Source organism: Podarcis vaucheri, assembly GCF_965113315.1.
Source record: "Podarcis vaucheri genome assembly, chromosome: 11".
NCBI classification, from domain to species: domain Eukaryota; kingdom Metazoa; phylum Chordata; class Lepidosauria; order Squamata; family Lacertidae; genus Podarcis; species Podarcis vaucheri.
The window spans coordinates 23,426,941-23,497,851 of NC_138749.1; the positions used below are offsets into that span (position 1 = coordinate 23,426,941).

Here is a 70,911-nt window from a genome sequence, read left to right on the forward strand (position 1 = left end):
CTGGTGGTGACACAGCCATAGCGGGGGTGGGGGCAGCAGCTGGGTGTTTTGCCCCTGGTAAAGCCTCGCAGCGGTTCTCAACCTGTGGCTCCCTAGATGGCCTTGCTAGCTAGGGGTGATGGGAGTTGTAGTTCAACAACATCTGGGGACCCACAGGTTGAGAAAGGCTGCTCCAGAGGGACACCATTGAAATTCCCAGCCTGAATATGTGTGTGTGTACATGGAAATGTGCATGAGGGGGTGCCAATGTGGGTCTGTGACCTGGGTGAAATCAAGCCCAGTTTTGTCTCATTGATTTGTTCTGTGTTTGCTCTCTGGAGAAACAAAAATCTGTATAGGATTTCAGCAGGAAGTTACGGAATATACACTGATTGGAAATGAAGCAGAGTGACTGCTCCAGGCACAAGCAGTATTGAAAGTGTGATTGCATGTAACTCCCCGGATTGCCTCATGAGCCCAAATAACCATGATTGTGCAATAAATTGTGGGAGGGGCCTTAGAGGGGCCCTAAGGAAGAGGAAGGTGACAGGCAGTGCCAGCTCCTGGACTGGTTGTAAGAAAGCAGGCAGGTGGGGGGCTAGCTGGGGGGAGACTGAGGTTGGTGGTGCAGTGTTCAATTAGCATTCACAAGGCTGGTTTCAGATTTAAAAAATTAGCAGGAGGACTGTGCGAATCAAGGGGACGACTGCAATCCCCCCAAGGGTGAGCTCCATATCAAACATTTAAAAATTTCCCATGTAGAAACCAGAAGTTGTACTCTAGTGGAATGTATGAAAAAGGGTATAAAGTAAAGCTGTGCAATAAAACCATGACAACAGAAACAGTATACAGTGGTGCCTCGCAAGACGAAAAGAATCCGTTCCGCGAGTCTCTTCGTCTTGCGTTTTTTTCGTTTTGCGAAGCAAGCCCATTAGCAGCTTAGTGGATTAGCGCTATTAGCGGCTTAGCGGGCTTAGCGGATCAGCTGATTAGCGGCTTAGTGGATCAGCTGATAAGCGGCTTAGGATCAGCTGTTAAGCGGCTTAGCGGCTTGGGGGAAAGGGGGGGGAGGAAAAAACCCCCGCAGGAACTCACAAAACATTTTCGTCTTGCGAAGCAAGCCCATAGGAAATTTGTTTTGCGAAGCACCTCCAAAACGGAAAACCCTTTCGTCTAGCGGGTTTTCCGTCTTGCGAGGCATTCGTCTTGCGGGGCACCACTGTAATGAGAACGGTTGGAAGTTTTATGCAGAAATTTTTATTTGATAGACATGATTTTGTATAAATTTTTGGTTCTTTTTCTTTTTTGTCTTTTTAAATTTTTTCTTTTATGTCTTGATATTTTCTCTTTTTTTGTATTTAACTTTTCTATACTTACCTTCGTTTTACGTTTGTATTTTAAACCAATAAAGACTCACTTAAAAAAAGAAAAAGAAACTAGAAGTTGTTCCTGATCCCTAGTTCTCTATGTGCAGAGGGTCTATACTCTGTATGCAGGAGCATTCAGTATTGTAAGAATCCACTCACTGTAGTCTGAGGTGGTATAATCCAAACATAAGGTACCCACCTCAATGAAAACTAGGCCCTTAGCCCACAGTCACATACGGGAAGAGAATTGCACTTGACTCCTCCCTTTCATTTTCAAGAATCATAAAAGTTCATGATGATGTATATGCTGTTCTCATGGGGCTCCTCCTGGCTGCTCTCCCAATCCAAATGGACTGATCGTATTTGCACCTGCTTAGCATCAGATGCTTCTACTGGGCCCTAAGAGTAGAAATGCCCAAAACAAGCTGGGAGACTGGGTCTACCCCAGGGTAGTGTGTACTGTAATGAGTGTACAAAGGTAGAATTTACGTTTGTTGCTCTAGCCACCTTTGCCTCTCTCCTCGCCCACCACTATTATGTGGACCTTAAAAGATTTTCCGGAAGGGACTGTGGCCCTCAATACCTAGTCTAAACATATGGGGTGTGCACCTGATCCCAGTGCTACTTTCAGCTAGAAGCTGGAAAAAGGAACCCTGATGGCCCCTTCAGTCAAAGGCTGCTTGTTTCCAAACTGATGGGGAAATGTCAGTGGGTCTCATGGGGTTATCAGCAAACATCTTCCCAGAAACAATTTGCTTTTAACCCAAGACTCTGTGGTTTGCATTAATATACGTGTGTGTGTGTGTGTGTGTGTGTGTGTGTGTACACACACACAGGCACGTAACTCACCCCAAGCCCTAGGAATATGGTAGGGAACAAGGACAGGGAAATTGACAAGGCACACCTGTAAACTCCTTATGTGCTTATTATTTCAAATGTGGAAGGTTACCTTGATCACACTAGGGACCCTTCAGGTGCCACGGATTAGTCCATGATGAGTGACTCACCCTTTCTGACAAATAATGCTATAAAGACAATAATGGAAATGTCAGGATTCTTGCACTATGATGAAATATGCATTGCTTTGTCCTTTGTTTATTATGTGGGTAGTGTACAGTTGATTATGTCCTTAGGTTCTCGTTTCCGCGTTTTAAGTGCTTGACTTTTTGTAAGTGTTGTGGGACAACGAACTATAGGAATCTTAACCGGTTTTTGGAACAAAGTAGTGACAGTTTGAGGTTTGGGGGAACAGGGGAGTGTGGTTTTACACAGTGGCAGCTAAGAGACTGTACACAATAGAACTGGCCTTGCTAACAGAGAACCACAGGGGTGGCTGCTCTTTACAATGTTATCCCCTTTTTTGCCAGGTGTGTCCAGGTGTGTAAAGAGTGACCTGAGGGCAAGCTGTGGCTGCTGTACATGCTCCTTTTCTGCCTTTGCCAATGGCAAACTCCATTTGCCCTTTCTTTTCCCAAGTGATAAGAAGAAAAGCTCTGACTGGATAGCAACTATTACTGGTACATTTTACTCACCAGAAACGTAGAGGGAATTCAGGGCAGAAGAAAGAAAGCCCTTCTTCATACAGCACATAGCTAAACCATGGAATTGGCTACCACAGAATGTAATGAAGGACACAGCAGCATTCTATGAGCTACAGTACCCAGGATGCTATATTGCAGGGGATACAGCCTAGATTACCTCCAGTATAGTTTATGGCTGGTCCAGGAGAGCGAAACCACAAACCTGGGTTCAGATGACACACTAAGTGACTAAGCCAAACCATAGTTCGGTTCAGCACAGCTCAGCTCAGCACAGCAGCAGAACGACTGGGATTTATCATCTCCCAAGAGCTCACATGTTCACACTGAACCATGGGTTGGTTTTACAGGACATGCAAACCAAGTCAACAGAGAAGCTCCTTCAAGGCCTTTCTGCCCACCCCAGTTTTCTGGGTCACAGGGATGACCAAACATGTTAGGCACAAGCACATGTATGCAGTATCTGACAGCTGTTTCTTACTGTGATTAAGGAGGCTGTAATTTGGGGTGGGTAAGGGGATGTTTAACCCTTTTTCAACCCAATGCTTTTCCATTGTAGTTCCCCCTTCAACAGCCTGCCCTCCCCACAAGACTCAGGGCAGGTGTTTGAAAAAGTTAACTTTTATTTGGAACCCTGCAGTTTCTCTGCTCCACTCCTGAAACCAATTTTCACTACGAGAAACAGCTGTCTAGATTTTTCTTTACAGTATCTAATATGTAGTTTGGCACTGAGGCTGTGTACACATTACTAGTTTAAAACCTTGACAACATCATTCTTTTTCTCAGTTCAGATCAAAGCTGGTTTGGGGGGAAACACATCAAAAAGCAGTATTTCATAAGAAACTGCAAGATACATACAATTGTGGCTAACATCATGTGCACACCGCTTTCCCAGCCAGCAGTGGGAGTCCACTGGGTGCTGTGTAAACAGGAGTGTGCATACCACCTGAGTCTCTAAGATATAACAGGAATTTTTGTCGTCTGGCTACAAACAACATGATCCTGGAACTATGTGTGTAACTCTGCTTGGCACTAGGTGGTGCTGATTCTTTGTGTTTGACAAGAGCACTAAATGAAAGGGAATTTGGTGTGAGACTTGTTCCCTCCCCAATCCAGCAAATTACAATATAGAAATTGTAACACAGAGAAACACACCATTGCCATCCCTTAAAATGTATGCTGTGGATCTTTCCATGCTGGTTGCTGCTCTGTGGCCAGCACAGTAAAGCAGCCTACTAGCCTCTTGAGACGTTAGTAAAAAAGCAAACTTAGGTTAGTCGCTTTTGTGTGCTTATTTAAAGGGAGCCTCTTGGGCTTGCTGATCGGAAGGTCAGTTGCTTGAATCCCCATGACAGGGTGAGCTCCCGTTGCTCTGTCCCTGCTCCTGCCAACCTAGCAGTTCGAAAGCATGCCAGTGCAAGTAGATAAATAGGTACCACTGTGGCGGGAAGGTAAAAGGCATTTCTGTGCACTTTGGCACTTGTCATGGTCCTCCATGCATCAGAAGCGGTTTAGTCATGCTGGTCACATGACCAGGAAAACTGTCTGTGGACCAACGCCGGCTCCCTTAGCCTGAAAGCGAGATGAGCACTGCAACCCCATAGTTGCCTTTGACTGGACTTAACCATCCAGGGGTCCTTTACCTTTACCTATATCTGTCTATCTATCTATTTATCTAGAGATGTCCAACCTCACCACCAAAAATGTTTATCCTGTACAAGCCCCAAACCCATAAACTACCTGTATGGTTTCTCCCTGAACTGACCCATCAGCAAACCAGCAAGATATGCTGAAGGTTGTCTGCACAGAGTTCCCTGATCACATCAGCACAGTTTTTCCCATGGAAGTAACTGATGAGTTTACAGCTTACGTGGCCAGCTGCCCAGACATGTGCTGAGCCTGGAACTCTTCCCCCCCCCCACTATATTGTGCTATTTTAAGAAACATCTTAAGTACCTATGTTACATTAAGTAGGTGCAAACAGATGTGGGAAAGGGACACTGCTTCACCAGATAACTTACCTGGAGAAGGAATGGTAAATGAACAGACCACTGTTACAAATGCTTTGGTTTGTACCCATGGCAAATAACAGCAGCAGCAATAATAATAATAATAAATTGCAGGTGTTCAGCTTCTGGTCCATGCTAGCATTGGCCAAATCTTTACCACATTTGCATCCTGCCATTCCTTCACAGAGCTCAGGACTGCATGTATCTGCTGCCTTACAGGATATCTTCAAGAGAAGAAAGGGCTAAGGAGTAAATGCTACACAAATCCAGAGTGGAGTCTGTAAGACGGTTGGATGGCACCTTGTACGCCTCCTTCTGGCAACTCCGGCAGCCAAGCTGCTACCAGATGTATTGCTCTGCTTTCCTTTGGACCACATCAGCAAAGTCTTCTCATCTGGGCAGCCCAGGCCTCCATGAACACTGCCCAGGCCTATGCCCCGGAGAGGTCATTCTGCTGCTGGTGCAGCAGCAAAAACAACACGGGAGGCATCAATTTCAAGTTACCAGTCTCTGCAACCACAGCAGACGCTGTGATTCTCCAGCGGTTTGACTTCACCACCCCCACCCAGGTGTGCTCCATTTTCTCTCGAGGTAGATGGATGCTAACTACTAGCCTAAAGGAAACAAGCAAATGGGAGTATCTGCAAAGGGTCTGGAAACTAAAACCATGAGGAGCACTTGAAGGAGCTGGGTATGTTTAGCCTGGAAAAGAGGAGACTGAGGATATATGATAGCCATCTTCAAATATCTTAAGGGCCGTCACATGGAAGAGGGAGCATGCTTGTTTTCTCCTGCTCTGGAGGGTAGGACTCGAACCAGTGGCTTCAAGTTAGAAGGATATTCCAACTAAATGTTCATAAAATCTTTCTAACAATAAGAGCTGTTTGGCAATGGAACAGACTCCCACAAGAGGTTGTGGACTGTCCTTCCTTGGAGGTTTTTAAACAGAGGTTGGATTGCCATCTGTCATGGGTGCTTCAGTTGAGATTCCTGCATTGCAGGGGGTTAGACTAGATGACCCTTAGGGTCCCTTCCTACTCTAAGATTCTATGAAAAGAGAGGCAGGAAAAACTTCTGTGGTCATCTAGCCAATTGTATTTTTTTAATCCTTAATTCTGGGTGTTGTGAATAGCAGTGATGCGTACACATTGTTCCCCAAAGGAGCTTTTTAGCATTATTAAAGGAATACTTAACGCAGAACATCAAACTTTCTGTTCCTTATACTTGAATGTCCTTTGTTTCACATGCCAATGGGAGTGTGTTGTTCTTCAGCAAGTCTGTCAATATGCAAACAGAAACTTTGACTGCAGTTAACAAATTTTGTGCTTTTATGACAAGCTTGCCTCATTTCTTTTTAGAGCGTTCCAAGTTTCGACTTCTTATGGATTTGCTTTTTTCCCCTGCATTGCATTATTGAATTGTCATAGTGGTGCTGTTCGGATTTTATTCTACTGTAACAGGCTTTTGGTTTTCGCTCATTTAATTTATATATATCGTTAGCATTTATAAATCACATTTCTGCAAATGCACACAAGTTATCATTCAATGAAATTTATGCACACAATCCATAACCACCCATGGGAGCAGCTCTGCACAAGCCAATTTGAACTCTCTATCCCCAATCCATTCTTTTTTACCCCAAAACTACTATTCATCATGAAACTCAATTCCATGCACTATTTTCAATAAACAAAATCTGGAATTTACCTCTCAAAATAGGGTAGGTGCTTTTTTGCATTGTCCAAAAGAGAGGATAATAGAATCCTATAATGTTTGACGGATCCTTAGAGGTCATCTAGTATTTTAGTAGTACTGTAGCTGAACCAATGTAGGGTATATTGTGTTGACCAGAGAGACCAAAATTCAAATCCTCATTTAGCCATGAAGCTTAGTGGTTGGATCTTGGGCTAATCACTATTTCTCACCCCAACATACCTCACAAGGTAGTTGTGGAAATAAAACAGGAAAATATGATATACATTCTCCTAAACAATGTAAACCATTTTCTAATACCGGGGAGCCCCTACAAAGGCTTGAATTCCTGCTTGTAGTTCAGATTCTGTTTTCATTATTCCTCTGAATTTCTTCACTGGCCAGTTATGAATGGCCTGCAGATCATCTGGGGGACTTCTGTTTAGGTGATGAGCCAAGATCATTTCCTTGGAAGATAGCAACTGAGTTATCAGCATATTCATCCACATCAGTAGCCTTGGCTCTGAAGGAGTTGAGTCAAGAATGGAAAATGACTCCTCTAGGTCCATCTCCTGAGCATTCATAATGGTGCAAAAGTAGGTCTCTGATTTCAAGTTCCAGTATTGACAGATGTAATTTAATTTGTTTAGCTACTGAATCTGATAGGGACTTCAGGAGCTCAGACCTATTGCTGTCCTTTGTACAGAATCCAGCTGGCCAACAATTAAGGCTGCGCTCAGTTAAAAGTATCTTTTTTAAAATGCTTCTATACCTATTGGATCTTTTCCTGCTCTGTGCTATAATAGTATATATAATTGGGTGATAACCAACTTTCCAAAGCAGCTTGTCAAGGTGTTTTAGATTATTACTATTTTCCAGAACTGAGTTCTGCTTTGACCTTGAATAAGTGTTGACTAAGGGATTGGCTCTCCTGGATAGAATCCAGAAAGGATCTGCAACTAATTAGAAACACCAGATTTTCCCCTTGGTATCCACTCTTCAGAACAGAGCATTTTAGAGCTAGTTATCTGACTAAACTCTCACCAGCTTCCTTAAGAAATGCTTTCATTGAGCTGCATTTCCAAGTGATGTTCATTGCAGTCTTGGATGGCCTCTAAAACCAGGTCCTGTATGCAAACAGGTTTTGTACTTGTGGTCAACCTCAAGTGGAAGACATCACTCATTATCTGTTAGCTTGCTCCTTCGATAGAGACCCAAGAGATGGCTTTCTGAAACCTTTTGTTCACACAAGGAAGCAGGTACACCTCAGCAGAAATGGTCCCGTTTCTTTTAAGTGACAATTATAGCATTGTAACACACAGAGTGCAATGGCTGCAAAAAAAAAAAAAAACAAGTTAAAAAGGAGGAAAAAGGAGTTGGATAAAATCGCTATAAATTGTTGTGGTGTTTCCAAGGTTTAAATTGAAATCAAGTTGGATTTGAGCTTGTTGTGACTCTGGCAAGCTCTGTCTTGTATCATGGATGCTGGTTCATTATTATGGATGTAATCTCTATAGTTTTATTGGTACTGTTGCTGTGGGTTTGTCATTGCCTTTGGATAGAACAATAAAGTTATATTGATTGACTCTCCTTAAAAACTCAGATCTGAGGTCAGATACAGACATGACAGACAAACCAACCAACCAACCAACAAACAAACAAACAAGTGTATGAATAAGTGAGGATGCCCAAATCACAACTACCGTATTTTTTGCTCTATAAGACTCACTTTTTCTCTCCTAAAAAGTAAGGGGAAATGTGTGTGCGTCTTATGGAGCGAATGCAGGCTGCGCAGCTATCCCAGAAGTCAGAACAGCAAGAGGGATTGCTGCTTTCACTGCGCAGCGATCCCTCTTGCTGTTCTGGCTTCTGAGATTCAGAATATTTTTTTTCTTGTTTTCCTCCTCCAAAAACTAGGTGCGTCTTGTGGTCTGGTGCATCTTATAGAGCGAAAAATACGGGTAAGCTTGTATTCTTATTAGCATGCAAACAGGACCCCAAATAGGTGTTCAGTTCAGTAGTTTGCATACAATAGCCTGAGCACTTACAACAGATTTATCAACTTACAACTTTCCACTCTGCCCATAACAATATGAATATGCATGTTTTATCACACTGTATTTTAATTGCATTTTATCATTTTATGCTTGTCAGCCACCCAGAGAACAATGCTATTTGGTAGACTTATATAAATAAACAACAATAGCGCCCCAGAGTGAATGATCTGGACAAATGTTTTGGAAGAATGGCAGGTGGTTTTCCATCTAATACATCCTGCCAGTGTATAAGGTTTGTAGAGAATGGACTTGGTTTTGTGTTCCCAGTTACCAATGAAGCAGACCCCCCCCCCTGTATTTCTCTTTGCATTAAAGAAATACTTGTTAATAGCTGGGAATCTGACCGAATTGAAAAGTGAATTAGAAAAACACACACACACACACAAATAAAAATATAATAAATTAAGCACAAGCAAATATACCTTTCTGCCTAAGTACTTTTATTGTCTACCAAATATAGGATAAAATCAAGTTGGAGAGGGGGTGGAATGCCAGAGGGCAATGTGGTATATTACAGATTAACAGTATTAACATTAATCTTTCACCTCTGAAGGGAGTGTTTTTTTTACAATTGACTTTTCTTATTACTGAGTCATTCATGTGCAGCACAGCCCGTGGGCATTCCACGTCAATTTAAAAGCAGCCTAACGATTGAAGACAACAATACCATTGGAAAGTAATCTTTTTTTAATTGTTTGTTCAGTTTGCCAACCAAGGGAGGAGAAAGTACTAGAAGAAATACAGTTCAATGGCTCTCATGTGCACCTGATGTAGGCAAGTGGTGGAAGGGATCATTGTGAGGCTAGAAGGAACCTTCTTCCTTTCCACCCTGCAAGCCAGCTATCGTGACTGAACTGTGGCAGGAATGAGGGACATGTAGCTCTCAAGATGTCATTGGACCCTGGCTCCCATCTGCCCAATTCCACATGCATTGTGCCCCGTCCGCAAGACAGCTCTACCAATTGTAAATAAAGGCAAATAGTGCAAAAGCTCACCTGCAGGTTGTGGCATGCAGATCTCTTAACTTGGTTCACACTTTCTTACCTAGAAATATAAAAACGAATGCCTGCCGTGTGTTAACAGCACTTCAGGTCCAGTTTGATAGGGTACTTATCATTTTAACGAGGGACTGCAGTGATAACGTGTTTGTTCTAAGCATGACTCTGTTTGCACACTGTTCATACAAATTTAGGGTCAAAACTACACTAGACATTGTGGGCACCAGAACTAACTCAGCTGAATCTATATCAAGAAAGTGGGGGTTAAAAACCCCACACATACACTAAATCTTACCACTCTCCCACCCCCTACTCCCCCAACCTTATACTGTTTGCAACACTAATGTCTCACATTGAATGTAACTGATCCGTGGAAAAAAGCCTACAACCTGGAAAGAGACAATGCACATACTTTTTTAACCAAAGAAAATATTTATATTTATATTTATTTTAAAGCAGGGGTTATTGAAAGTATAGAATAGTGGGGTAGTTTGGAACAGAAGATGAGCCTTTTGCCTGTCCACATATTTGACCTAAAACGTTTACTTCCAACTTTGAAGGTTCACGGTGCTTGGGCCCAGTGGTTTTGAGGATGAAATGAAATGTGGGAGAGTTTAACATTGGCCTTCCAGCCGCTCAGGCTGAGCTTTAAACTGCCCCCTCTGCACACATGCATGCTGTTGCATGTATGCCCTCAGTCTGAGACTGAACAGGGCAAAATACACCTTGTGGTTTCCTGCCAAACTCTTCACACTTCACCTCTTCCTCGCTCTCACTCTTTTCCTTTCTCCTGCATGATAATAAGAATAATTTTATTATTTGCACCCCCAACCATCTGACTGGGTTCCCCCAGCCACTCTGGCCAACTCACTCTCATCATGTAAGTTCAGAATCTGAAGCCATCCTTGTAAATACAATTCTGCCCCTTCCTCCTGAAACTCTGGCCTTTTGTCTCTGCTAACTATCTCTCACCTCAGGAAGGCAGCTTTCCCCATTTTATGTCTTACCAGAGTTAACGGCCTTCTTAATGGGTTAATAACTTGGTCATTGTTAGGTTTGTTCATCCTATGATCCAGAATTATGGGGAGAATCTAGCACCCAGAAATTTAGGGGTGCCTTACCCTCCAAATTTCTAACAGTATATTCTTATATCTGTCCTGGTGGCAACAGATCCAGTTTTGCAGTACAGTGGTACCTCGGGTTACATACGCTTCAGGTTACATATGCTGCAGGTTACAGACTCTGCTAACCCAGAAATAGTGCTTCAGGTTAAGAACTTTGCTTCAGGATGAGAACAGAAATTGGGCTCCAGAGGCGCGGCGGCAGCAGGAGGCCCCATTAGCTAAAGTGGTGCTTCAGGTTAAGAACAGTTTCAGGTTAAGAACGGACCTCCAGAACGAATTAAGTACTTAACCTGAGGTACCACTGTAATGTAATGCAGATTTTGCCCAATCATATAGCCCAGTGGTTCCCAGTTAGGGGTTCGGAGACCCTCGGAGGTCCACGGAACACACCCAGGGGGTCTGTGGCCCCATCCCTTGACTCCCCCCCTCAACTAAATTTTTGCATTGTACTATCACAAATTTTATGGTCTGTTTTAGAGCTGTGTGATTTTTCAATATATTGGCCAAAATCAGTTTCGGAATCACAGCGCAATAACAATTTTAACCCGGCAATGCGCAGCAATATATCATTCCACATGCGAGTGAGAGCAGGGCAGCAGATTTCAAGGCACCGTCAATATCACATGATGATCTCAGCCAATGATCTTAGCCGATAACACTGTGTTATGTACTGTGTTGGATCCTAGAACAATAGGCAAGAATGCAACAACTGATTGGCCTGCAGGAAAAGACCAATCAGGCTTCAGGAGGGAAGCAGAATCAGCCAATCAGATGGGACTCATTGTGTAAATAGTGTATATAAAAGCCTGAGGTTTGGGGGGCAATTTAATCATTGTTTTACAAGCTGCAATAAAGAGCATGAAATCACTACAGGACTCCGAGTATATTTCACACTGCTAATCTGAGCTGCCTTTCCTCACACAGAATGGAGAACAGGGCAGCTGATTGCCCTCACTTCAAGGCATAATGGCACTATCTTCCCCTGGCACTGAGGCGTAGCAGCTTATATCAGAATATCCCAATGTTTAGCTGCTGATATATCATAATAATAATAATTATTATTATTATTATTATTATTATTATTATTATTATTATTTATTATTTATACCCCGCCCATCTGGCTGGGCCTCCCCAGCCACTCTGGGCGGCTTCCATAAAAACCAAAAATACAATAAAATATCACACGTTTAAAACTTCCCTGAACAGGGCTGCCTTAAGATGTCTCTTGAATGTCAGGTAGTTGTTTATCGCTTTGACATCTGCTGGAAGGGCGTTCCACAGGGCGGGCGCCACTACCGAGAAGGCCCTCTGCCTGGTTCCCTGTAGCTTTGCTTCTCGCAATGAGGGAACCGCCAGAAGGCCCTCGGCGCTGGACCTCAGCGTCCGGGCAGAATGATGGGGGTGGAGACGCTCCTTCAGGTATACTGGACCGAGGCCGTTTAGGGCTTTAAAGGTCAGCACCAACACTTTGAATTGTGCTCGGAAACGTACTGGGAGCCAATGCAAGACCGGTGTTATATGGTCTCGGCGGCCGCTCCCAGTCACCAGTCTAGCTGCCGCATTCTGGATTAGTTGTAGTTTCCGAGTCACCTTCAAAGGTAGCCCCACGTAGAGTGCATTGCAGTAGTCCAAGCGGGAGATAACCAGAGCATGCACCACTCTGGCGAGACAGTCCGCAGGCAGATAGGGTCTCAGCCTACGTACCAGATGGAGCTGGTAAACAGCTGCCCTGGACACAGATTTGACCTGTGCCTCCATGGACAGCTGTGAGTCCAAAATGACTCCCAGGCTGCGCACCTGGTCCTTCAGGGGCACAGTTACCCCATTCAGGACCAGGGAATCCTCCACACCTGCCCGCCTCCTGTCCCCCAAAAACAGTACTTCTGTCTTGTCAGGATTCAACCTCAATCTGTTAGCCGCCATCCATCCTCCAACCACCTCCAGACACTCACACAGGACCTTCACCGCCTTCACTGGTTCTGATTTAAAAGAGAGGTAGAGCTGGGTATCATCCGCATACTGATGAACACCCAGCCCAAACCTCCTGATGATCTCTCCCAGCGGCCGCATGTAAATGTTGAAAAGCATGGGGGAGAGGACAGAACCCTGAGGCACCCCACAAGTGAGAGCCCAGGGGTCTGAACACTCATCCCCCACCACCACTTTCTGAACACGGCCAAGGAGGAAGGAGCGGAACCACTGTATAACAGTGCCCCCAGCTCCCAGCCCCTCAAGACGGTCCAGAAGGATGCTATGGTCGATGGTATCAAACGCCGCTGAGAGATCCAGCAGAACTAGGAAACAGCTCTCACCTTTGTCCCTAGCCCGCCGGAGATCATCAACCAGTGCGACCAAGGCAGTTTCAGTCCCATGATGAGGCCTGAATCCCGACTGGAAGGGATCCAAATGGTCCGCTTCTTCCAGGCGTGCCTGGAGTTGTTCAGCAACCGCTCGCTCAATCACCTTGCCCAGGAATGGAAGATTTGAGACTGTGCGATAGTTGGCCATCGTGGTCGCATCTAAAGATGGTTTTTTAAGAAGCGGTTTAATAACCGCCTCTTTCAGCGGTTGAAAACCAGATCTCGCTCAGCCCTAGTCTGTTTTTTAGTATACCTAAAATCCTTGGCTTATTAGGGTCTAACCCACATTTTGCTCAAAAAAAAAAAATGCTTTGCAGAAGTAACTATCATAGAGTTATCAAAATTTTCAAAAGTAGGGGGTTCATGGCTTGATTTTTGAAAAATAGGGGGTCCTCAGTAATTAGCTATAGGCCCTCAACTGGCATATCTTCCATTTAGGATTATACTCTTAAAGTCAACAGGCTACATCTCCCTCCCTTTTACAGAACTGCCACTTCTGCAGTATGAAGCTTGAGACAGCTACCAAAATAGCCGTCATAGGAGAGCAAACGATAAGGATTTGCAGGTGTTGCAATAAATAGCCAAGGAGGCAACACTCTGGTTCCTTGCTTTTGTCCTTTAAAGCGAACATGTTTGCATTTAAGAGCACTGGAAGGTACAACTGATACTAAACTATAAGGGTAAATACTCCATGTTAAGTGGCTCGAGGTGTTGGACATTTAGACCAAAAGTGGAGACAAAGGCTGAGTGTAAGGCAGAAAAGGAGGAGGGGTCCGCAACAGGGGGAAGGTTTCATTTGTATTTAGCTTTCACCGAAATGGAAGTTGCCCCCATGGGTCTTTGCAGTAATTTTTTCTGGGGATTGGGGAAAGTGTATACAGTAGTACCTCTGGTTACAGACGCTTCAGGTTACAGACTCTGCTAACCCAGAAATAGTACCTCACGTTAAGAACTTTGCTTCAGGATGATGAGAACAGAAATCGTGCGGCAGGAGGCCCCATTAGCTAAAGTGGTACCTCAGGTTAAGAACAGTTTCAGGTTAAGAATGGACCTCCAGAATGAATTAAGTTATTAACCCGAGGTACCACTGTACTGTAAATATGCCTTATATTTATATATTTTATTTATATTTACGTACAAATGGACATAGCTAGCTTCTCAGAAGGCAGATCTACCATTTCTGATGGATGTGGGTCTACACCTGCATTGTTTCTCTTTGAGTAGATCAGCTGCCCTTCTACAGGTCTAGCATCCCAACAACCTCTTTACGCTTACAAGCGAAACCTTCAGCTATTTCCCTGGCTGCCCTCATCTCCTCCAGTCCTTAACTAATTGCACTTTTGTAACAATCAACTACACAGCCACCCTCTCACTTCATTTCCTGGACAGAGAAAGGCCACCAAACCAAGATAACTACATTTCAGGGTTGTCATACACTACACCGTTGGGGGGGGGGGTAAAGGGTTTAACAACATTGGGTTACTTTGCAAGGCTGGCATAGCCACAACCCCGCTGCAATGTGGGTACAATCCTGATGGTGGAGTTTACCTGCATTGGCAGAGTAACGCTCATGGGTTACGACTTCATCTCCCATGAAATCAGAGCATCTTGGCTCATCACGCCATCATCATTACAGAAAGATGGGGTAATAGATCTGCCATCTGGTGGCTTGCATTTCTTAGTACAGAAAGTATTGCTCTGATGCGTAGAGATCTTTCCTAATCTAATTAATTCAAGAGGGTTCTGGAAGCTTCTCTGTGTGAAAGGAACAAGCAGAAGGTTCATGGTGTTTGGGTTGTTCCTTCAGAGAAGCTGAGTACAGCTGGTTTAATCTGGGTCTGTTTTCTCTTTTAGTCAAGGTCATGCAGACCATAAAAGGCCAGAAGAACCCTGGGTTTCTCTTTCTCTTTCTCTTTCTCTTTCTATCTCTTTTCTTTCTGGTGTGGTGTTCTGTATACTGTATAGTGTTAAGGTTTAGTCTTATTATAAATTATTGTAAATTTAGATTAAGTCTGCTGCAACTAGATTTCTTATGGACAGTGCCAATCCTGAATGTATTAGATTTGTGACCATTTATGCTCATTTGCCTTCAGTAGCAGTAAAGCTCTGCTGGATGAAATATTAATTGCCTCTGGTCCATTTTTTGGGAATCCTGCAACGTGTTTAAGTTTTTACTCTGCTAACTATACATTGGATCAATATTGAGTAGAATTTCATGACACAACCATTTCCTAGGTGTCAATGAAAAAATAGCAAATTGATATTTCCTCTACATTTTTTGTTGTAATGACCCAATAACTGCTCCAACAAAGACAGCTTGATGTATATTAGTAGCAGCAGCAGCATCAAATATATTAAAAGTTGACATTAACTACAATGATGGCTATGAATCAAAGACCCATTCAATATTTCCTCATAATAATTTTTTACTTAACTTGTGGGAATTGTTCGGAATGTAGACAAGGACCCAACAGCCAAGGGGATTTCCAAGTTGCAACTGCTCCATTGGTATGTTTGATTTCCCTGTTAATTGTACACAATGTATTCAATGTTTCATAATCTGCGTGCTTGACCCTGTGGGATAGCAGAACGTTAACGAAGCTGCGCACCAGAATACAGCTAATTGGTATTAATGAAATAGGCATGTGTAAGGAGCTGTAATTTTAGTCACACACCTATCGTTTTTTCATTTGTTTTTAACTCTTATATTAGATTCTGTTATAATTTTGATTGGCAGTTCTTCAAGAACAGGACTTTCACGTTAAGTGCTTTGTCTCATTTATTTTAAGAGGGGAAATCCATGGTTAAACCTAATGCCCTCCCAGTGGAGTGAATTGCATTTAAGAGTGTGTTTTTAATATATATAGATATATATAGAGAGGGGGGGGGGAGATGTCCTAAGTAACATTATTCCAGTCTAATGAAGAATTCTGGAAAGTGAATGATACAATAAAAACAACATATTGCCGTACAGCACCACTGGAATTTTTTAAATTCTAAAATAATATCCTCGTGAACAGTATTCAGGCAACCCAGTGTTGCTGTTAACAGCATTTATACTCTGTTCTTCAGTCTGAAAGATTGCTAGAGGAACTTGGAAAAGAGGAAAGCTTTTTCTTCTCTCTCATTAGAACTCAGGGACATAAAATGAAGCTGAATGTTGGAAGATTCAGGGCAAGCTAAAAAATAAATAAAAGGCCACTCATCACACACCAAACACTTAAAACCATGGAACTTGCTCCCTCAAGAATAAGTGATGGCTGAATCTAAAAGAGGATTGGACAAATTCATGGAGGATAAGACTATCAGTGGCTACTGGCCATGACACTGTCAGAGGCACAATGCCCCTTAACACTAGTTACAAATAGGTGGAGTTTTATCTCCCATATCATCTGGTTGGCCACTGTGAGAACACAATGCTAGGCTAGATGGGCCTGACCCAGCAGCCTCTTCTTATGGCTTGCAGATAAAACGACAACAACACCACAGTCCCTGCCCTCAGATTCAGAACCTTCAAAAGGCAAAAGATTTCTGTTTTCCATGCTTTGAGCATGGTCTGTGTGTACCTGTTAAGTGTTGTGGGAATTTTCTTTAGTTTGTTTAGGAGGAGTGGGTATGCTGTGGTGCAGGTATTTTCAATTGTGTCCCTCTCTAGGTGTACCCATTGTTTTGTCTCATCTTCGAGTATATATGGGATTATATGGCGTATTTGGTTGGCAGTGTAATATGCTTCTATGTTAGGGATTCCCCATTCCCCCTAATGTTTCAACAAATGAAACGGATTAGTAAAAATGTTACATGGGAAAAATACGAGAGGCATTACAGATACAGTGGTGCCTCGCAAGACGAAAAGAATCCGTTCCGCGAGTCTCTTCGTCTTGCGGTTTTTTCGTCTTGCGAAGCAAGCCCATTAGCGGCTTAGCGGGCTTAGCGGATCAGCTGATAAGCGGCTTAGCAGCTTAGGATCAGCTGATAAGCAGCTTAGCGGCTTGGGGAAAAGGGGGGAGGGGAAAAACCCTGCAGGAACTCGCAAGACATTTTCGTCTTGCGAAGCAAGCCCATAGGAAATTCGTTTTGCGAAGCACCTCCAAAACAGAAAACCCTTTCGTCTAGCGGGTTTTCCGTCTTGCGAGGCATTCGTCTTGCGGGGCACCACTGTACTTCTGTAAAACAAGAAAATCTTTAATTAAAAAAAAGGAAAGGCAAAAGGCAAAAGATAAAAGGGAATGTTAAAATGTGCAACATGGAACCACTGTTCCCACTCGTCTTCCAGCTGACTGCACAAAATCAGTGCCTCAGCAAACTAGCATAGAAGCGAACAAAATGAATGTCCTGGTTGTATAAACCATTCTTCCCGTGAAATGCAGGGCTGTAAATGTATTTACACAATCGAAGCATTCCTTCAGCAGAGAGCAATTGTGGAGAACATTACTTATCCAAAATACATGTATTTTCTCAGTTTCAGCTATTGAGAATCCTCCTTCCTGCACACTTTGCCTACCAGCAGAAGGAATGCCAGCTTCCTTAAGGCATTGAAAAGCACGGTCTACTTCTGCTACTGAGATCCAATTCTATTATCCCTTTGTATTTTTATAGGTGTTTCTATTTCATCCAGGAAGAAAAGTAAACAGAAAAATGAAATGAACTTTTTGTTTATGAACTGCATGCATACCAGAGGTTGCAATTTAAACGTCAGTGCTTTGATTAAGCATGCAGCCATTGTTGGAACTGCATTCATTTGCATTCATAAACTTTCTGGGCTTATGTGGTAACCACGGACTTTAAGCAGTATAACAGCCCACTGTAGGTGAGTCTCAGGTACAGTAAACAATGTAATCTTGGCTGAATCTCCGTTTTAGGGCCGTAACCTGAGTTTTTTTTATATTCTTTATTTAAACAGCTGTATATTGTTCAATAAATTGAAAAGAATATCTATTTATTTTTGCCAAAAGCCTTTCTAGTTGTGGGCTAAACCTTCAGTTACCGCAAAGGATTATGTTTTATATAACCACTTAGTGATTGAGACAGCCTAGGACTTCACAGTTGCCACTTTGTCACTTCTAGGTGACCTGTTTATTGAGCATTCATCCTGATTTGTTTCCAGAGAGATTAGACAATGTTGGCTGTATAATGAACATTCATTCTTATCTGTTTGCAGGGAGGTTAGATGACATTGCCTCAAAGCCAGTGCTTTCCCACACTTTTCAGTGCGTTGCCCCGTCTCTTTCTGTATAGCAAAAAGTTTGGTCACTTCGCAGAGAGGGTGGTACACAACCTTCTAATCAGCTGTAATTGTGCAGCCTGAATACTTGCACTGAAAATAGAAGATTGCCAGAAGTAAATTCAGTAATGATACATTGGGCTAAAGGCATTGGCTACAATATACAATTGGAAGAATGGGAGAGGTTATGAAATCAAGGTATTAAATTTACTGTATGCAGCACGTTTAAAGAAAATATTATGAAAATGATGTATAGACGGTATTTAACACCAGTTAAATTGGCTAAAATATATAGAACAAAAAATGAATGTTGGAAATGTAAGGAAAAGGAGGGTACTTTTACCACATGTAAAGAGGTAAAAACTTTCTGGGAAATGATATACAGTGAGTTAAAGAAAATGTTTAAAAACACTTTTGTTAAAAAAACACACCATAAGCTTTCCTTCTGGGTATAGTGGGTAAAGAGATACCGACACAAGATAAAAAAATTGTTCTTATATGCTGCAACTGCGGCAAGAATTTTATTAGCCCAAAAATGGAAACAACAGAAATTACCAACAAAAGAAGAGTGGCAGATGAAACTCATGGACTTTGTAGAACTGGCGAAACGGATGGGAAGAATCCGGAACCAGTGAGATCAAGCATTCCAAAAAGACTGGAACAAATTTATATTATATTTGAAAGACAATTGTAAGCAATTAACATCACTAGCAGGGTTATCTGAAGATTTGTAAAAGGAAACTATTACCTATTCAGGTTGAGTAATGTAATATTTTAAGATATGTCATAACAAGAACAGGAAAGGAAGGGAAATGCAAAAAAGAATGATGATGATGATGTAAAATTAAATTTTGTAAACCATTAGGTAGGAGGGAGGGAAGTCGTTAGGCTCAGTGGAGCCAAAGAGATATAATAAGAGGATATGATGTTACATAATGTGATTATATGTAAAACTAATAAAAATGACTGTAAAAAAGGAAACATAGGATTATCAGCACATAGAAAGGACAATATATATATTTATGTGAAAATTAAGTAAGCATCCTTTTATAAAATTTAGTCGGAGAGGGTGACGGACTTATGCACCCATTGAAATGAATGAATCCAAGTTAGACATGCACATTAATTTACCTGGGCCTATTCTGATTATGACTAGCCTTGGGTTCCCCCTCCTTTTAAGAACAGCTGTTGTGGTTATTCTGCTTTTTAAGTTCAGAATAAGCCAAGATAAAAGTGTTCCTGGGGAATAATCATATGCTTTTTAATCTTCTGGTTTTTAAAATCTTTTTTTAAATTAAGAATTAAAATATTTTGGTGCATTTTAATTTGGTATTGTATGCTTTTAAAAAAATTAAGTTGCTTTGAGACAAAAAAAAAATTAATTAAGCAACCAATACATATTTAATCATCATCGTAAGTGGTTTGAAACCTGGAGGGGGAGGAAGTCCGAGGGGCAGCAAATGCCCTCTCTGAATGGCACCCCTCAGTCTTGAATGCAAAAGTTCATTTGATGAAAATAAAAAGACTTCTCCCACTCACTTCTATTTTCTGCTCAGTGGACTCACTTTCATCTCTGACACCACTAACCTGAAATGTCACTGATAGCTGAGAGGAGGCAACCAGCTGTTTTGGTCCTGTGACCTCTCATTCATCTTCCTTGACTTGACTTGCTAATGTGCTCAAAAATATCAGCCTGCAGTTTGTATAGGGCTCCTAATAGGTGTATTTATTTTAAATGTGTAAATAATTTATTTTTCATATGCCAGTGAAGGAGCAAATTTAATTTCCCACAAATGTGCAGCACATTTATTTATGTTAGAAACTGAGGGCATTTCCAGAAGTCCCTATTTTGGGATGGCATCCAATCATATATTCAAGATCATTAAATTCAAGTTGATGTGGAGCACTTGCACAACAAAGCCACTACTTGCCCGCCCGCCCCCAATCAAACTTTTTGCAACAAGGAAAGTGGTGGGGAAATGTAGTGGAAAGTCTAGGATAATATTTGCTTAATGCAACACCATCCAACCTATGCACAAACCTTGTGCAATTAAATAAGGTGAATGCTCAATATACAGGTCATCTGGAAGCAGCAAGAGCTTCTTCCAGAATGTGTGAATGGAACAATTCATACTAAGGGACAATCCAGTCAACATCCAGCATTTTGAAGTCCCAATGATTTCAATTCGGAGAGATCTAATCAAGGGGCTAACAGTTTAATCCTATACATGCATACTCATTAAGTTTCATGGGACTTATTACCATGAAAGCATGTGAGGAACCTGCAGTTCATGCAAGTGGAGAGATGGTCACAAAGAAAACGATAACAGAAGGCGACAGAAAAACAGAGGGAAAAGAGGGTGCCCTGCCTTTTTGGGCTCCGGCCCTGACCACTCCTGGCTTCATCCCCACCCATCACTGGCCATGGTCCCACCCACCACTAACCTGTGAAAAGGTTCCTCATCCCTAAAGGTAAAAGTACCCCTGACCGTTAGGTCCAGTCACAGACGACTCTGGAGTTGCGGTGCTCATCTCGCTCTTTAGGCCGAGAGAGCCAGCGTTTGTCCGCGGACAGCTTCCGGGTCATGTGGCCAGCATGACTAAGCCGCTTCTGGTGAACCAGAACAGCGCACGGAAACACCGTTTACCTTCCCACCGGAGCGATACCTATTTATCTACTTGCACTTTGACGTGCTTTCGAACTACTAGGTGGGCAGGAGCTGGGACTGAACAACAGGAGCTCACCCCGTTGTGGGGATTCGAACCGCCAACTTTCTGATCAGCAAACCCTAGGCTCTGTGATTTAGACCACAGCGCAACCCGCGTCTCCCTTCCTCATGCCTAATGACTGCCTAATGCTCCTGTTGAAATCAATGGAACTTGGCTTGACTTTGGCTAGCTTATATACCAGTTTTGGAACTGTGGTTCCTATTAACTGTATGCAAAGTTGTTCAAAGGATGTGAGGTGAGCTAGAAATCTGACACTAAACATTTTCCATTGTGAATAGGAGAAGAGAGGTCTCTTTGGGGACAATAGCATAATGGCTGGACTAGGATCTGGGAGAGCAGGGTTGAAACCCCAATGTACCCTTCAAGCTCCCTGGGTGACCTTGGGCCAGTTGCTGTCCCTCAACTTAACCCACCTCACAGGGTTCTTGGGAGGATAAGATGGGGAGAACCATGTACTCCACCTTGAGTTCTTGGAGAGGGTGGGAGATGTGTGATATAGCTGTAATAGTAAAGAAATAAGCAATAAACTAAAATGGCCACAGTTGGCCTTGGCGCTTCAGGGCTTTTGACAGCTACCATTGTACCAAAGTTTCTAGATATGGTAATTCAGCTGGGGGGGGGATACACGTAGCCAAAGTAATAGCAGTTTGAGCAGACTTGAGAAGGAAAAAGCCGGGTCAAAGACCGCCAAAGAGGTTTTAATTTAGTGACCTCCTGATTAAAGGTTAAAAAAACATTTTCTAACTTCATGACAACTAAGCCACCAGGTTAAATGCTGATTATTTATTTAAATGGATCCAGCTGTGTGAATAAACTTGAGGGAAATTACAGTTTCTGATTTCCCCCCAAGATTTTGTTTAAGAGAGTGTGAAGTAAATATTGCAAATAAGTCGGCATTAGCTGACAAGAGTTTGAACAGGTGTCTGGTGCAAGGAGGGACAGCTGATGGCTGTTTTTGGTACGCCTACTACAGCATTGCAGAAAACTGCTACACTTCTTGACCTCCCTGCCTTCAGCTACCTGCTAAAAACGTACTGAAAATGTAAACAGCGGCACATGACCAAGTTTAAATTGATGTGTGGAACAAATGAAGGGAGATCTTGCTTTTAACGTTATGAAGTCACCTCAAAATGGTTTGAGGCTTTTCTTCGAGGTTGGCCGAACGTGCCCTGCTTCTTCATTTTAAAAAAAGACTTCTGAGAAAATAGTGAAATAAAAGTCGGTGAGATGCCAGTGACTTGTGATCAGCTTAAGGAAAAGAGCCAAATCCAACAAAGGGTAACAGAACATTATGAAGAATGCTGCACTCAAGCCTCCTACAAAGCATTAAAGGCAATACCTAATACAAGCTAATGGTCATGTTTGTGTTTGTATATTCCCACTTTGGCTATTTCTCCATAGATTAGACTTGGAAGCAAACACAAGCCGTATAGTCTAACTGCAAAAGCAGGACCAATATGACACCATGGGAAAGAGTGCGAGCGAAGAAAATAGCCCCAACTTATTTAAGCAAAGTGAACTGAGTGGGAGCCATTTCATACTAGGGCACAGCTATATGAGTGTTGCAGCAGTGTTTTCAGTAATAAAAATAACCATGTAAAGCGGAGATTTTACATGGTTTATAGAGGGTATTTAAGACCTTTAAGATTCGGTTGCACAGACAAAACAACTTCACCAACATGTGGAAGAGGATATAAGGCAGTTGGTTTGTGGTGGTCACATAGAAATGAGCAACATTACAAATCAGCCTAGAATCGTAGAGTTGTACAACGTTATCCAAGCTTGGGTTTATTAACACTATTTAAAGAAGATCAGCTCAATTTACTTTATAAGGAACTCATCTCTTTTCTCCTGGTGGCGGCACAACTTCTTATAGAAAGGACTTGGGCACCTGCATATCACACGATATGTGACAGAATGTGTGGACTATTGCCTTATCTGAAAAACTGACAAAAAGGTTACATGTCCTGAACAACAAATCCAATGCGGACAACTTTACTGATATATGGTACCTGTTTATAAAATATTTGAATGAACACTCGGAAGACTGGCACCCACCGACTTGTGCACACAGATTTATGGCAAGATCTGACACCCTAATCTTCTGTTCCGGGGGTGGAGCTGGGGGAACTTAATGTTCTGTTTATATTTTGTTGAAAATAAAAACCTTTTATTAAAATAGAAATGGAAAACAACCTACCCTTCCCATGATTCTTTGTGGGAAGCCATGACTATTTAAAGGGGTATGATACTGCTATACATGTTTAGAGCAGATGAGGCCTAAATTAGGTGCATTAATCTCAATAGGTCTGCTCTGAATAAAACTTAGCTGAATACCACTCAGAAATATTTATCATTCCTGGTTCAAATCAAGCTGAGAAAGTATAGAGGCAGTGGGTCACCAGGCTAGTTACACTTTTCGCTCAGATGAGCACCAGCACTTGCACAGAAATAAAAACAATGAAATCAAAAGCCATAATGGACACAAAAGCATCACTGGAATTCTAGGTGGGGGTGGGAATGCAGACTATACAGATATCAGTGTACAAAGCCTGGTTTTGTAAACTTTTGGGTATTATAAAAATTATATTCAAACAACTTAGCTCCACACAAAAAGGTATGCCTGGATTTAGTATTTTTCAATGGTAAGTTTGAAAGAATGTGGGTAGCAAAATTTTATACAGATGCCACTTAAACCAGGAGCATTTGTTCCAATAACAACGGTAATAATAATAAGTATATAGTCTGGATCCACAGAACTTATCATGACTGTTTAGAAGTCTCAATGGACTGTATTAGTAACCAAGACTGAAAAAGATCCCTCCTCTGTTTTCTCCATTAAAACCTTCAAATTTTGCTAGTCACCAGAGAACTTCTTGTATGGTGATCCTTCATAGACTTCCCTGAGGACACCCAACCCTCTACCTGCATACCTCAAAGCAATAGCAGCACTGCAGTCTCACCCTTTCTAAATCAGAAATTGGCTTCTTCAAACCCTACCCCCCAATTTAGATAGGCTGCTGGGTCTACTCAAGGGACCTTTTGAAGAAAATGGAGGACGGGGTCGTGTACTTCAATGCTTCTGGTTGTGGTGTTAACTTAGAAGGAAATTGTGTATATATATATATATACTGTTCCAGTAACAAGAAGCCGAAAGCACCAGCCTGAAGATGACGAGTGAGACCTCGTCGAAACGTCGCACAGACACCCCGACTCTTACACGGGAAGACACCCGAAGACACCAAAACCTGCATTCCTGTACCCGTGAAAATCTACGAAAGCAATATATATATATATATATATATATATATATATATACACACACACACAGACATACAGAGTGCATTATAAGCAGCATCTAGCAGAGCTAGGCATCAAGCAGCCTTGCAAATAAGTCTATCAATGTGGCTAGTTTACCATCGGGGGGGGGGGAATATCTCTGCTTACATGCCTATATATACACACCAAAGCAAGCCATTTGTGGCACAGTAGGCGTCTGAGGGAAAGGACCCTAGGAAGAGGAAGGACCCTAGCTCTCTTCCGGTTTCTACAACCACTGCAGCATGGTTGCTTACCTTGAAGCTATAACCACCACCACCCTGCCAAACACACACACACACACACACACACACACACACACACACACACTCCTACAAGCAAGTCCCATAGAGCTCAGTGGGGCTCATTTCTGAGTAGATTAAACATGCATAGGATGATTTTCATTTTTCATTCTACAGACATTGGGGTTCTCTAGAGCCTGCCGATATCTCCATCTTGTGCATGGATGGTATTGTTTTGACTATTTAAGTAAGGGCACTCACACCTGAACATTGAAAATAGAGGAAGATCTTTTTACATTAAATCAACTATTTTCTCTCTTGCTTAGAAATGTAGTTTAGGCAAAGACAGTGAAAATCGTTAAGTCTTCCTAAGTAGCTTTGGGACACTGAAAAGGAAACAAGGTAGCGCCTGTTAAACCATCGATTTCCAACAAGTAGATGGTCAGGCGGCAGCGGGGAGAGAATTCTCATCAAAATGTCATCACAGAATTGTAGAGTTGGAAGGGGCCCTGAGGGTCATCTAGCCCAACCCCCTGCAATGCAGGAATCTCAGCTGAAGCATCCATGACAGATGGCCTTCCAATAAAAAAGAGTTCAGCACCTTCCAAGGGAGTCCGTTCCAAGTTCTCATCAAACAGTCACCTCTCGCCAGGTCCTACCCTCTGGAGCCAATGGATTCAAGTTACAAGAAAGGAGATTCCAGCTAAGCTTTAGAAGAACTTTCTGACAGCAAGACAGTGGAATGGGCTCCCTTGGAAGGTGGTGGACTCTCTTTAACTGGAAGTTTTTACGCTGAGGTTGGATGGCCCATCTGTCATCAAGCAAGGATTAGTGAATATGTTACAGAAGTCTACAGGACATGGCTTCCAATTATGGAGAAGAGGAGGAGTTTGGATTTGATATCCCGCTTTATCAGTACCCTAAGGCATCTCAAAGCGGCTAACAACCTCCTTTCCCTTCCTCCCCCACAACAAACACTCTGTGAGGTGAGTGAGGCTGAGAGACTTCAGAGAAGTGTGACTGGCCCAAGGTCACCCAGAAGCTGCAAATGGAAGAACGAGGACGCGAACCCGGTTCTCCAGATTACGAGTCTACTGCTCTTAACCACACCACCACACTGGCTCTCTGGAGTGCAATCATGGGCCAGGAATCCAAAACAGAAAATGTGATTAGTAACAAGAAGTTTGGCATCAGCTTACTTAAAAGGTGGGGGGGGGGTGTGGGGGTGTGTGTAGAGAGAGTGCTCTGTGTTTGTCTATTTTAAACAGATGTCTGGGCTTCCAGCTAAATATTAGCAACGCTGGTTGACATCAGTCAGCTGTCAGCAGTAGACCCCGCCTGAAATGCCTTGGTGGAAGCAGCACTACGCAGGAAGATGAGCAGTTCTTTGGCAGGAAGTCACTGGAAAGAGAGGCAAGTGTAGGCGGCTGATTGCATCCTTCTTTCATCACCTGGGAACCCATCTAAATTTGTGACCCCCAGTGGCTGTCCTGACCAGAAACGCATTCCCTTGGGGGAAGGCCAGCGTCCTAATGTTACAATGCTCATTGATGGCTGTCGTGAAGGACACCCCTTCCTCAAGTTCACTGCCACGGAGGTCCAGGGAACTGTGGCTGCTGCATGTCTGCAAGCCCTGGAAAGCACCATACATGTGGATTGTTTCGTTCTCTCCCCGAGGGCGCTTTGGGCTTCTCTTGTCATCAGCGGACTGCAAGGCTGCATTGCATCTGTCTGATATTTCCCGCAAAATTTCGTTCACTTCCATCTCCTCCTCCTCTTGCTCAGCGATGGTCACCTGCTTGAGGCTCCTCTTGTTGGGGCCATTGGCAAGGGAGAGGTCGGCGCTGTCTTTGCACTGTGGGATCATCAGCTTCTGCCAAGAAACAAAGATATCAAGCACTCTAAATCATTCAGTGCATGAGTGTATGCCAACCTGGAAGGGGGAGTTGGAAATCAACAAGTCTAATGTTTTTTAAACCAACAGCACCCCCTACAGAATAAACTGCTGAAAACCCTCATACTCCTGAAGGATATAGGATTGTGGATCTAACATAGTTACCCACTGGGATTTACAGCACCATAGAATGACCAGGGTTCAGCTCCTGAACCTTATTTGGTACCCTGTGGGGAGATGAATGTGCCCTTGGGCAAGTGGAGAGACAGAGGTTCCATTCTCCCCATGCAACATCAGCAGGACATCCAGATCAGCAGGGACAACTGCCAAAAAAGATGCCAAATTGAGAAAGACATTCCAGTACTTACATCCAGCACGGAGGCAAGCTGCTTCGCTTGGCTGGCCAGTTCCTTCAGTTGGATATTTCTTTCCTTCAGGGAGGCAATTTCCTCCTGCTTTTGGGTCAATGTCACTTGGAGCTGTTGGGAGAGGAATAGGAGATGAAGTTCTGAAAGTCACTGGAGTACAAAGAGTGATCTGCCTTCTCCCAATCGGGTGCCCTCCAGAAGTTGGATTACAACTCCCACCATCCCTGATCATTAGCCATGCTGGCTGGGGCTAATGGGGATTGCAGTCCAAAACATCTAGAGGGCACCAGGTTAGGGAATGCTGCTGGGGAATGTTTGTGTACTGGCAAGCAGATGTCAAAAGGTTTCTTGATCAGGCCTCTGGTGGGCCACTGTTAAAGGCTAGTGGGCTGTATTCCGATCTGAACTGCTTTAGAGGAAAGTTTAAATGTATATTTTTTGTCAATATGCTCCTCTCATTCTTATACAGCACCCCACTCATTTAACTTTGCAAGTACATCTCAAAAGCCACAACTGTAGAACGTTTAGGTGATAATTTCCAACAATCTTAGCAAGTCCTGCAAAATGCAATTTTACAGAGGGGAAAACCCAGCCAAAGTGAACAGAAAAATCATTTTCCTACTGGCCTCCTTGAATGCATAATTTACACCTTACCGGGTTCAATAGAATTTGAATCTGTGATGTGAAGTCCACTTTACCGGGAACAGCTGTGATTAAAGCAACCATTGCTTCCATTTGGTATAATGGATGGTGGATTTGTTTACATTTTATTGAAAGCTAAAGGAAACCCTGGATCCTTCTGTGAACAAATTCCACAACTCTGTGTGTTTTACTCAAAAGGATGCTCCATTGAGTAAAATGAAATTTACTAGCGTAAGTAAGTTTGCAACACTGCGGTAGGGCCAATCCAAAATAATTTAAGAATTGCAAATGGACATCTCAGTCTGCAAGTCATTTACTAAGCTATTCATATTCAGGTTTTTCTTTAGACACAAGTGTCACTGAAACCAATGCAACTTGCTTTCATTTAAGTATGTTTCATCTCAGTGTGCTGTTCCAACTTAAATCCATGTCATTGTCCTAAGTGGCTTCCTGCAAAGAAACCAGCCAGGCTGGCTTCAGAGTAACTTTCTTTCCCCATATTCATTTTATTTTTATACCTGGTTGTTTTCCACAAGTGCATCCCCTAGAGCTTTCTGGTTCTGATTTGCTAAGTCTTTCCAGTACTGCTCAGTGGAAGAGATGTTTTCTGCATTCATCTGAGAGGCAGAATCGTCCTCTGCAGGCTGACGAAAGCAAGGGCTGAAGGATCTTCCATCATCCACAGGGAAAGGGAAATCAGCGCAGTCCAGCAGAGGTGGCATCAGAGAGGATGGATCTAGGGAGACCAATAAGAAACAAGTGATGCAGCTGATTGACTCCTTATTTGACATGCACAGGTCAAACACAAGGTGCTTTTGGCACAATGAATTGTGACTTTGAAGTTCAGATGAACAGCAAACAAAACATGAAGTAGTTTAAGATCTGCTTTGCTTTTTGAAAGACTAATTAGGACCCTTGCATGGAAGAGTGGTGTGCTGGGCTGAGGGCTTTAATTATTTCCCTTAACCTGTCCTTCCCTCCCACAGTAAATAGCAGCTTTGGTGGGGTTTGACAGGGAACAAGCTGCAGTTCCAAACCAGTCTCCATACTCCCTGCAGCTGCTTTTAACTTTGATACAAATCATGGCAGATTCTGATTATGGCTATCCAACATCTCATCTATCGTAGTTGAACCTTTTGAAATAAGCAAGAGCAGCCTTTTTCATTGGAGGCTGAAGATTGCCCGCCTGTGCTTTAAAGCAAATCTCATTAGTCAGTCACCTTAATTATCGTCTGCATTTTAATTTTTATTGTGTTTTATGTTTTAACACCACATACCACCCTTATATTTTATGATAAGATGGTATAGAAATGCTTTTCTAAATAAATACCTAAAAATGCTGTCTAACAGAAATTTGACACGTATTTACTTAGAAATAAGTTCCATTGTTTGTCTTGTATTTCTTGTGTTGACAAGGGTTTGTTATTTTTATAAAAGTCTATTAGGCGATATAAGCCTTTGGTTCGCCAGGTTTTTATCTTGAGGTTTTGTGCTGCATGGTGGAATAATGGGTGGTACGCCAGGGGGAGAAATAAGTTCCATTGTGTTCAGCTTTGTTTCCTTCAAGGTGGAGATGTATAGGTTTACAGCCTAGGGGTTTAAAAGCTTTAAACACAAATCCACATTGAGGATCAAACTAGCTGTGGCATTGAGAGATCTGATCTCCAGCTAATTTGTTTTGAATTTCCAATAGGCGAAAGGTTATGTGAGATCTGACTGGAAACATGGTACTGAGAAAGTGAAGTTTAGTCTCTTCCCTCTCTCACCATTTTCCTAATTAAGTTTTCTCCTGTGTCCTAAATTTGCTATTTCATTAGAGGGCAAAACATATCCAATCACAGATCTCTCATCATGCCTAGTTTAAGTCTTAGCCTAATCAATGAGCAAAAGTATTTTGTGAACTAAATAGGATTATAGTCCTTAGCTGATTTAAAGATATTTATCAATAAAGAAGGATTCCCAGATTAACTGGGTAAAAGTGTTTTTAAAAGACAAAAAAACCCAATAAATACACTGTTTACTTCTGAATAGACCCGTGCAGGATGCAGAAACCCAAAAGTTTTAACCGGTTTTTAATCCAGGTGTCCTCACACTAAGCGTTCGTCCTAAGACTGCCCTTTCCTCTTTGACAGGCGCAGTTTTAAACTGGACTCGGTATACTTGCCCGATATGAAGTTATCCACGGCATCGCGAAACTCCTGGAAATCAAACTCTGGCTCGGGTTGCAAGCACGGGCTCTGAAATATACAAAAGGAACGAGGCAGTTAGGGGGAAAAAACCCTTCTCGATTCTCAGTTCCTGCTCGTTGCTCATTCTTTGGCAAGTTTCAGTGTACGCACTTAAAAAACGCACCTGAAAATCCACTGGCCATGCTGAACAGTGGAGCCGGCAAGCTTGCACTGCCATGGCAAAAGGAGAAAGCAAGAGGCGCTATCTACGCAGCGGCGCCTAAGGAGGAGATGTGAGAGCAGCAATCCCTGCCAAAATGTTCAGGGTAAGAAACAAGCTGGAAAAGCCAACCACACGCTTCGCCACCGGGGCTTCCCTTTACGTCTCTTAGCGCACTCTCATTGGCTAGCCTCACCAGCCAATCAGATTCATTTGAGCGGGGCATTCCGCTAGTCCCGGGCGAAAATTAACCCTGAACTGTATAGTTTTTCAGCTGGGACGTACTAGCCACGCCCCTTGCGTAGGTTCAAAGAGGAGGAGATTCCTAGCAGTATAAGAACCCATCAACCGCTTAAACCGACAGTCAATTTGGGTTTGCAAAAGGTCCTTAAGCAGATTTAACCGGTTTCTGGGTTGCGATCTTCAAAAGTTTAACTTTTTACCTTTATCCTCTACATACTGCATTTTGTTTTATTGCTATGGCTGGTGGCTGATGCAAATACAGATTCATTCATTGAAAGAGATGAGCTAGCTTCTGCTGTTTTTGTGGGCTGCATCCAAAGTGCTTTGAAACATTACATAGTCTGGTGGCTATTTTCTTTGGGGGGGGGCTCAGATTTCTTCCCAGATAAAACTGCCCAACCGCGCAATCATGCTCGCTTTTATTCAGAAGGAAAGAACTGTGCTCAAGGGACGGTACTTCCTAGCCTATCACAAAAAACAAACAAAAAAAAATGATGCGGAGCGGGAGTGACTTCGTCCGTGTCCCTTGCCAAAGGTAGCAGCATCATTGCAAAGAAAGGCAGCGCTTATGTCTCGGACTGGTCTTGTGCTGCAACCGGTATTTATTGCAAAGCACTGGAAAACAAGGGGAGCAGCTGCACTGCGGATCCACACGATACACTTAAAGCACATTCAACGCACATTGGTCCCCCATCCCAAAGAATCCTGGGAACTGTAGTTTGACAGGGAACTGTAGCTCTGTGAAGGGAAAATGTCAGTTCGCAGGATTCTTTGAGGCAAGTCATGTTATTTGAATGCGCCTCAACTATACCCCGGACCCACTATAAACAGCGCCATTTCCGTTAATTGAGGTTTCCCGCTTCTCTCTCCTTTTTAAAAAAGATCCTAATTCTAGTGTGCTTTCATCCATGAACCATACAGGAAGGGAGGTACTTGCGCCCTAATAAATCCCTTTAGGCGCAATCTAGGGAGGTTCGCCTTTGGTCATGTGAACCATGAAAGTTTGGTGCCCTACTGTTGTGAAGGGGCACCCTTAGGGTGGCACACGCTGCCTGGGGCGGGTCAGGGGGTAGTGCTACACAGGCTGGCCTGCTGCCACCATGTGGGATAGAGGATGCTATCAGAGATGATGCCACTGCCAGACCGGTTGGCTTCTTCATGTGGAATTGGGCCTGGGAGCATTTTCTCCTTGCAAAGTGTCTTGAGGCAGCGCTGCTAGTTTTTTCCCCCATCATAGCCCCGATCCGGATCAACCTCGACTTTAAAAGGGGAGGTGTCATCACGCATAATGGGGTGAACAGCATCACGTCTGCTTCGGGCCCAGGTCTGGGAAGCGTGTCAATAAAGACCAAAGAGGATGAGGGGGCGACGGTTGTCAACTACCTGCTGGGTCGTTGCAGCGCCTCTAGAAACTTCCTGCTGAAAGACGCCCGTGCAGTCGGCTAAGTCTTGCCAATCGATGGTCGACAACGCTAAAAAAGGGGGGGGGGAGCAGATCAGTGTTTATTTAAAAGGGTAGGAGACTGGGAAGTTTTTTTAAAAAATGCAAGAAAATCATGTTAGATTTGTCAGTATAGAAACGCAAATCCTGTGTGTGTGTGTGAAATATTTCATTCCAGATTAACCAGTCCTCTGGTTGTGTCGATTCCTGGGACTAGATGACCTTTGGCGGTCCCTTCCAGTTCTACGATTCTATGAAATACAAATTGCTAAAGGAGTAACCTTAGTAGTGGTCTCCTCTCAAGCAAGGCACCTGCGGTAGCTGTAAAAACTAAAGTGCAGGAGGTCATTAGGGCGGCTCCGCTAGCCACGCCCCCAAGAAAGTTCAAAAAAGCAGACAGCTCTGTCTCTGTACGCACGCACATACAATAGGTACAAAGCATACTGTTTAATCCATTAGGATCATAGTCACCGCAAGCCGACAGGTAGTTTCCATTGAACCCTGGATGCTTACTTCCGAGCGAATAGGTGGTAGTCAACTAACTTTTACTCCGAGAAGAACTGTTGGGATTAATGGGTCATGTCCATTCATTTCAGTGAGTCTACTTTGTGGGAAACCAGGTGAAATACCACCCACAGTCAGCTGAAACACAAATCTTTAGCTTTTAATTCAAAATGCAAACAACCTTGCACAGAAGAGTTACTGACTAGCATTAAGCCGATACGCCATCAAAGAAAAGGAAAGAAGTAGGCAGCCTCTGCCTGATTATTTCCCCCGTCTCTTGACTTCCTCTGCTAATCTGACACAATTATTAAATGCTTATTATCACCTCATTCATGTGTCAGAACAAGGTCCCCCCCCCACACACATTAATTATTATGATGCCCCAGCATTTTCCCTGCTGGAAGAGAGGCAAGTTCCGAGCAGTGTTCTCTTGCGTTTCCCCTGCATTACACCACGAACTGCGATACGAAAGAGGGTAGTTAAATGGACTTTTTTTTTAAAAAAAAACGCACTCACCTAGATCTACAGAATCCGGAGGTGGGTCGTTATAAATGGCTATTGGATTGCATCTGAGGTTGCTATTCCGTGGCACCTGCCGGCAAACAATCACAAACAACAGCATTAAGGTTTCAAGGTTTCTCTTCTGGGCACATTTACTTTAGAGAAAGTGAAGCGCCACTGGGGACTTACTTCCGAGTAAACATGCAGAGGGCTAGGTCGGAATAACCCTTTGAATCCTTACTACGTACTGGGTAAAAGTACCGGTACTTAGGAGTGCGTTGTAAGGGCAACCTTATGTGGACAGGGCATCTAAAACAAAAGGTGCCGGGGCTTAGTTTTCCCTGAAAATTGTGCCCTTTGCAGTAGAAACACCTTCACCTAACTTCAGATGGCAACTGGTTGTTCTGCATGCAGAGAGCTCTGCACGTGCTCAGAGACACTCCTTTCCCGGCTATTAGTCCCCATCTTCTAGCGATGGTTGCATATTGGAATGGCCTTTTTTCCTGGCCGGGGGCTGGGGAAATGCGCTTGCTCTAACCGCTGGGCGACGCTGTCTCCCGCCGCAGAACGGCTGCTGCAGGCAGGGAGACAGGTTTCCCCGGCTTCGCAGCCTCGCCTTCTCCTTCCAGCAACGCACCTTTCTCTCTGCTTTACTGCCCGGCTTTTTGCCCAGCCGCTCGGCCAGATCCTGCACCCTGTTGGGGCACAGGCTGCCGCAGGCCTGCCTGCCGCCGCGGCTTTGCATGGCACTTGCTCGGCCGGCTGGCTGGGCTCGATCTGAGCCGCCCTTCGAGGGGAGCCTGGCCGCCTCTCTGGGGAGGAGAGAGCCGAGGGGAGGCGGGCCGGCGGCCGATTGAGCGCCAGAGGTGGCGCCTTCGCCTTGGCACGCTCCAGCCTGGCAACAAGGGAGCCCAGCCCAGCCCTCTCCCCTCCTCTCCCCTCTGGGATTAGACCCAGCCGCCGCCGAGGCCGCCGCGCGGAGCCCACGCGCCAAAGTGCGCCCTTTCGCCAGGCATTGGCGCCGCGGCCAACCGACGAGCGGGGAGCTGCTTCGGGTGAATTCTCCAGGGACGGGAGGCGAGACTATTGGGAATTCACTTGTCCCCAGGGCTCAGTCTGCCCTGGTTCTCTCACCCCTAGAGATTGGAGGGTGCCTCTGAACATTTGTAAAACACCTGTTCCCCCCTCCACCACCACCCGTTTTCACAAGAACAGCCTGCTGGTCAGGGGTGCCAACTGGGATAAAATATTGGGGAGCCCAGGTAAGCTCCGTCCCACATAACTGATCACATGACATGGTGTGCGTGCACACACACACACACACACACAATTTGAATGGCAATGGCCATCAACTTTGGAGAGGCCCAGCTCCCTCAAATATTTTATTGGAGAGCTGAAGGGACCTGGGCCCCTAGGAGGTGGCTGCTGGATCCTGCACATGGCAGATTCTCACAGTGGCCAACCAGAGCACAAACCCTCCCGTGGTTTCCAGCAATGCATTGGGAAGCATTTCTACCTCCAGCTGTGGAGATGCAGCATTGCATTGATAGCCCTCTCCTCCATTAATTTGTCTAAGCCTCTTTTCAGCTTCATTGGACGTCCACAAGTTCTAGTGCTATGAAGGAGGGAGAAACCTGTTTCCTGGCCCACTTTTTCTGTGCCATGCATAGTTTTATAAACATCTATCATGTCACTTCTTACATGCCTTTTTTCTAAACTGAAAAGTCCCAAACTCTGCAACCCTTCTTCCTTTTTTAAAAATATAATTTTTTCTTAAATTTTGTTTTACAATTGAGAATATACATTTAAACAACCTCAATCAATGACTTCCCTTCTTCTCTTTCCATGGTTCATTTTGTATAGCATAAATTTTATATACACTAAACCATTCAGTATTCCATTATTACTTCCATCAAAACTTATTTACACTGCTGAATTTATCTTAATGCTGCCAACGTTTTCAAGTGTACACAAATTCCCCCCATATATTCAATAAACATTTTCCAACCTTCTTTAAATGAATGTTCTTGTGCTCTTATTTTATAAGTTAGATCTGCAAGCTGCGCATATTTCCATAGTTTAAGTTGCCATTCTTCTTTGGTTGGGACCTCGGGCGTTTTCCATTTTTGGGCTAACGAAAGATGGGACGCCAACTCTTCTTCCTTAAGGGACTCTCTCCATCTCATAGATCATTTTGGTTGCCCTTGGCTGAACCTTTCCCAACTCAGCCCAACCCAGAACTAGGCTGGTTTGCTCAGATGTAAGTCTTAGGGGCCCGGCGATTCCCAAGTTAAGTGTTCTCACACAGGACTGGTGCCTTAAGCATCACGGAGCATCTCTTTGTGGTGGTTCAAGTGCTCATGGGCATTGCTTGATTAGGTGAGATTTGATGGCTCGCAGCTACCTGATCTACACAGTTCAGCAGGATAAGGTGGTAGGGCAGACTGCAAGACAATTGAAAAATTGAATGAACCTTACATTATTGAGTTTGAGTTCCAACAGATGTCAAGGGAGTTGAAGTCTCCAACTTTATGCACTTGGTGCCTGGCCAGTTGAAATGGCACAAATTAAGTGCATGAAAGGCAGAGAGCCTAAAAGCTCTTTCCACATCTGGTTTTATCAGGGCAGAAAGAGTGTGAAAGCTCTTCACTTTGCTTACCTTTTCTCCCAGGCACTGGAGGCCATTGCAAGATCTCGGATGGCCCCATGAGACCTCACGCCAGCCCCAGAAAGTAAGGTTGCTTGTGCAGGGAATGTAACCCCCAGTGTAAGATACAAGTCCACTCTGTATCTTGGTTAGTTGGAAGGCCTTCCCACGCCAATGGTTTGACGTGTTGCTACAGCAAGATTAGGGCCCCCAGGACTTTTCATTTTTAAAATTAAGTATTGCAGGGCTAGATTCCATGGAGCTGCATGGATCAAAGTTTCCTTTGAGCCAAAATACAATACAGTGGTACCTCGGGTTAAGTACTTAATTCGTTCCAGAGGTCTGTTCTTAACCTGAAACTGTTCTTAACCTGAAGCACCACTTTAGCTAAGGGGGCTTCCTGCTGCTGCCACGCCACCGGAGCACGATTTCTGTTCTTATCCTGAAGCAAAGTTCTTAACCTGAAGCACTATTTCTGGGTTAGTGGAGTCTGTAACCTGAAGCGTATGTAACCTGAAGCGTATGTAACCCGAGGTACCACTGTAGTTTAGGTTGTATACACACTCCTGTTTACTCTGAATCCAGTGCACTCCCGCTGCCAGTTTAGGAAGTGGTGTACACACATTAGCCACAATCTGTATCTGCCCTGTCATTTCTTATTAAATACTGTGTTTTCATGCGTTTCCTCGTAAATTGCCTTAAATCGGAATTGAGAAAAAGAATGTCCTCGCTGTACTTTAAGCCAGTAACGTGTGCACAGCCTATGTATGGAGAGAGCAATTTAAAACTCGGTAGTGCAGGAGCATCTCCAGTGGAAAGTCATGCACAGAGGTTTTCTTTGCAAGCTGCCACTCACATTGTATATTGTGACATATGGCAAACGAATCCGTCAGGGTGTGTCAATGTATGCTGAAATGGGTATCGCCAAAGGTGGGACATAGGGCATCCATACACCAAGATTGTCAGGTGCATCTGTTACAAGGAAACCTTGCACTACATAACAGGTGGTCCGTGTCCTTTTGTAAAAAAAAAAGGGGGGGAGAGCGGTGATGGTAGTTTCTTTCATTGAATGCAGACCTGTGGAAGAAGTGTAACGAATCCTATTATGGCTGTTGCAGCTGCACGTTGGTGCAAATCAATGAGAGCCAAAACACAACTGGGACTGGCATCATTCAGATTCTCTTCTGCTGGCCTTATCTTGCCCTGAACTCCTAGAAATGAGGTCTTGTCTTTTTACGTTGGGTGAAAGACAATAGGATTTGAACTCAGGTCCTGCTTTGGAGGGGTGGGCAGGCAGGCAGGCAGACAGACAGGGAGGACAACTTTCTCCCTAGCACTGGCCTTATATGAATTTGAGGGGTGGGGGGAACCTTCCCTGCAGAGGCAGGAGGAAAAAAGAAGCCTTGCTTACTCTGCTTTACTGTATGTTTTTACTCTATAAAAAACTTAGGCTCCGGGGTGGAAGTGCCAGCCCTGACTCCTGTGGCACTACAGGAACATAGGGAGCTGCCTTATACCAGGTCAGATTATTTGTTTATCATACTTAGTATTGTCTTCTTTGGCTTTCCAGGGTCTCAGGCAGGGGAATCTTCATGCTACCTACTATCTCATCCAATGGAACAGCAAAAGCCTACAGGGGGTGGGAAGACTGCATTGGAAATCCACCTCTCCAACGAGCCCGCATAGCTCTGCACACTGCAACAAGGTTCCCATTCCAGGCTACCTACGGAGTCCTGAGCAGGAGCACACCTCACTGGAGTTGGGGTACACAGCAACATTTTCTAACAAGTCCCGTATCTATGGGACTGCCTCTTCTGGTATGCCCCGCAAAGGACCTTAAGGTCCATGAACAACCATAGTTTAGAGGTCCCGGGCCCTAAGGAAGTCAGACTATCCTCCACCAGGGCCAGGGCCTTTTCAGTGATGGCTCTGACCTGGTGGAATGCTCTGTCCCATGAGACTAGGGCCCTTCAGGATTTAACCTCCTTCCGTTGGGCCTGTAAGACAGAGCTATTCCGCCTGGCCTTTAATTTGAACTCAGCCTGCTCTTCTATTTCCCGTCCTTTCCCTTCCCTTCCCTTCCCTTCCCCTCCCCCTTTATGAAGATCACCCGCTCTGAGACCCCACAGCTAATTCTCCCTCGTCTCCTTGCTGGCCCAATAGGACCAATTCAGCCAGCTAGCCCTGGGGATTATCTAATGCTTATTTCCCCTAAATTGATTTTTGAATTTTATAGTTATTCATGTTTTTATACTGTATTTTATGCTGCTTTTATAATTAAGAGCTTTAAATTTGTTGTTAGCTGCCCTGAGCCCAGTTTTTGAACCGGGAAGGGCGGGGTATAAATAAAATTTTAATATTATTATTATTAGTCTTTTTTATTGTAAAAAAAAATTTTTTGTCATGGCACACAAAAGGGAAGGTGAACCAAGTGTGCAAGGGTCAGACTCCACATTACGAAGCCGGACCTGTTCTAGATCGGAGGTGGCACCAAAACACAGTAGTAGAGTCTCCCAGTTAGGTTTCAAGGCCAGAAATAACTCTGGGTAGGGGAAAATCAGCTGAGGAGAGGGAATGAATGAGCGAAAGCAGAACATGGTGAAGATGTTCAGCACTCCCTTGTGGACAAAATGGTAGACAGGGCCAGAGGGCAAAAGTGAGCAGAGCAATACAGTGGTGCCCCGCAAGACGAATGCCTCACAAGACGAAAAACTCGCTAGACGAAAGGGTTTTGCGGTTTTTGAGCTGCTTCGCAAGACGAGTTTCCCTATGGGCTTGCTTTGCAAGACGAAAACGTCTTGCAAGTTTGTTTCCTTTTTCTTAACACCGTTAATACAGTTGTTACTTGACTTCGAGGAGCAACTCATAGAACGCGGTGTGGTAGCCTTTTTTGAGGTTTTTGGTGATTTTTGAAGCTTTTCCAAAACTTTTCCGACACCGTGCTTCGCAAGACGAAAAATTCGCTAGACGAAAAAACTCGTGGAACGAATTAATTTCGTCTTGCGAGGCACCACTGTAAATATGAATTGTAGCTTTGTACAATAGTCTAGTTTCTTCATACACTCACACATCCATCTCTGTCCTCCATCCAGGAAAATGAGAAGTACTGTCAGAGTTCAAGGACACATTCAACACATTCAATCTGGGGGGGGGGGGATAAGCCAGGAGGGTGCAAAGCAGGGCTTGTGGGCTGCACTTGGCCCCCAGACCTGAGATTCCACATCCTTGATTTTCAACATTTAATGCCAAGACATGGGTCTAACTCCAAAACTGCAATTCTAAACACATTTACTAGATGGTAAGCTTCTTTGGGCACAGGGGACTTACTTCAAAGTAAACATGCACAGTATTGTGCTGTAAGGGACCCAATATAGGACTGAGTTGTTTTTAATACCTGCTGGTTGCACCAAACACAGTCAAATAGTGGGTGGGTTGAGGGATGTGTGGTAGGCAGGGAGGTGTTGCTGAACTCTTCCTCCCTGTAACCCTCAATCCACATAAAAGGAAACAGAAAAGGTGACATGCCAGTGCCATTACAGACAATTACTGATAAAAGCTTTATTAGATAAACGCCTTTACAGTACTCTTGTCTTTCCTATGGCTGAGCACTGAACTATCACCTCAATAAATACAAGCAGGCATAATGTACACTGTTTACAACTTCAATTTGTTACTTAAAATAATGCAAGTGCAATATAAGACAAGTTTACTGTGCAAATAAGAATTTGAAATTACATTAAAAATATTAGAGAAGCCATTGCTTAGTAAATTACGTTCTAAACCAACAACATAGCTTCCATTACAAATAAATATCATGTAAAACTCGTTGAAGAGACTATTGAACAAAAGTTAAGAAGAGAATACTGTTATTTGAGAGGTATTGCAACTATCAGTGGTCCTTCCGTACATGCATTTGAAAAATCGGACAAACTTCCAAATGCATGGTCTTCAAGTATTTTTGTTTGGTCGGCTCATTTTTCTAAGTGCAGACACTGATCTGAAATCTCAGGGGGTAGCACCAGAGGCAGAGAGTCCTCATTCAAAGACACCAGTAAGTGCAGCTTGTCCAAGCAATCTTGTAAAACCCCCTCTGGATAGTCACTTAATTGCAAGTCCAGCGGTTTCTGATGCTGCAACATCTGATCAGCCAGGCCCAAGCAACAAACAGCCAGCAAGGAAGGCATGTATTTGTTAAAAGCATAGTCGGCCAGGCTAAGTTCAGCCACACCTTTGGCCAGAGCTTTGGCATTCTTGGCCTCCCAGGCATCAACTTCACAGGCCTCCATCCGCATATGAGTGAAGTGTTCCAGGAAGAAGCTGATGGTGGGGGCTGCCAGGTTGAAGTGGAGTTTGTTCAGAATGATGCACTCCAGGTTGCAGAGCTGCTGGCGAGAGAAAGTGTCGCAGCAAAGAGCCAGGAGCTGTTTCGCCTTGGGTGGGTGCACTTCCACCTGAAAGGCACACAAGCAAAGGAAAGAGTGCACACCATTAGCACAGAATATGAAAGAAAACAATGCCTGTGGGTATTTCAGAACAGGTATAAATGTGTTACGGCTATTACATTCCCAAAGGTAAAGCACTTCTCATTATCACCTGTAATTTAGTAAAAGTCAGATGCAATGCAACTAAACAGGAACATTTTCAATATACTGCCCACCTCCAGCCTGGTGGGAGTTTCACATAAGCTTAACTCTCTTCTAGCCAAATTAGGAGTCGGGAACCTTGTGGCCTAATTTAATGTGCCTGATGAGGAAGAAAGAAACAGGGAGAAAGGGAATGTGGACAGAGAAAGCACACACATGCTCAGAGGGGTGGCAGAAGCAGAAATAAAGAAAGGAGCACCCTAGCTACTTTTGATTCTAACTCTCCTATTACAGCCACCAGCCCCATGGACCTCTGGCCTACCCCTCCCCGCCAACAGATTACTCCTGAGGAAAAATGGTGCTTAACAGAAAAAACTTCCTACTCCTGATTCAAAACAAGAGAATTAAATGGCCTCAATTTGACTGTGCACAATTATATTGTTTAAGGTTGTTGCTCATCTCTACAACTGCTGTGCACACCTTCCCTGTTTGGGAGAAATTTGGTGAACACAGTGGTTTAGATCCTAAGTTAAGCTAGTTTAACTTCACAGAACTAAAAGTTCCTGTTCTCTCCTCCAAACTGCGCTCTACGTGGGGCTACCTTTGAAGGTGGCCCGGAAACTACAACTAATCCAGAATGCAGCAGCTAGACTGTTGACTGGGAGCGGCCACCGAGACTACATTGGCTCCCAGTACGTTTCCGAGCACAATTCAAAGTGATGGTGCTGACCTTTAAAGCCCTAAATGGCCTTGGTCCAATATATCCGAAGGAGCATCTCCACCCCCATCGTTCTACCCAGACACTGAGGTCCAGCACCGAGGGCCTTCTGGCAGTTCCCTCACTACGAGAATCCAAATTACAGGGAACCAGGCAGAGGGCCTTCTTGGCAGTGGCGCCTGCCCTGTGGAACGCCCTCCCACCAGATGTCAAAGAGAACAACAACTACTTAGAAGACATCTGAAGGCAGCCCTGTTTAGGGAAGCTTTTAATGTTTGATGTATTACTGTATTTTAATATTTGGTTGCAAGCCGCCCAGAGTGGCTGGGGAAGCCCAGCCAGATGGGCGGGGAATAAATTATTATTATTATTATTATTATTATTATTATTATTATTATTATTATTATTATTACCTGTGACCACATAAAAACCTCTCTTGGAGGGTCAAGGGTCTTTCCTGAACTAGATTGAGATGGGAGTTTGAGGGGCTGCTTATGGAAGGAGGAGATGGGAAACTTTCCTTCTATAAATGTCCTTATGATATCTTATGATCCAAGCATGAGTTTAGGTGCTCTACCCCCACCCTCCCCACATGTTCCTTCTCACATTGTGCAGGAGGACTCCTGATCTTTCCAATAGGCTTTTTGAGGGGCACAGATGGCTGCAAGGAGGAAGGAGGGAACAGGAAACTTTCATCCTGTGAACTTCCTTAAGTTAGCTTATCTGATCTTAGGATCCAAGGGATAGCAAGCTGTTAGCAGTGAAATACCTTCTGGAAAGGCCCTAAGAGTCTGAGCTACATGTCTGCCATATTATTTACATTCTTTCATATAAAAATGAATTTGCTAGGATGGAAATGGGTTGAGATATTTGAATTTATGAACACATCTTTAGTATCAGAGTACAAAGCCATGCAACCTACAAGTGACCCAACTGTAGTCAGGAATCTCATGTAACTTATTGGAGCCTCTTAAATCACTATGGTTCAGAGATCCCTTCTGTTATAAGCTGTTCTTATAGTATGTATTCAATAGCAATAACAAACCATACTACCTAAACAATGGAGAGGGCTGTTATTGTTATTATTATTATGATTATTTTACTATTAGGCAATCTGTCAGTATGCTTTTTATTATGTTTTTATCATCGATGTTTTGTAATGTGTTTCTAATGTTGTACGTGGTCCTGAGATATTTTAATAAAGGGAAGTATATAAACTGAATTAATCATAATAATAAAAAACAAAGGGGAGAGCCTCTAAGTCCTTGTACCTGTTTGCAAGAGATGAAGAGGGAGGTGACCCCTAGGAGTTGGAAGCAGTCAGCAGCCACTGGGGTGGTGGTAAGGAAGCGGTCTAGAGTGTTTACTGCCAGGCATAAGGACTCAAAAGAGAAGCCAAAGTGTTTATGTACTGGAATTAGCCAGCTGATCAGTTTGCACCGAGCCTCTGCAGTTATCTGGGAAGCAGAGAAGAGAAAAGGTTATGATGGGAAAAGAGGCAATAATGAAATAAAGAGGCAACCATTTACTGTATTATAGACTCTTATCAATGAGAACCAAAATATTACATCAAAGTTTTAGGACATTTACTGAATTCCTTACTCCTGCCTTGTAAATAAGTACTATGTATTAGTTTCAACTGAAATAACAAAATTATTCTCCCATGTGTAATGATTTTTATGAACACCAGTGACAGAAATCAAAGAAACTAGGTTATCAAAAGAGCTGCCTGGTTTCATGATGGAGTTTATTTTTACTTTGTTTTAAGGCAGCAAGATGTTTGCAATTTTTGTGGTGGCTGCAGAAACCATCATGCACAAGGCTACAACATAAAGCTTATGTCCCACATGCACAAATAGAGGAGTAGTAAATAAAGGACTGCATAAATGCTGAAAGTAGACATACAACCTTTTCACAAATGGAAGCAGACTGCTGCACACAACAATGGGAAAATATATTCTCAGGGGAGGCATGTACGGAGATGTACTACTCTTTCTTCAGTATCTCCCATAGAAACAATGAAGCACATATTGGGGTAGAGAGTGAAAAGTAGTAATGGGGTTCATCTAGGCTTGCCATATGTCAGGAAAATTCCTGACGTGTCCTGGTTTTCGGGGGGGGGGGGGGAATTTGCCGAAGCGGCAAAATGTCAGGGAAAACCAGGATGTATGGCAACGCAATGGGGAAAGCAGCAGAAACAGCTCCAAAAGTTTATTTTGGGGGGAGGTTTCCCCCCAAAAGCTCAACAATTTGGGTAGGTTTCTAAAAAGAAGCTCAACAATTTGGGTGGTTTCCTAGGTTCATCTCTCTGCATAGCATCTCCAAGTGTTCAGATGCACTTTTATTTTTTAAGCCCACTTCTATTCCATGATCTCTTGCTTGCAGTTGTTGTGAACTTCATTTCCCTAGTTATTACAAGTGATTTATAATCCGCAACCAATGTTGTCATTTAACATTGGTAGTATTTAATATTTAATTACACCATATTATATATGGGGTCCTAGTTGCCCTTTATTGTCACCACTCCATTGCACAGCTCATGTGATGGGTGTACAAACATCTATTTTGGTACAATACCTACCAAACATTTACGTGCAACAAAAGACACACACATTTCATGTTGCACACTTTCCCCCTAACCCTCCTTAGTAGTTAAAATTGTGTGTGAATGGTATAGGAAAATCCAGTAAAGTGTGAAAAAGTATGTGCGTGAAAATGCTTTCATGAGGTTATAAAGCCACTCAGCAAGTTACAGGGAACCAGGGAGAGGGCCTTCTCGGTAGTGGCGCCCTCCCTGTGGAACGCCCTCCCATCAGATGTCAAAGAGAACAACAACTACCAGACTTTTAGAAGACATCTGAAGGCAGCCCTGTTTAGGGAAGCTTTTAATGTTTGATGTATCACAGTATTTTAATATTTTTTTGGAAGCTGGAAGCCCAGCCAGATGGGCGGGGTATAAATAATAAATTATTATTATATTATTATTATTATTATTATTATTATAAGCAGCATGTGCGATGCTTTACAAATGTTAAGCATCAGCTTAAGATGCTCACAGGAAAGCAACGTGGTAGAATGAGACTGCAGAGCACAAGCACAGTATGCCAGACAACTATATGCAGATAATTATGCTATTCTTTGCAGTTGCCAAAAATGACAAAAACTTGCAAAAAAATTACAGTATGTGTAACAAAGATGGTGATGTTGGATGTGGAAAATGAAAGATATATTCCAGAATGCATTTTCTAGATACAAGTCAGAGCATGGTGTATAGCTGGTACTCTCTGAGACTCCCTCCAACCTCTTGTAAGTTCAGGTTCCACTCCACTGACAGCTCTGCCCAGTAGCCTCTGATCATAACTTCCCAATGTCTCTCAGGGTCAGCCTATCAGCATTAAGCTTTATCTTATCATGTGGTTCTGTCACCCCAAATTTGCCTAAGATCTTGTAGCTGATGCCTTGCTAAATCAGGAGTGAAGGGATCTTTTTTTCTCACCTACAAATGTTATTACAGTGGTACCTCAGGTTAAGTACTTAATTCATTCCGGAGGGCCGTACTTAACCTGAAACTGTTCTTAACCTGAAGCACCACTTTAGCCAATGGGGCCTCCTGCTGCTGCCACGCCGCCGGAGCACAATTTCTGTTCTCATCCTGAAGCAAAGTTCTTAACCTGAAGCACTATTTCTGGGTTAGCGGAGTCTGTAACCTGAAGTGTATGTAACCCAAGGTACCACTGTAAGTGCTTTCATTTTGCTTTTTGTCTTGAAGAGCTCATAACGACAAAAGAGAAAGCCTTCAGGGATCTGTTTTCTGCACAGAAAACACATGAAAACTGACCATCTTGTGTGAGGACCACATCTATTGGTGTAGCCAGGATTTATGTTAAGGGGGGCAGAACCTCAGTTAGTTATTTTTATTGATTTACTTGATTTAGGGGGGTGGGGCAGATGCCCCCCCCCGCGCCCATGGTATTTGTGTGAGGATCAGCTGGAAAGCAGCTTTCTCTAGCATGTGTATGTATAAACACTGAAACACGTGTATCTGTTTTGCCGATCTACCCAGTTTCATACAGCTTCCTACACAAAAAAGTTAGGGAGCAGGGGACACAATGGAAGGAAAAGAAAGAAGAAATCTAGGACTCTTCATTATTCACAGAATGTGAATAATGGGGAAGAGCCGGAGCGCACCTCTTGTCTCTGCCCCAAAACCTGTGAAATATCTTACCTGTGCACTAAGTGTACTCAAGAAGACTGTACACGGGAGCTGGGACTTTGCCCAGTCAGAGCGGACACAATTCTGCTCCCACGTTTACAGGATTCCGTGTCAGAAGAAGAGTTGAGAACAAGAGTGTACAAAATACATGAGTAGATGCTCACTTTCTAACCTCGCCCAAAGTTGCCCGCGATTCCCTTTTGTGTATTTCATTCGGGGGGTGGGTGTGTGAAAAAGTCAAAACCCCGCCACCTCCACCCACCCTCCGCTTACTTGCGGCTGCTGGGCCAGCGGGTCGAGCGGGTGGAACTTGCCCTCCAGCTCCTTTCGGAAGCGGTACCAGCTCTGCCCGTAGTCGCGGAAGGTCTGCCTCTCCAGGGCCCGCATGGGCTCGCAACGGCGGCGACCCGGGGACCCGGCCCGGCCGGAGAGGAGCCCCACCGGGGGGGCCTTGCTCTTCTTGACCGGCGCGCGAAGCCCGAGGCCGGCCTCGACGGCGCCGGGGGCCTCGGGGCGCTCGTCGGGGGTCACGTCCTCCGCCCGCTGCCGCTTGAGCGGAGGGCTCCGCCGCCTGCCAGGAGCCTCGCTAGGGAGGGTCGTCACCATGCTGCCGCTCCGGCTGCTGCTGCTGCCGCGCTTACTGCCGCCTCCCGGGCAGCGCCGAGGAGCAGGAGGCGCGCGGGGCCGGCTATATGTTGGGGAGCGACGCCCCGCCCCTGGTCCCGCCCGCCGAGGGCAGCGCCTTCCCGGCCCTCCGCTTCGACGGCTTTCCCGGCGAAAGAACCGCTCTCGCTTCCTCGGCGGCGGGGCGCCTTTTTCCCGCTTGTGTAACTAACTGCTGCAAGCCTGGAGGCGGGGGAAGAGTGTGGGGCGCCCGTCAAGCGCCGAGGGGACCCAGGAGGGCCTTTCTTCCAACCCTCGCGAAGCTCCTGTTTCCTCCAAATAAACTTCCCCGTGGGGTCGCCGTCCCCCGTGGAGGAGGCGCGGCCTGCCATTTTGTTGTGATATTTATTTCCACCCCTCCACCGGGGCCTCGTCTGATCTCCCCATTCGAATGGGCATCGAAATAGTCACGATTTAAGCACGGACATTCAATAATACACTTCAAAACCGGCTCGTTTGTGTTTTTAATTCGTTTATTTAGCAGCTTCCCTCGTTTGGCTTGGCTTTTCCCCCCAAGCCAAGCGGGTGCGATTTCCAGGCCTGCAAAAACGAGAAGGTCCCTTCACAAATGCTTGCGAGCAAAAAAAGAAAAGAAAAAAGGGTGACAAGGACGACGCCATCTTCCCTCACAGCCATAGAACCTAACTGCCAAGTATCTCCCCTCCACGATACAAGCTATATTCTCAGTTTGTTCATTCAGACGAACTGGTACACGCACCGAGGGTCCATCTGCCACATGAAAGCCACCAGAAAGGTTGCTAAGCGGTGGCTGTACGATACGGCTTAGATGTCTGTTCCAGGCCACCCTGAAGCCACCTTTTCCATTTAAAAGTTCAAGATGGCTTACTAAAGTTGCATTAAGAATAGACCTGAAGTGCTTTACACGAGGGGGACAAACTTTTTGATCCACTAAAAAAAGGTGTGCTGTCTGTTAATCGGATGACCTTTTTAAAAAGCCGGCTGATGGAAAATTCCACCTTAGAAGAGGCATCTCCCCACCCCCTTACACAGAAGGGAATGTCTCTCCCAAGACAATGCACTTGTGTTATTTGTTTTTAGATTTAATATACTTAATTAGTCCATTTTAAACTTTCACTGGTTGACAGCCGTTGTTAAAATAGTTGCTTAGCAAATTGGGTCCTAAAAATGGCATGGAAATTCTACAAGGAATGTGCAGTGGTGGCACAAAGATACCAGGCAATTCAGGAAAGTGCCTCTATATTTCAGGTGCCCCCCAGGAAAGAGTCACTGCTACATGTAAGCCGTATTGCCACATCAAAGCATTTCCAGGCAGCTTATATGTTACTGGTGTATTGTTGTTTAGTCATTTAGTCGTGTCCGACTCTTCGTGACCCCATGGACCAGAGCACGCCAGGCACTCCTGTCTTCCACTGACACCTGCAGTTTTGTCAAACTCATGTTAGTAGCTTTGAGAACACTGTCCAACCATCTCGTCCTCTGTCATCCCCTTCTCCTTGTGCCCTCAATCTTTCCCAACATCAGGGTCTTTTCCAGGGAGTCTTCTCTTCTCATGAGGTGGCCAAAGTATTGGAGTCTCAGCTTCAGGATCTGTCCTTCCAGTGAGCACTCAGGGCTGATTTCCTTAAGAATGGATAGGTTTGATCTTCTTGCAGTCCATGGGACTCTCAAGAGTCTCCTCCAGCACCATAATTCAAAAGCATCAATTCGTCAATCAGCCTTCTTTATGGTCTAGTTCTCACTTCCATACATCATTACTGGGAAAACCACAGCTTTAACTATACAGACCTAATACTGGTGTATTAGGCCCTCACAAAGTTCCTTCTAATTTTAACTTTAATAGTAGCACAGGAACGCATAGCTGAAATAAAGCAAATGGATGATTATGCAGTCAGCAATGTCTTGCTCCCTAATACATAGTCCCATGCTGATTCTTTTTGTTTTGATATGCTGTAGATTATGGCATTACTCAATAGAATGTTATACATGCTTCCTGCAAGCACAAGTCTGGATCCAGACTAAGTTGCAGTTAGGTTCTACTGAAGTCAGCTTGAAAAGTTAGTAAGATTGATAGATTTCAGTGGGAACTAGTACCGTAATACTATCCATGTCTACTCAGAAGTCTCATTGGGTCCAATGGTTCCCCTGAAATGTGCAAGACCCTGTATCCAACCGGTACAACTCTTTCCGATTGCTACTAGAACTTGCCCCCAAATCCAAGCCATTCTAATCATTCCATCACATGTGCTGCTTGGAATGTTGGAATGGTAGTTTCTATTAAGAGGAATCATTATCAATATTTTGACTGTTAGGTGCACAAATGTCATGTTTTGAGAGACTTTTCTGCTGTGCTTTGCACTACATGTGTACCACATTTCAACTTGTTGCGTATCTTTGAAGTACCTTATCTATGACACTTTGAACTCATTTTGAGAGCTAGCAAATGTCCTATTTTCAGAGGGGTTTTTCTACTAAACACAGTGCCCTGGATTACACATGTACAATATTTGAAATGTCAGGGTTGTAGTTAACCTAACAATTTCACTAGCTGTCACATTGAGAAAATGATCTCACTCTGTTATTAAATTGACCAGATAATGTACCAATCTGCCATCTGTTAAAACAAGTAAAAAGGAGGATTGGGCAGGAGCAAGTCTTCACAGGTTTTGGTCTTCTGGGGTAGTTGTGCAGGGCAGACATTGCCCTCAATGCAACAATGTACTCAAAATGCAGCACTTTATTCTTTCGGATAGGAGTAAAAGGCAACTCACAACTAAAGTAGGAAGTTAAGTGGAATCACTTTCCAAAACAAAATGGTAAATCTGGGGTGGCATTTTGATGAGGACAATGTTATGTGGATAGTGCAATGAACTTACATGTATGAGCAGTGCAAGTCCATCATAAATTGATATATGTGCATCAGCTCTGCCCTCTGCCCTAAAGACCCCAGACATCAAAAATCAAGTTGTGTTCTTAACTGCATAGCCCTGTTCTGGACAGCTTCTTGTTCATTGGTTTGGGAGAGTGGGGCAGGATGGAGAGAACTCGTTTTTATATATTCAAATACTCAAGTATGTGAAATTTCATAGGAAAGAGAGTCTGTTGAAACTAGGGGTATCCTTGCCTTGTCTTACACCTCCCCAGATCTTCTCTATGCACCCCCTCCCAAACATTGCCACGACCTGCTATTATATTCCCCTTGCTTACCACTGAAATGTAAGGTGTCCCCCTCAAAATATCCTCTGCCATATTACATCATACTCCTGGGAATGAATGCAACCATTCATTTATGGAGGAGAAAGTAAAGGGATTCAAAGTGCAGGGGGATATTATGAGGGCAGCGACTAAATCTGTTCTTTCCCTTGGGGATCTCAACCATTAAAAAGCTAGCTTACTCCTAGCCGTCTAATCATAAACTATTCTCTACGCCAGGTGACTCTAGTAATTAAGTATCAACACTGCTACTAGCTGCATAATGCTGAATTTTTTCTTGATCACAGAGCAGTGTTATGACCCTAACAGACAGAAGTGTGCATCTGTTCCAACTGGTAATTCCGTTAGACACGAAGAACTACAAACACTACCAAGACCTTCTAAAAAGAGTACCAAGAGCTCTCCTGCAAAGTAGAAAAGCTCAGCAAAATGGGGTGAAGAGTTCCAAAACGGAAAACAAGTGTTTTTGTCACAAGTACTACAGTGTTTCTTTCAACCTCTTATAGGTTGTTGTGGTTTTGACATTATGCTGAAACCATAAACTTCCCTCATAAGCAAGCCTCTCTATAGAATAGAGAAACATGCCAGGTTGCAACCTGTCACTTAAAAAGTACACCTATGATGTGAAGTTTCTTTAGCTTAATGTCTGAAAAGCAATTTATTCAGGCAAATTGCTCCCTCTGCTGGATCAATGAAGCAAGCTATCAGACTAGTTTTGTATGTTGCGTGATACAATCCTATACATTAAAATTAGTAATTTCTTTCGATCTTTCTCTTTTTCTTCCTTCCTTCCTTCGGTTCCTACAATATATGTAAATCATAGCTTAAAGGTAAAGGTAAAGGGACTCCTGACCGTTAGGTCCAGTCGCGGATGACTCGGGGGTTGCGGCGCTCATTTTGCTTTACTGGCCGAGGGAGCTGGCGTACAGCTTCCGGGTCATGTGGGCAGCATGACTAAGCTGCTTCTGGCAAACCAGAGCAGCACACGAAAAACACCATTTACCTTCCCGCCGGAGCGGTACCTATTTATCTACTTGCACTTTGACGTGCTTTCGAACTGCTAGGTTGGCAGGAGCAGGGACTGAGCAACGGGAGCTCACCCCGTCACGGGGATTCAAACCACCAACCTTCCGATCGGCAAGCCCTAGGCTCTGTGGTTTAACCCACAGCGCCGACTGTGCTTACACCTCCTCAATTTAAGATGCATGTTGTTTGCCAAACAACCTTGTATTTTTAAGCATACTACTTTGCAATTCCTATTAAAAGGCAATTTTTGTATAAGAAAAAGGAGAAAGCAACTATTACCAGTGCTAGAGATCTTACTTTGCAGTCTATCTTGTGTTCATGAAGAAAAATGATACATTTCTTATATTTTTAGACTGGTTTCTGTCATAAGAGAATTAAAACTTGAAGGTAACAACAACCAGAACCCTGATCTGTTCTTTCCCCTCAGACTCTTGACACTGTTTTTTAATCAGCCTCAGTTCCAAAAACAACAAGTAAATAAAACTAAAGGGGCAAAGGCAAATCCTCAATATATGTAAAGCACTGACCAAGCACCACAGCTTGTCAGCAACAAACAATTAGCTACCATAACAATAAGAACAAAATAGTATACATATGTAGCTGCAAATGAGTTTCAGTGCAACTCTCTAAAAATAGAATGCAGTGCCTTAATTTATCTAGAAAGTCAATCTTTAGTGATAATAATTGTTAACATCAAGTGTGAACAAAATATATGAACTTCATTTGTTGCATTCCAAACTACATTACAGATCTCAATCATTTCAAGGACTGGTTCATTAAAAAAACAGGGTTCATCACCAATGGCTTATCCAGACGAGAAAACTGGAAGCTTCAGCTGGTGAAAGGGAAACATGTCACATTTTGCAATCTCTTAAAAGTTTTCCAAAGGCCTTTTCCATATGGTATATGCAACAAAACAGTTTAGCCTACTTAAAGCTAATAAATGAAACCGACATCAAAATTTGCAAAATACCACATCCAAAATAAGAATAGAAAATTGCACAAGGAGCTCATGCAGCTGTTAATTTTATATGAACATAAATTGCAATCCAGTGTTGAACCTTGATAGATCTGGGGCAAATAACTCTCACAACCTTATCAACATCACAGGATTGTTGTGATGATGCAGCAATATAATCCGGTTTATCGTTTACTTTGATCAATCTTAGCAGGAACTTTCCTATATATTTCAAGATCGGTCAGATAAATGTAATACATTCATATTTTGTTTCCCAGTTATGCTGTCTGAGGCAAAACAATGACTTGAAAGTTCAGCTGAATATGAGTGGAAAATATTTTATTTGGATGGATTATAGATTCATTGCTGGTATCTAAAGACTGAACAGAGTTCTTGTAGCTTCTGCAGTACATTTAAAAAGTGGGGAGAGAATTCAAATTCTGTAAAGAAGACGAAGGCAAATGGATGCTTAGAAAGAGGAAGACTCTGCAGGAGAGAAGTTTTTCGAAGATTTAGGCTTATTAAAAAGTAATGGTTATTTTATTTTTCCTTATTATATCTTTTGTTCTGAAGAACGTACTTTTAAATTCTTGATGTGCAATGCTAAATATTTATTTGTGAAAGACCTTTAACATTTTTCTCTCAAGGTTTGGTACATACTCAATTCAGGCACATGATGTCAATGCAAAAGAGAATGGGTTCTAAAGGATTAATGGAACTCCAGAACTAATGGCTTCTACAAATACTGATTTGTAATTTGCTCTCTCAAACTCACCTCATGAGCAATAATCAAAGAACAGCAATTTTGTAAAATGTATTGCATCAAAATACCATGATGTAGATAAAAATCCTATTGATAATTATGTAGCACATATACTTTGGCAAAGAAAAGTCTCCTGCTCCCCAATTGCATATTCCTAAAGAGAACTAAAACCTATTCCATAAATTCAAATTCTGCTCTTGAAAACATAATCAAGTCAAGTTCACACTTTCTCTTTGACATATATCACATTAATACTGAAACCATTTATGTTGATGCCACAGTTTAAAAACATTCCAAAAAGGGCCACCCAATTTTATTGTCATTTTTACAATGCATTCCTATTCTTCACAGAATGACATAGAAAATATATGCAAAGTCCAAGCAGTTTCCACATGATAGTATTATGCTCTTTTACAGTTAGCATGTTCTTTACTTTAGATATAAATTTCTTCTTCCAATTATTGTGGTTCTGTAGTTGCAGCCAAATTCTTGTTTCAGGTAGTGTTTTCTGTTTTTATCAGTTCTTTGATGATGTTCAAAATCTTATCATCTGGGGAATAGAATGACAATAAGTACCAAAGAATGGAAAATTCAGCCATATTTCCCAACCCCATCAAGAACTATGATCGTGTATTGTAGATTGTCACGCTGTACCCTGCCTGCTTAAAGCAGCACAAAGTATCATGAGGACTGAAATGATAAGGAAGTGAAGTTCAGCCTCTTCAGATCTGGGATATTAATGTACCTGAGGTTGCTTGATTATTCACAAATTAGAATTGTGCACACAATTAAATACATGGACCATAGATACAGAGTTTTCAGGTTATGGTTTAAAAACCCTTCTTGTGTTTAAAATAATAGGTTGGAATATAATCCCAAGAGCTATCATGTTTATATTTCTAACAGTGAGTTCATCTATTTAATTTTTCTAGCATCAATCACCAAATGCCACATTTTAAATCCTGCCACACATTGATTCACAACTTGATTCCTATGTTGAGGTATTTGCCTAAAGTAGTTGAGAGATAACCATCTGCAGCGGCCAGTGCTAACAATTTTGTGCATTCAGATTGTTAAGCTATTGTTATGGTTATTTAGTGTTTGCAGTGATGTCCAATCTCCCTCAGTTTTTGCTCAGAAAGAAAAACTTGCATAAAATTGAGAAAGTGTGCCAAGGAATTTGGACACATTAAGCTGTTGAACATGAAAGAAAGTGAACTGATGAGAGGCCTTGTTATCTGAAGCCATGCTATGTACACACAATGCACTGTGTGTGTCTCATGCTAAAATAAACTCGGGCAAAATCAGAAATGGCACTAGTGTGCTTGTTACACTGGAAATTTGAGCTGCTAAGTCACCATTCTACATAATGAAGGTGGTTTTTTTTAAGGTTTGTAGTTATCTTGTTTCAGTAAGAGTTTACCTTAATCAGTTTTGTATTTTATTTTGGTAACTTATCCACAGAGAACTACTCTACTCATGTTCAACGAAAGGCACAATGCCAAATTAAAAAATAAGTTCACACTAACGTTTACCTGCATCTCTGTGGAATGTATTTGTTTCAATAGATGGACCCTTTCTGAGCACACATTCCTTTGTGTGTATGAAAGATAGGTCCCTTTATTGAAATAAATGTAGGAATCCTTAAGGGAGAAGTCCATGGGTGTATGGGGACTCCTGCATCCAAACGTAACTGAAATATTGCAACACACTAGCTTACATCAAGAAAGTGCTCAGAGCTGAAGAAAGCTGTGCAAAATAGTGACCTCCCCACCCCCAGTGGTATATGATATTCATCCATCATACATAAAATCTAAGAGAATGATGCATTTGTTTTGCTATTCCACAAATTTTACATATACTGAGTTCAATATTTTTATGGCTGCGCTGGGGATGGGGAATTACCTTCAAGTGACATTTTAGGGTTTTCAAGTTTTTGCTTTAAAACAGACTCGATGAGTGCTCTCAGTTGCTTGAAAATCACTGCGATTTTGACAGGAGCCTGCAAGAATAGGAATATTAAATCTTATATTTCCCCTTCGGAACAGTTTGTTAATAACATATCAGATCTTAAAAATTTGCTGTTGAAAACCAACCATGGTTTGCTGGAGTGAGAACAAGTGATGGGACCTTCCCATCCCTCCTTTTGCATGCCTAGATTGAGAGAAAACTGATTTGCTATATCAGTTTCCTGCCACATCCAAAATCAGGATGATTTTATCTGATTTGTAAAGCAGGTTTATAAGAAGCATTTAAACTGGTTTTCTGGCTCTGATGTAATGGGGAAACTGTGTTTTAACAAACTGGAAATCTTCTCCCAACCTGGGTGGATAAAAGGGGAACTAAACATACCTGAAAATGGATCCAGCCATCAACAGACAAAAGCCGTTCACGATGCAATACTTCTATGTCTCCGCCGAAAAGCAAAATTGGGAAGGGGGAAATCAAAGTAGTTTCTTTCAAGTACACCTTGGCGTATCTTATCTGCATGAAAAACACAAGCACAAATAATTATGTTACTTGACTCAACTGCTGCTTCTGATATAGCAGAACATCATTGTTCTGCCACAGGGAATTGTTACACACTGCCCTTTGAAAGCATGTTGAACAATTACAGTGGTACCTCGGGTTACATACGCTTCAGGTTACATACGTTTCAGGTTACAGACTCCGCTAACCCAGAAATAGTACCTCGGGTTAAGAACTTTGCTTCAGGATGAGAACAGAAATCGTACTCTGGGGGCACGGTGGCAGCAGGAGGCCCCATTAGCTAAAGTGGTGCTTCAGGTTAATAACAGTTTCAGGTTAAGAATGGACCTCCGGAACAAATTAAGTACTTAACCCAAGGTACCACTGTACACCAAATGCCATGGATCACAATGAAAATTTGACGGTAGCAGTTCCCAAACCTTTTCTCCCACGGATGATGTGAAAGTTGATGAAGGTCATGGGCAGACCACTTAATGATTGTTCTGCCTCTTGTGGCAATTCTAAAGCACTATGCTAGATGCTGTATTTTTTTTATTGCTTCTTTTACTTCTTATAGTACTGTATTTTTTACTTCTTATTGTACCGTATTTTTCACCCTATAACGCGCACCGGCCCATAGGACGCACCTAGTTTTCAGGGGGGAAATCAAGGGAAAAAAATATGATTTCCCCCCGCAGTTCTGGGAGCAGCGGACAGGCTGCATGCAGCTGTGCGCTACTCTAATACCTTCTCCCTGCTTTTGCAGGGGGTGGAGGAATTCCCCCACCTCCCACGAAAGCCCACAGGAGGGAGAAAGGACTGACTCAGCAAGTCAGTCCCTTCTCCCTCCTTGGGGAAAAGCCCCCACGAACTGCGCGCTCTTTAAAGGCTGCACGGCTTCTGGGTGCTTTTGCGGGAGGTGGGGGAATTCCCCCATCTCCCGCAAAAGCCCACAGGAAGGAGAAGGGACTGACTCAGCCAGTCAGTCCCTTCTCCCTCCTTTGGGAAAAGCCCCCAAGAGCCGCGCAGCCTTTAAAGAGCGTGCAGCTCAAAGTGGGGTCGGGGAGCAGCGCAAAGGCGTCACTCGCCTTCCCGCTGCCCCCCATCCTCTGGGGCTGGCGATGGGGGAAGCGCTGCGCTCTCCCATCACCAGCCTGAAAGCCGGGTTGGAGAGTAGCGGGAAGGCGTCGCTTGCTTTCCCACTGCCCCCTATCCTCTGGGGCTGGTGATGGGGGAAGCGCTGCGTTCCCCCACTGCCAGCCTCAAAGGGCAGACTCTCCTGGCTTCAGCGAAAACAACGCGAAGCCTCTGGAGCAGGATTCGGAGGCTTCGCGTTGCTATCGCTGAAGCCAAGGAGCCTGCATTCGCCCCATAGGACGCACACACATTTCCCCTTCATTTTTGGAGGGTAAAAGTGCGTCCTATAGGGCGAAAAATATGGTATTTTATTGTATTCAATTCGAATTCCATAAAATTTACACTGCAATAAAATAAATAAAATAAGCAATAAAAATACATTTAAAAATCAACACGAATATTTAATGCAGACATGCTGTGGACCACCTGAATGAAGCTTCCAGATCTCTAGTGGTCTGTGGACCATAGTTTGGAAACCACTGTTTTACAAAGTACCATAGATCTAAGATGTTGTAGGTCATGCCCACTTAAACCAAGGCGAGAAATCCTGGTCCTAAATAGCATATCGTTTTCCTAGCACTGCAAGACATCTAACTCAAGATTTGTTGCGCCATTCCCTCTGCTTGGCAGAATGTTGCAGATCTTACCTTTTCTTGATATATCAACCACCCATAGGTTTGCAGGTCCCTGTTCACAGAGGAAGGGTGAACTTGGGCTTTACCCTGAGCAGTCTCTGTTATGCATGCCAGCTTCTCGGTGATATCTACAGACTTGGTGTACATTATCTTCCCCACATTGTCATAAAGCCCAGCAGTCAGCACAGCTTTAAGGAGGACCATTTCTTGCAGCGAAAGGGCGTGTGTCCCTTCATGGTGACAGGAGGGCGCTGCAAATCCTGCTGCCCGCACCACCCTGATTAGCTCTTTTTTAACATCCTGAAATAGATGCAAATGGCAACATTTTAACAATTCAATCACTATTCAACAACAGATTTTCCAACAATGGCAGCCTATTTTCTTTTAGTTTATCAGGTAAACTACACTCGATTAATGAAGATACTAAACACATTTACATAAAAGGTGAGAAACCTGATTGCATTTCATTTTAGCTTCTAAATATATTATAAACAGATAATAAAATTTATGATTTCTGCATGGTGTTTCTATTATTAGTTTAGTTATTAGCCTATAAAGTTCAGGGCCAAAATATCACGCATTACTACAGAATTTTAGAGCATCGGTTGCAAAAGGAGTTCTAAAGCAATCAGAAAGAGACAATGGAGTTTAGCCCCATCTATTTTGCATTATTTGCATGAAAACAGATACCACTTTCTCCAATGATGTTTAGGGTTATGGTCATTTTAGTTGCTAGATGAGAACATTAAGGCCCCATTCCACTTGAGCTTGTCAATGGTTTTAGCAGTTCTAGTTTTTATCTGTAAGCTGCCTCAAGTCCTATCAGGGAAAAGGGCAGGATAATAATAATAACAACAATAATAATGTGTGTGGACATGTGGTGTTCTCCCCACCTTGTGAGTTCATTTAAGCCACTTATACATCCCTAAACAAGGCTGAAGTGTTTTAAATGGCAAAATCTTTGCTGGTACCTCCAGAGTTAATAGCGAAGTTCTGTTGAGGAAATTTCTCCTGCAGTAAGTCATTTCAGCGCGGTATCCTCCTTCATGACGAGCTTTCTTCCATCTAGGCAAAAGAACAACAACCAGCTCTCCTAATTATTATAATATAAAAACTCATGATGCAAGAACACAAAAGAGTCACAGTCAAGGAATATGGGAAGTGGTGCTTCAGAATGGAGCATGCTTAGTCCTCATGAGGCTGTTTTTGGGGTCCCCCCTTTCCCTTCCCTAAATGTTCTTGTAGCTCTGCAAACTTTTGTGCTTCCTTGATACCTTCCCTCTTTTGTGGGGGTACAGTATTATAGCACGGCTGCAGTTCCTTGGTTGGAACCCCTCCTTTCCCCAGTTAGCACTATGACAGCTGCAATTGCAACATAGACCATTTCTGTTGACACTAAAGGCAGTTTCTTCTGAAACAGAAGACAAAATGAGCAGAGAATTCGGCTGCCATAACTCTGTATACTTTGTACTTCCCCAGTTTCAAAAGTGTAGCATAGCACTATGACAGTAATGGGAGGGAAGACTAGTTAAGTGAACCCTAAGCACCTTGTATAGTCTGGATAATAAATAATAACGAAAGGTTTATCACAGAATGCATTCTTTTGATCAAAATGCTTTAGGAAAGAATACTTGAGTTACCCCAGATATGCCTGGTAAATTGTTAAGTGGTCTGAGTTTGCCAAAGCCAGAGATGATTTCGCAAGGTCTGCTTCATCTTTTCTTCCAATTGGTGTAGTAAATGGAGATTTTTCTGTCATTACTGCAGCGAGAGTGGCCTGCAAACCATAGTAAGATATGATACATTAAATCCAATAGCCATTACATCTTTATTCCCACCGGTATCTATTTCATTAAGTTTGCATAAGATCAAGAACCAAAGTGATTACACCGCCACAGAACTCTACTACACAATTCAAAGAATTCAAAGAGTTGGAAGGGACCTTGAAGATCATCTAGTCCAACCCCCCCCAGCAATGCCGGAATATGCAGCTGTCTCTTATGGGGATCGAGCTTGCAGCCTTGGTGCTTTCAGCACCATGCCCTAAGCAGCTGAGCTATAATTCGTCAGTGGAAAAATGAAAGCAAGGAGCTAGCATTACATGTGATCACAGATTTCTGAAAGATTTGGAAAGTGAAAGGCAATGGCACATAAAAGCTGCCCAGATCCATCTCGTTCAACCTTCTGTTTCTTAAAAAATGCCAAGTTGGAAATTTCTGAAACCTCCTAAGTAAGGCATGATGAGGACAGCTATTTTCTTTATCCTTAATTGAGCAATGTCTCAAATATATTATTGAAAAATACATCCTATTTGGGTATTGTTACAAACTTCAGAAAGTGGCACACTCTAGTTTGCCCTGAAACAGCTAAAGTGGTGTGTAGATGTGTAGATAGATAGATAGATAAATAGAGTGGTGCCTTGGTTCTCAAACAACTTGGAACCCAAACACTGCAAACCCGGAATTAAGTGTTACGGCTTATGAACTTTTTTCGGAAGCCGAACATTCTCTGCTTTGAGTGTTATGCTTCCGATTCGAGTGCCACACTTCCGTTTTGAGTGTTACTCTAAGGTTTGTCTGTTTTTGCTATTTATTTTGCATTTTTGTTTTTGCAGCTCTTTTTTGTTTCGTTTTTGTGACTGTGTGGAACTCAGTTCATCTACTGACCGATTGATTGTGTAACTGCAGTACATTGTTTATTGCTTTCCTTTTATAGATCAATGGTCTCATTAAACAGTAAAATTCATATTAAATTGCTGTTTTAGGGGTTGTTTTTAAAAGTCTGGAATGGATTAATCCATTTTGCATTACTTTCTATGGGAAAGCACACCTTGGTTTTGGAACGTTTTGGTTTTGGAACGGACTTCTGGAACGGATTAAGTTTCAGAACCAAGGTACCACTATAGATATATGCCTTAAGACGATAACAGGTCCTCAATATTAACAATTATTTTGCAAGCACTGATACTGTCTAAAGTTTAGAAAATATTCGATGTAATGGCGGTCAACTTACCACTGGTTCCAAGCAGCCAAAAATAGCACCAAATATCAACATTTTACCAATCTTTACATTGACTGGTAATGCTGCAAGATGTTGGCCTAAAGGAGTCAGTTTTGGCTCACTTAATTCACAAGCCCCAATCTTCCGTAGAACGTTCATGGCATTGCCAACTACTTGAGGCTGAGGTGGGTCTAAAGCCTTGGAGAGGAAATCTTCAGGAGAGCCAAGATTACATTTCTGTAGATGACCCAAGAGCAAGGAAGAGATAAATGCATCTAACAGCATCCTATAATAATAAAGTATAACTTTATGGATATATGTCCTCCACCAAAATACACATTTCCTAAAAAATATTCTTCTTTACAGTACTTGCATTCATGTGCATGGCAATATGAAACTTTAACATCTGTTCCTGCCCTCTGCCTGCACGGATCAAATAGGTGCTTAAGACATAAATAAACTTTTCCATTTTCCCCCTGCAGGCCTTCAGAAATCAAACCCAGCCTCTTATGCTTTCCCGATAAATCAGAAGTATTAATAATTGAAACAGAAAAGCTCATACCATGATGTGAAGGCACAGTTCTTCCAAGGGCACCCGCAATATTTCTGGAACAGAGTAGTCTGCAAAACTCTCAAATCTGCAAAAAACACAAAGGAGAGATGCAGTAAGATGTGGTTCATATTGCTAAATCTGCCATGAGATTATGTACACAGGCGTAACACAGCGTTAACTAAGCTGGCGGCCATTTCATTGACTGAGGGTACTGGAAAACACAACAATAGTGCAAGTTAGTTCTAATCAAGATCTGACTAGCTTGGGCTCTGCTAATTCTATCAAATGCCTGTCAATGTCCATTGTGAAACTCACTGTGGGTGAAAGGGCCTTTTTCACTTAAGTACTATGCAGAGAAATATTTGGGGGGCAGAATACATGTAGTCATTTAACAGCCAAGTGAAGTACCATAATAGATTATTTGCAATCATAGAATCATAGAATCATAGAGTTGGAAGAGACCACAAGGGCCATCGAGTCCAACCCCCTGCCAAGCAGGAAACACCATCAGAGCACTCCTGACATATGGTTGTCAAGCCTCGCTTAAAGACCTCCAAAGTAGGAGACTCCACCATCATAAGTACTACTTGCTTAGCGTCTAAATCTTGATGGCCAAGACAGCCTTACCTATCTCTGGTGTACATTCGGAAGCAAAATCCATCCCTCACGCGACCAGCTCTCCCTTGACGTTGTAGTGCGCTAGCTTTACTGACAAACGTCTCCTCCAATGAGCTCATTTGACTGCTTTCGTGGTATCTGGGTTAAAGGGAATGAAACACAAATTTCCATTAAAGCGTCTACGTTAAAGCCATGTTAAGAACTTTCTCTGCAAGCAGATCTGCAAGCAGATTCTGCAAGGTCTGCTTCACCTTTTAGTCTAAGTGGAATATTTCTACAGTCACATCAAACTAGTTGCAATTACAGATGCCTATTGACCTTCGTAGAATCTACCTCCAAACGGACCATGGTGTTTTAAATGGCACCTTTAACCTAGGTTGTGGGTGCAACAATGGAATGGCTAGGCACACTTTTTTATAACAAGAATACAAAGCTGAAAATGAATGAACTGCAGCTAAAATATTATGTTCGTTTTTCAAATGCTCTACCCCACCCCTAATGCCCACCCCCTAATACTCTTAAGAGGGTCTCTTTTCTGGTCTTGAAAGAGTAGCCGGAAGTGGGTAGGCAGAAAAAGGTCCACCTTTCCTTCCACTCTGTAGTTTTAATCTGAAATCTTAGACACAGTACTGCACCCAGAGCTCAGAAACTGCTCATGCTAATGAAATTCCCTGTCGCAAAATGTGCCTAGAACAATGGGAGTTTTGAGCACTGCGCTCACATTACAAAAGCACTTCAATACCAATTGTCAACACTGAGTGTTACCTATTTTCCTTTGTCCTTCCAGCGTCAATTACAAAAACAACATCAGGTATAGTAATACCTGTTTCAGCAATATTCGTGGCCAAAACAATCTGTAAAAGAAACAAAAAAATTGTTAAGTGTTTCATTGTTAGTGTGCTGCCAAAGTTTTCCATTGTTATGGGAGGGGCGGTCCAGCTTTTTATACATTGGATGGAATGTTAATATTTCATATGACTGTTTTGTCAGAACAGCTGATGTATTTATTATGATGCTTTCAAACTAGGGTCTAGGGTGCTCCAGCAAACCACCATGCAGTAGAATCTAGGTAAAGTCACTCTGTATTTCATCATGAATCAATATAGATGATCTTCTTCATTCTCAGCAATGCAATTTATTCATTTCTGAAGACTTTACTAAAAGCACTATGAACACCCACTTTCCATCTCCTGGAGAAACATTACTTTGCCCAGTAACTATCATCCCTCACTTCTGAAAAATTATGCATGCCAATTGCCATCAAATTGTATGCATATTTATTCAGAACCAAGCTCCATTTTGCTAAGAGGGACTTGGTTCCAAATAAAGGTGCAAAAGATTGCCACCTTTGAGGAAGTGATCTTGCTTATTACCCACACATTGTGCACGGGCAGACACGATTCTATAGCATAAAAGGGATGCGGGCAGCATATGTACAATTTGGCACCATCAATCATGTTTTGAAACATGTGAACTGAAGGCAGTCTGTTACGCCGATAAAGGGAGGAGGAAACATCAAACTGGAACGCAATATGAGACAGACAGAGTGTAGAGAGTTATATAAACCATACCTTTCTAACACCAAACGGGGGCAATGTAAAGGCAGCTGCTTGGTCTTGGGTGGAGAGAACAGAATGCAGTGCTATTAACTGGTGCCTGAAAGGATTGTGTAAAAAACAACAACACTGAATGACTGTGTGTTTATTTCTAAGACTGCATGTCTTAGACATTATGCAAAGTAAACAATGGCCATTATGCTAATTCATATGTCGACCCATTTTAGAATTAACTCAAGAAAGGCTCACAGGGCTGCATTTTAGCAGTGGCGTAGCGTGGGTTGTCAGCACCCGGGGCAAGGCAAGTAATTTGCGCCCCATAACCCGTGGATTTGCGCCCCATAACCCGTGGATTTGCGCCCCCTAACCCCCAGATGTTGCACCCGGTGCGGCCGGCCCCCCCTGCACCCCCCACGCTACGCCACTGCATTTTAGAAAATACGGCTTGAATGCTTCCACCTCCAACTTATGGCTTCTTAAAAGTTTGGGAAGGCAAAATCCCATGCACATACAGCTTACCATATTTTCAGGCTTATATTTCTTTCAGCACCTTCAACCTTCCTCCAACATCATTGCCCTGACTCATCCAGCATGGTCTGCAGCAGGTGGTGGGAACTTTTGGCCCTCCAGATATCGCTGAACCTCAGCTCCTGTAAGCCCTAGCAAGCAAGGGCAATGGCCAGGGATGATGGGAGTTGTAGTTCAACAGTGGCAGCTCAATCTGAATGGCCAAGGGTTCCCCACACCTGAACTGAACAATGGTTACATTAGCAGTTCCTTAAAAGTGTTGCAGAAACATGAATATTTTTGTCCATCGAATAAATGATAGCAAAGGGGGCTTCTCTGGAGAGGGGAATTCTGGGTCCTGGCTTGTGCAGCATTTAAAAATTTATCCATTAAACAAGTGAGGCTCATCTTTTCAGCTAGCAAATTTGTTTAGCCTTTCCATAATCTATTTAAAATTACATACACACAGCACCTATTTCCCATGCAAACTGATCAGTGTTTTTCCAAGAATAATTAGTTTACCTCTCCCTTAGATTAAACCTTCTGTCAGTTGAAATGAGATCATGCAACTGTTGGATATGAGCAAGGCCTGGCAGAAAAATCAAGACAGCTCCTTCTACATTTTTGAACTGGGGAGTTCTGTCTATAGAGGAAACAAAAAAGAAAACAATTCACATTCAGATTTGTGGTTTTTTAAAAAAGCCAATACTCCATGGTTAGACACCCACTGTTCTACCATTAAGGAAAGCAAACAATTCAACATCATATTTATTTTATTTATTAAATTTATACCCCACCCCTCCCCCCCAAAGGAGCCCAGGGTGGCCATTCATACGCAGAACAATCTTCTGTATGCTAACTCAGAAGTCACATGGAGTTTAATGAGCCTGGTGTCCAGAAGAGCGTACAGCAGGGATGGGAGGTCCTTGTTTTTAGTCTGGGGGGCCCACATGGCAACGGTGGGTGTGGTCAGAGGCAAACAGTCCTTTTTATTCAAGAGAATTTGCATACTGCTAAATTGTCAGGACAGTTTACAAGAAGCTCTAAGCAGTTTTACAGTGGTAACTCGGGTTAAGTACTTAATTTGTTCCGGAGGTCCGTACTTAACCTGAAACTGTTCTTAACCTGAAGAACCACTTTAGCTAATGGGGCCTCCTGCTGCCGTCGCGCCACCGGAGCACCACCTCTGTTCTCATCCTGAAGCAAAGTTCTTAACCTGAAGCACTATTTCTGGGTTAGCGGAGTCTGTAACCTGAAGCGTATGTAACCTGAAGCGTATATAACCCAAGGTACTACTGTATATCTAAGTTAGTGGAGGGATGGGTGTGGCTGTTCCCTTTGCACAGCAAGCTGTGTTCCTGCATTGCAAAGCCAAGGTTTCTAAGCTACACACCCACACACACCCTCCTTCCATCCAGGCAAGAAAAGGCATTATGACAGGCAAGCGTCAAGGAGGGGGCCAGTGAGGAAGTGTGACCAAGGTCCAGAAAGAGACATCTAGAGCGCTGCATTTGACCAACGGGTGTGAGGCTCACCAATCCTGATACATAGGATTCTTGTTGGCATGCGTCTGCCTCAAGAGACAATGGTATGCGCCTCAGGGAGTGAAGTCAAACCTGAGAATCGCAGCGCCTGCTATGGCTGCAGAGATCAGTAACTTGTAACTGCCATTTTTGCTGCGTTAGCAGCACCGAAGTGACCCTTCTTGAGTACTGTTGTATGGACGTCCTGGGATGCCCAGAGAACAAGACCTCCAGATTTGTGTAAGGTTTACTCCTTAGTCTCTCCCCCCCTCAAACATGTCCCACAAGGACATATATTAAGGATAGCAGCCTTAACATATGGCATTAAAAAAACCGTTTTGGTCTGTAACTTTCTAACAGCTTTAAAAATAATTCCAAAAAGACATACCTAGGAATGCAAGCAACTCCAAGATGAGGTCAAAGTTTATCTTGTAGGGATTCATATAAAAAATGGCTTGACGGGTTCGACTGCTAAATTTTTGGTAGTAAGGTCCTAAATCAATACCTGGTGAAGACTGAACTGGAACATGTTCCTAAGAAAGGGTGGGGGGTGAGAAAGAACACTGGAAATATAAGTTCTGAAATGGGTTAACAAAATGGGTATTTGTTTATAGCTTGTTTTATAACACTGCAACGTGGATGACAAAATCATAAACATAGAAATGAAAAAACAGTATAATTAAAGCTGTATTAACTACGATTACTACATAAAACAAATACTTTACCTAGAAACTGAGGTCAAATGACACTGTTCAAAGACACATTTAATCTATGCTATATTTTGGAAAGTGGCTTGTCTGTTCTCTATGCAATTGGACATTTAGGATACTGCAACCAAATTTTGCACAATGATTCCTGAGATCAAGGAGGTTTTGGTCTATATTTGGATACAGTTGGATGCCATTTTGAATCACAATGGCAGACTGAATCTTTCAAAACTGTACTAATTTTTTTGGCTTCTTAGAATTCCCGAGCAATGCCAGGTATGAGACTTCTGGCTAAAAACATTTGTGGTAAGTCAAGATGCACAACCTCCAAATTCATGGGTCAGCAAACTTTTTCAGCAGGGAGCCGGTCCACTGTCCCTCAGACCTTGTGGGGGAGGCTGGACTATGTTTTGAAAAAAATATGAACGGATTCCTATGCCCCACAAATAACCCAGAGATGCATTTTAAATTAAAGGTCACATTCTACTCATGTAAAAACACACTGATTCCTCGACCGTCTGCGGGCCGGATTTAGAAGGCGACTGGGCTGCATCCGGCCCCCGGGCCTTAGATTGCCTACCCATGATTTAACTCTCCTGATCTGCCTTGGCTTACAGTGGGTGAAGGACCAACATGCCATTCCACAGATCAGTGGCGTAGCGTGGGTTGTCAGCACCCGGGGCAAGGCAAGTAATTTGCGCCCCCTAACCCGTGGATTTGCGCCCCCTAACCCTAACCCCCAGATGTTGCGCCCGGTGTGGCCGGCCCCCCCTGCACCCCCCACGTTACGCCACTGCCACAGATACAATGGGACTGAAACCATTAGCTGTCCAAAAAGACCCTTTATTATAAGGGTTTAGTAAGAGAGCCAGTGTTGAACAGCAGATAGAATTTTGGACTTGAACTGCTGAAACCTGGATTCAGATCCCTGAGGAGTCGTGAATCTCACTGGGTGACCTTGGGCCAATTACTATCCCTCAAATAACCTGCCACACAGGATCCTCATGAAGATAATAGGGGGCAACCTTATGTATGTTTCCCTTTGAAGAGAATATGGGATGCAAGTGTATCAGTAGCATGGTTATCGTACACACTCATCCTCTACGTAACAAGTTCAGAGAAGCCCATTTTGGGGTTCTTAAAATGCATGTTCAGAATCCACTTTCTAACTGTTCTGCACTGGGTTTTCAGTATGATGTTGAAATACAGTTCATGAAAGGAAATTGAATCCCCTGTGGAGAAAGCGTCTCACCTGGTATTTTGTAACTCCTCCTCCTTTGCTAGTAACATTTATTGTTATTTCCTCCTCTTCTTCCAAAAATTTCTGACAGTATTCAGAATCTTTCTCAAGGATAAAACCAGTTTCCTCTATCACATCTTCAACATGGAAAACCTAGAGTTGTGTAAAAAAGAATTATGCTTTGAACGTTACTTTAAACAAACTTCAGCAGGGTTTTGAGTATTATGAAAGGAAGGGACCAGCTTTGCTTTTTGTTGTTGTTGAAATAGGTACCTATAAAGGCTTATCTGAAAAATGGATAATTTAAACTTTGGCACAAGGCTCCTCTGTCCTGTTGTGCTGTGAAACTATACAAGAGCAGCTCATGTTAAACATTTTCTCCCCTCAAAACATGGGTTCAAGCAAAAATAAATCAAAAATACATTACTTGGTTCAGGTATAAGTTTAAAAACGTTATATGGCATTTCATTGAAGGGATAAAAGAAATATGGACACATGGCTTCCTAAGAAGATTTCTTAAACAAAGAGTTTTTTCAAATAAGGACTCAGGATTATAGCCTCTTGTTGCAAGAATAGGCAAAATTGGATTTTAATAGCACACCCAAGATATGAGTGCAATTGTATATTTACCTCTACAGGATAACTTCTTCCTGAAATTCTTAGTATGGGACAGTGAGTGAAATAGCTGGAGAATTTCTCACTGTCTACCGTGGCACTCATCAAAATTAGATGCAGGTCTGAACGCTTGTGCAAGATCTCTCTTAGGATAATTAGCAAGAAATCTGATTGAACACTTCTTTCATGGACCTTGAAAAAAACAGAATGGAAAGCGAGTTAATGAATGAGACAGAAGCAAGGGCTTTCTATAAAACATGTTGCTTTGCACTGTTCCAGTCTTCTGCAGGTAACTGTGAAAGTGTTGCTAACCTCATCCACTATAACATGAGACACGTTAGAAAGAAGAACATCTTCTTGCAGCTTTCGAAGAAGAACTCCAGTTGTACAGTAAAGCAATCTAGTGGCCTCGCCTGTTCGGGATTCCATACGGATTTGATAGCCACACATGGAATTCTTAATTTAAAAAGAAAGAAAAACAGATTAGTATACAAAGGGTGAGCCTGTAGTAAACTTATTACTGGCTGGATTTTGTGCTGGATTTTGAATCAAAAGTCTTACTCCTGGGTGTAGAAATGAAAAATCATGGGAGATTTTTCATTTCTACACCTGGGGAAAATTGTATGGATCTAGTTTTAAAATGATTGCTTTACAGAGTCTACCTATTTGACAAAAACACAGCACTCTTGGACTTAAGTCTCCTTAAACACTAAATAGCCAATGCAAGATGGTTTTTCAGTGGGGTTTGGTTTTTTGTTTACAGACTCCCAGCTAGTCTATCCTGGTGATGCTTTCTAAAAGGATATGCAATAGCTTCTCTCTGCAGCACTAATCATTTTTGCAAAAGAATACCAGAATATGAACAGTATAGCAGTCAGCCAGTCATTAGGAGAGATGCTTCAAGCGAAATCCACAGCAAGGAGGGGCTCTACTTGAAATCCCTATGATAAGAGGTCCCATTATAAACTGATAATTTGAAAAGGCCTAAGTCAGAGCACACAGCCACCCTCCCACAGGCAACTTACTCTTCCTCCAGGTCCACTTTCGCAGCCCAGCTCTTCACATACTCTGGTTGCCAAACTCACTGCTGAGATCCTTCGGGGCTGGGTGCAAACAATATTGCACTTATTCAGATTTCGTTCGTTATGCAGCAAGTCCTCCAACAAAAAATGTGGAACTTGGGTACTTTTGCCACTGCCTGTTTCGCCAGCCACAACCACAACTCGGTGCTTTTTAAGAGTCTCTATGAGGGCATGTCGGTACCTGAACACAGGTAACTGCTCCCTCTCCTTTAAAAGCCTCTGGTATCTAGGCGTATTCTGCAGTTTCTTAAAGAGGGTCCTAGCAGGTTCCAGGTCATCTGTAACTGGACTGTCGAGAGAGAGACCACCAAAGTCCTCTTCGGAAACCAAGTTCTCCCAAGAGTCTTCTGCATCTTCCAATATTTGGGGCTTGCTTTCCAGCGGCTGCTGGGGCTGTTGCTGTTTCAGCTTGTTTAGCAGTTTAGCAATGAACTGGTCACGGGGTTTGTTGGTTTCCATCTTGTTTTCTTCTTCCTTTTTCTTTTCAGTGTCACTCCATTCTAGCCAAACCTCCCTGTATGTGGGAGGAAGTAACTGATGGACTGACTGCGGAAGAGACAAAAAAAAACAAAAAACACTTTAACTGGGGAAATATGCACTGGACCTGGTAACAGGACGTTTACAGTGTGCATGTTTCCTGATCCACCAGCCTCCAAAGGGTACATGTTCACATACATGAGCTACCAAATGGTGAATTGGCAAGTATGAACCAACTCCTGTAAGGTGTGCTTCCCTGGGTTCCTTTGGGAGGAAGGGCAGATATAAATCTAGTAAATAATAATAATAAATGCAACTGAACGATTTTAAATGTTGTCTGCACTAGGAACAGTTTTCAGAGTTCAATCATATACAAAACCTCACCTGTCCTTTGGTTAATTGGTAAAGTGCTAATGTAGCAGCCAGGTGTTGAGCCTGCATGCTGTCCTCTGTAAGGATTGTTGGAATTGCTGTCATTGTTTCATCAGCCGACTTGGTAACTCTCACCCTTAAGAAGTTAAATCAAAGTGTATAAATTCATTTTAAGTCACACAGCAATCATATCTACTTTGAATAAAGGATGGCTTTCAACTGCAGGATTCAAAAAGTTAACCCTTCTACACATTTGGGATTTTAAGTGATACCACAGAGGTACAGTGGTACCTCGGTTTTCGAACGCCTCCATAGTCAAACGTTTTGGAACTCGAACACTGAAAACCTGGAAGTAAATGCCTCAGTTTTCGAATGTGCCTCGGAAGTCAAACAGGAAACATGGCTTCCATTTTGAGTTTTCCGTACTGAGGCTTCCATTTTGAAGCTTCCGCTTTCAGTTTTCAAACGTTTCAGAACTCGAACAGACTTCCGGAATGGATTATGTTCGAAAACCGAGGTACCACAGTTACCCCTCGTCCCACTTTATACTCCACATAGTCATGTGTTTGTTCTATTGTGTTTCAACAAACATCCTCATTTTAAAAATAATAATGGGGGGGGGGTTCCACTTAGCAACTCCATCCTAATAAAATCCTATGCTGATGGCTGAAGGTGGTGATGTTTAGAATGGTACACTGTTTGCCTCTTCACCTGCCTCCATCAGCAGAATTTCATGCAACTGTGATAGGGCATATATGTGTTAATCCAGCCCATACTTAAGAGAGAGAAAACACCTCCATCAAACTACTTAATCTGTACCAAATGCTGACTGGCTGAGGGTGGATAGGAATTAAAATTGGAACTGAAGGGAGGGTGGAATTAACATAGTACTTGGAACACTAACAGAAGCATTCTGTGCTATTTGCTAGGGACTGTGAGAGGCTGCTCAGGATCACCTTTATCAAAAAAGCATATGCAAAGACTTTGTTCCGCACTATGGAGTCACCATAACCTCAGTTTTGCCTCTGCCTCAGTTTTTCCAACTGGGGAAAAAAATCAGCCTTTTTCAAATACTTATTGTATGAATTAGACCGGCATCAAGTCCATCTGTTTTAAAGATGGGCATTTTATATGCATTCAGTAGACATATAGCAAGTCATTAAGTATCTATTCATAACCATACTAGAATTAATGGGAAAGGAATTAAAAATTATCAAGCAAAGTCAAAAGGAAAGTTAACATCAGTACATACCTACATTTCCAATATCTTCCTGCTGGAACTTTTTCAAAAGATGGGTTTGGGCACTTCGGATAATGTTTTCTGCACCAGTCAATCAAAAACTGTTTGGGAGATTTCCCAGTCCAGCTTCGAGCAGTATAATCAAAATTCCTCACGTCCTGAGGTTCTTTCTTTTTCACTAACATCAATCAATAAACCATTCATTATTTTGCACGACAACACAGAGGTCATTACCAGAATTAAAGGATGAATGATTTAAACACAGAACTATGCAAGTCAGCGTTGATTTATACTGCACAGCATTGACTGATTCTTGTGTTACCTGTTCAATCCCGACCACTAATTCAGACTCCACACAGGTCTTACTGTGATACGATTTATATACAGCCCCTTGCTAAGCCTCTAAACACATGCATACAGAAGGATCTCCCTTAGCCCAAAGGAAAGGGTGAGGAGAAAGCTTTTACTTGCGGGACAATGCACAGTTAATTCTGAACACAAAACACAGTGATTACCTCTAGCACCACTTCTTAATAATCCTATTAACACTAGGATGCCACATTGTGCAAGAATCCAGATGAATATAAATTGTAGAATCCTGTCCTATATCACATTTATGAAAAACCAGGGCAATCAGTTAAATTAAAGCTAGTGACTAGCGTGTATTTAGGGTCTTGTGTGGGAAAGCAAGTGTGGTGTAGTGGTTAAGAGCGGTAGACTCGTAATCCAGATGCCGCCGAACTACAAGTTCTATCAACCCTGGCCATGGGTTCGAAAGGAGTTGTAGTTCAGCTGGAGGCCTAAAAGTTTCCCAGATCTGCTCAAGGTAGTAAACCTACATCAGGCTAAATGACATGTCTTGCAGATGTTGCAGACTCATGTCAGAAAACCTGTTACCTAAGAAAATCACATCATGCCATTTTAGGGTTTCTCTTCCTTGCATTTCTACACAAGGATGGTGATTTATTCTAGATAATTCTTGATAAAGGTTTTATGTTGTTTTAAACAAACTGCTCCATACCTTTTTGTTCCTCAGGAGGAGCTTGAGGTTTTTCAAGCATGCGCAAATTCAATGCACCACCCGTTTCAAGAGGCACAGGAACCTTTTTCTTGTCACTTGGTTGGTTTGTAACTTTTATTGCAGGATTAAACACGGGGTGTTCTTCCAGTCCTGCCATTTCTGCCAAGAAGGAAACATAAGTCAGGTAAGACCTTGGCTACCATAGTGGGAAGGATAAAGAGGAGGGAGTGGATTGCATATCTTTAAATGGCTTGGGGGAATGTCTTTTTTGGGTTGAAGATCAGAAAATTCTCATTCCTATGTGTGTTAGTAATGTTTGAGAAGTGCCAAGTGGGCACGAGACACGGGTCTTGTCAGTCACATTATGAAAACTTCCCTGTGTGCATTTGTGTAACACAGAAAGACCAGGCTCTGAATTCTGAACCTGCAAGTATGAAGGAACTTATTTCGCTTTCCTTTGCACCAAGTGGAATGGGAGCAATTGCGCTTTTGCACACACAACTTGATCAATCTCATAATGGAAATAAAAAAGTCAATCATGTTTGTATAGCACCAACAGTAAACATGCTTCTTCACATTCAATACCAATAGTGTTTCCCCCCCAACGTGCTACAGATAAATGAATTTTGAGTGCTCCTACCTTGTTGAATGCGCCTTATTTTCTCTTGCGCCACCTTCTGTCCTTGCTTGTTTTTGTCTTGCTTGGAAGAACTCGCTTGTTCTTTTGCTTCCACAAGTTTCCCAGCCAAGTGTAAATATCTTTCATTCTGTTCCAGATGA

At 42.9% G+C, this 70,911-nt stretch overlaps 3 protein-coding genes across 4 annotated transcripts in view; all 3 read right to left on the reverse strand.

Annotated features, from left to right (window-relative positions):
* Positions 1-24,464: 24,464 nt before the first annotated feature.
* MCIDAS (multiciliate differentiation and DNA synthesis associated cell cycle protein) lies at positions 24,465-33,495 on the reverse strand. Its single transcript, XM_082191320.1, has 7 exons — positions 33,254-33,495; positions 32,632-32,707; positions 31,554-31,642; positions 29,704-29,776; positions 28,058-28,275; positions 26,898-27,008; positions 24,465-26,508 (listed from the first exon to the last, which is right to left on the reverse strand). The coding sequence occupies exons 1-7, from the start codon at positions 33,359-33,361 to the stop codon at positions 26,083-26,085; spliced, it is 1,101 nt and encodes a 366-aa protein (XP_082047446.1). The 5' UTR covers positions 33,362-33,495; the 3' UTR covers positions 24,465-26,082.
* A 5,301-nt stretch (positions 33,496-38,796) lies between these two features.
* CCNO (cyclin O) lies at positions 38,797-46,752 on the reverse strand. The gene is made up of 3 exons (XM_082242184.1): positions 45,051-46,752; positions 41,836-42,021; positions 38,797-39,714 (listed from the first exon to the last, which is right to left on the reverse strand). The coding sequence occupies exons 1-3, from the start codon at positions 45,381-45,383 to the stop codon at positions 39,235-39,237; spliced, it is 999 nt and encodes a 332-aa protein (XP_082098310.1). The 5' UTR covers positions 45,384-46,752; the 3' UTR covers positions 38,797-39,234.
* A 4,186-nt stretch (positions 46,753-50,938) lies between these two features.
* The window catches only part of DHX29 (DExH-box helicase 29), a 25,670-nt gene continuing 5,697 nt past the window's right edge, over positions 50,939-70,911 (reverse strand). The window contains exons 7-27 of one of the 2 annotated variants that reach the window (XM_082241778.1): positions 70,772-70,898; positions 70,132-70,290; positions 69,123-69,288; positions 67,883-68,006; positions 66,965-67,567; positions 66,252-66,395; positions 65,955-66,131; positions 65,337-65,477; positions 63,766-63,910; positions 62,377-62,497; positions 61,363-61,447; positions 60,557-60,645; positions 59,801-59,929; positions 59,183-59,258; positions 58,633-58,857; positions 57,261-57,397; positions 56,592-56,685; positions 55,633-55,920; positions 53,732-53,863; positions 53,285-53,381; positions 50,939-51,929 (exon numbers count right to left, since the gene is read on the reverse strand). In XM_082241778.1, the coding sequence (XP_082097904.1) occupies positions 51,874-51,929; positions 53,285-53,381; positions 53,732-53,863; positions 55,633-55,920; positions 56,592-56,685; positions 57,261-57,397; positions 58,633-58,857; positions 59,183-59,258; positions 59,801-59,929; positions 60,557-60,645; positions 61,363-61,447; positions 62,377-62,497; positions 63,766-63,910; positions 65,337-65,477; positions 65,955-66,131; positions 66,252-66,395; positions 66,965-67,567; positions 67,883-68,006; positions 69,123-69,288; positions 70,132-70,290; positions 70,772-70,898 (3,315 nt within the window). In that variant the 3' untranslated portion in view covers positions 50,939-51,873. Of the gene's footprint in view, positions 51,930-53,284; positions 53,382-53,731; positions 53,864-55,632; positions 55,921-56,591; positions 56,686-57,260; positions 57,398-58,632; positions 58,858-59,182; positions 59,259-59,800; positions 59,930-60,556; positions 60,646-61,362; positions 61,448-62,376; positions 62,498-63,765; positions 63,911-65,336; positions 65,478-65,954; positions 66,132-66,251; positions 66,396-66,964; positions 67,568-67,882; positions 68,007-69,122; positions 69,289-70,131; positions 70,291-70,771; positions 70,899-70,911 lie in introns of those variants that run through there. The other variant, XM_082241779.1, reaches the window with a different exon arrangement.

Bases quoted from the DNA above. Each gene is read 5' to 3' on its own strand.
- CCNO (XM_082242184.1), bottom strand. From the start codon at position 45,383: ATGGTGACGACCCTCCCTAGCGAGGCTCCTGGCAGGCGGCGGAGCCCT. The intron at 42,022-45,050 runs GTAAGCGGAGGG...TCTGCTTCCCAG, and splicing joins CGCTGGCCCAGCAGCCGCAA to ATAACTGCAGAGGCTCGGTG. The intron at 39,715-41,835 runs GTACAAGGACTT...TGTGCCTTTCAG, and splicing joins TCTTCATCTCTTGCAAACAG to GTGGAAGTGCACCCACCCAA.
- MCIDAS (XM_082191320.1), bottom strand. From the start codon at position 33,361: ATGCAAAGCCGCGGCGGCAGGCAGGCCTGCGGCAGCCTGTGCCCCAAC. The intron at 31,643-32,631 runs GTGAGTGCGTTT...CCCCTTTTTTAG, and splicing joins TCCGGATTCTGTAGATCTAG to CGTTGTCGACCATCGATTGG. The intron at 27,009-28,057 runs GTATAAAAATAA...CTCTCCCAACAG, and splicing joins CACTTGTGGAAAACAACCAG to CTCCAAGTGACATTGACCCA.